The following is a 57,627-nucleotide window of genomic DNA, read 5'->3' as shown; positions in this document are numbered from 1 at the left end:
CCTTCTTTTATTTTTTAAAATTAAAAAAAAAAAAAAAAAAACATTGGTGAGGCTGTGGGCAAAAAGGAACCTTTCTCGGGGCTGGGGATTTAGCTCAGCGGCAAAGCTCCTGCCTGGCAAGCGCAAGGTCGTGAGTTCGGTTCCCGGTACCGGAGAAAAACCAAAAAAACAAAACAAAACAAAAAAGGGAACCTTTCTCCATTGCTGGTGGGAGTGTAAACTGATACAACGACTATGAAAATCAGTACGGAGATTCCTCAGACAACTAAAATTAGAGGTTCCATTTGATCCAGTTGTTCCTCCTTTTAGGTATCTTCCTAAAAGTGTTAAAAGCATAATACCACAGTGATATCCATGTTTGTATACGCATAATTTATAATAGCTAAATCTTGGAAATAGCCCATATGCCCATCAAAAGATGAATAGATAAAGAAAATGTGGCATTTATACACATGGATTACTACTCTTCCAAACAAGGATGAACGAGTCATTTGTAGGAAAATGGATGCACCTCGAGATCATAATCTTAAGTGAAATAAACCAGACACACAAGTTTAAATATCACATGGTTTCTCTTGTGTGAGGAACCCAAAGGGTAAATAAGAATCATAATGGAGGATAGATACTGCGAAGTAGGAAGAAATGTTCAAGTGGGAACAGAACAAGGGAGCAGGGAGGGGAAAGGGAAAAGGAAAGAAAGAAAGAATGGAAGGAAAAAATAGAAACAAGATTTTGTAAATGGGAGGGGAAGAATGGTTAAAGGGAGAGGAGGGGAATGGGAAAAAAAAAAAAGAAGAATTAAGATATGTCAAGTACCAGTACAAATTTCCTACAATGAATGTGATCAGTATGTATGACAAATATGTATTAATAAAAAATAAAGTTTAAAAATTGCAAACTCAGAAAAAATATTTAGGGGGTGCCATTAAAGGAAATCAGCTTAAAGAGAACAAATCAGTAGTTAACTTTTGTCAATTTAAATGTAACAGAAAAAATTTTAACAGTTTTATAGTTAATTGGCCATTCTGACTGAGGTTTCCCACCCCTACATCACGATCAACCAGCCTGTCAATCTCATGTGTGAGGCCATCCTAGATCACTTACTCTGCCAATGCAGACCAGACCAGAAGGAACACCCACTGACCCAATAAACTATAAGAAATGTTTGTTATTTGAACCCACTAACTTTGGTTGATTTACTGTGCAGTGAGAGCAAGCTCAATTCATCATTTATCACTATCATACCAAATCCTAATCAGGATGAAGACTTAGACACCTGGAAATGGAGTCTGGAATTAAAGCTTCATCCTTTGTGGGTGGGGACCCCTGAGTCCATCCTCAGTCCTTTTTATTTTTTATTTTGAGACAGGATCTTGCTAAGTTGCCCAGGCAGAAATTGAACTTGCAATCCTTATGCTTTGGCCTTAGTGCAGGGATTAAGGGTCTATGTGATCACACCTGGTTTGGGATTACAATTTATAAAACAGAAACTGCATTACAATCCCCTCTTTCCTGATGAAAAGAAAAATATCTCACTCCTATCTCAAAGCAGGGACACAAAAGAACTTTGTCTAATTCCACCCAGTGGTAAAGATCAAAGTAATTATAACAGCAACCAGGCTTGGTAGCTCATGAGAAAGATAAGAAGAAAGAAAGCACTGAAGATCTCTTAACACTATTATTAACAAGTATTTAATAATATGGTCTTATTGTTGATATACATGATTGCTTAAACTGTGTTGCAAAAATTATAGAAGGGAGTCAAAGCGAAAAAAGAAACTATAGAAGGTAGCCAAGTGTTCAACCAGTGAATAAATTACACACCACACTTATATACACAAACATACACGCCCACACATAGGATAATGGTGCATTAGAAAAGTTATACAGTTAGGCTACCTATAACAGAAAACTCCAAAATGACGAAGATAAAATTATTTCTCCTCCATATGAAAGAAGTCAAGAAGTAGCAAATCTTGGGGAAGCACAAGGGGTCCATGGCCATCAGGAATCCAAGTTTCTTTCATTTTGCAGGTTTGCCTTTGCTTAGCATATTTTCTCATGTTCCAAAATGACTCAAGTTCCAGCCATCTCATTCAACACCTCAGCAGCAGAATGAGAAGGAAGGAAAATAGAAAGGGCCTTCATTTCTCATATTTCCTCCAAGTCCTATAAATTCCTTAGCATATATTAATTGGTCAGAATTATATGCAAGGCCACATCTAACTGTGAGAGAGGCTGAGCGATGTCATCTTTTGGCTGTGTTGTGCTCAGCAAAATGTGAAGTTCTGTTTATTTGAGAAAAAAAGAAAGAATGCATATGTGGGGAACAACTAACAGTTTTACCACAATATGAAACTTACATAGATTCAGACTGGAGAAAAGATGGACATACAGACAGTGTCTAAAGGAGGAAATGAGAAAGAAAATCAAAGAAGAAAAAACATAGGTATCACTCATACATTAAGGAATAAGCTAGTATAGTAAGTCGCTTTCTATTTACGAATAGCAGCAAATCAGCACAATGCTTGCTATTAATACTAAATGTTTTAAAATGTTTTAAATTTAAAATCATGTCTCTTTGCCCTACAGTATATTCATTTTTAAAAAATCTTTAAAAGCAAGGAAATGAATCCTACTAGAGCTTCCACACTTTCTTTTTAACATATAGACACTACTTGATTTAATTAGATAAATGAGTCAAAGCCATTGTTTAAATACATTACAGAATTATTTTAATCATGATTATTATAAGAATTAATGATGGATAAAAACTGCATCATAGGGAGGAGTGGTAAGGGGGTGGGTGTGGTTACAAAATGATAGCAGAAGGGATCTTTGATATGAAACTGCTCTGTGCCTTTACTGCAGTGGTGGAGACACAAAACTATACACGCGGCAAAATTGTATACATAGAATATCCACACATAAAACATCCACACACGTCTAAGTAAGCTTGGGGAAATCTATTATCAGTAGATTGTGTCAATGTTATATTCTGATTGTGATATAGTACCACAGTTTTGCAAACTATCACCTTCAAGGGTATGCAGGATCATTCTAAATTATTTCATATAACTTCATGCAAATCTACATGTATCATGAAGTAAAAACTTTAAAAATGCATCAGTTGTTGAAAATGATTCAACAAGGGTTCACAGCTTATGTTTCAAAAAAGGGGGAGGTTTCAATTTATAATTATGATACTAAGATAAGTATCTCACTGCTTTTCTTTTACTACCAGAGTAGGATTTTTTGATGAAGATATACCTCTTTTCTGTAAAAATCCAAATACCTTGAGACCATAATATTAAGTGAAATAAATCAGACACACAAGTTTAAATAACACATGCTTTCTCTTACATGAAAAGTCTAAATATAAATGAAGAACAAAATAAAAGACAATAGGAAGTAGGGAGAGATTTTTCAAAGGGGAAGGAGAGCAAGAGATGGGAGGAAAAGAGAAGAAAGGGGATGGAAAAAAAGAATTGAAGGAAAATAATGGAAATAGAGGTTTTCCAAATGGGAAAGGGACCAAGAGCTGGAAGAAGGGAGGGATGAGAGGAGCAGAGGACAAAAAAAGTTGAAATGTGTTATGTACATGCACCAACTCCCCATGATAAATGTTATCATTATGTACGGCAAACGTGTGCTAATAAAAATCCAAATATCACAAAGTACTTATTTGATATTCCATTGGATGGAGTTTTTTTGAAAGAGTTAAATGTGCCTTTTTATGTATGGTAGTATGCTTTGTGTGTTGTTCTATAGTTTGGTTTCTTCATGTAATTATCTTGAAGATATTTCCATTTCAGTAAATAAAAATCCACCTCATTCTCCCTGCTGCACAGTGTTCCACAGGGTGTACTTACCTCGCTTACACTAGTGTGCATTTATCTAGAGTGGATATCAAGAAGTTAAATCCCTGAATAAAGGGGTATATGCATGTTGGATTTTACCAGATACTGACATTTTACCTTGGGGAGGAAAAAAGGCTGGCAGGTTATAACAGTTTACATTCCACAGTGGCATACTCCTTTTCCTTCATCTTTTTTTTTTTTTTTTTTTTTTTTTTTGAGAAAGTATCTTGCTATGTTCCATGCTGACCTTGACTTCCCTGTATAGCCCCGGCAAGCCTCAAACTCATGATTCTTCTGCCTCAACCTCCCAGAGTGCTAATATTACAGCTATACCCTACCACTCCCAGCTCACTTTTCCACAGCAACAACTTTGATATCCTCAAAGATCTTCATTTTTTTAAACTGGGAAAAATATAGTATCTTTGTAAAGTAAACCTTTCTATTGGAGTATAAACATGAATACAGGACAATATGCATATCAAATTTACATTTAGGTTGGGCATACCTGCAATCCCAGAACTCTCAGAAGCTGAAACAGAAGGACTGCAAGTTCGAACCCAGCCTGGGTAACTTAGTGACTGGGGAAACCCTGCCTTTAAAAAATAAATAGAAAGGACTGGAGATGTAGCTCAGTAAAAAAGTCCTGGGCTCAATCTCAAGTAACATCAGAAAGAAAAAAAAGAAGGAGAAAGACAGAGGGAGCAAGGGAGAGAGAAAGAGAATTTGACTCAATTACTTTTTACAAACAAGCTGCTGTGTAACCCAAGTGCATCTGAAGACATGATAATTAACACAGCTGTTCTACTGTCTTCTATTTCTTTGCTGAAAGAAACTATCAATGAGTCCTTGATTGATCAATAATGCATGTCTCTATCTGTTTTCATGAGAAATCACTTTGAAGATATCAATATGTAATACAACAAGCATTGTTAATTTCCTACCACTTTGTTTGTAACTGTATTGTCTGTAGTGTTCTTTTGCTATTTTGTAAAAGGTTGTCTATTAGTGTTTTCTTCCTTTTATTTTTAAAATAAAAAAAAGAAACCTCCATTGCACTCTTTTCTAGCCTCTACTCCCCTCACACATAACCACTGTCCACTGCTAACAGAGCAGTTCGCCTAGACTTTAATTGTATTAAATTAAGTTGTACAAAACTACACTAATACCATTTACCCCAGAAAGAATGGCTATCATTAAAAAATCCAATAATAATAAATGCTGGGGAAGATGTGGATGAAAAGGAACTCTACACATTGTTGGTGAGAATGTAAACTAGTACAAACACTATGGAAATCTGTGGAGATTCCTCAAAAAAATAAAAGTAGAAATTCTATTTGGCCCAGCTATCCCCCTCCTAGGTAACAAAAAGAGTTAAAATCATATTACAGAGATACATGCATACTCATGTTTACAGCAGTGCAATTTATAATAGCGAGATCTTGGAAACAGTATATATATCAAATAACAGATAAATAGATAAGGAAAATGTGCAAATGTAGTATTTATATACAACAGAGTACTACACTGCCATTAAGAAATATAAACTTGAGGCATTTGTTGGTAAGTGGATGCAACTTAAGAACATAATGTTAAGTGAAATAAGCCAAACGCACAAGCTTAAATATCACATTCTTTTTCTTATATGAGAAATAACGTGCACACAGACAGACAGACAGACAGACACACACACACACACACACACACACGAAAAGCAAAATGGAAGAGAGATAAATAGGAAGTAGAAAGATGTTCAAATGCTTCCCCATTACATATTCAGTTGTTTTAAAAACATTTCAATATATATGCTAATTTGTTTCATTTATATGAATAGTTTTTCTCAGTTCATTGAAAAAGGAAGTTTGTACGGGACTTTTTGGGGGTTTAGTTTTTTGAAACAGGGTTTCACCATGTAGTTTATGCAGGCCTTGAACTCATTATATAGCCCAGGCTTGTCTTGAACTCATGGGAATCCTCCTGCCTCAGCCTCCCAAGTGCTAAGATTAGAGGCATGAACTACCACACTTTGCCAAGTTTGTGTTATTATCTTTCTTTTCTGTAAAAATCTTTTTGGCTTATATCTTGTACTGAGTATCTACTTTGAAGATAATGATACAGAGCACAATAACTGTTGTAATTCTCTTATTTGATTATGAATATTTGTTTTATTTTTTCATAAAATACAAAAAAGTAGTACAATATGGTTTTTTTTGTATCCTGCTTCTTTACATCATTATATTTGCTAAATTAGACTAAGTTTTTGTTTGGCAATACTTCATTTTCATTGTAATATCATTCTATTATATAGGCATACCATAATTTATACACATTTTGCTCTTAATGGGCAATTGGGTTGATTCTAGTTTGAAGCTATTATAAATAATACTGTGCTAAAAATGTTCTCACTCAAGTCTTTTGATATATATATATTTCTATTACATATGTATATATAAGAATATTCTTCACTAAATCATAGGATATTCATATGTTAGTTTCATTACATAAAGTCTAACTGTACATAGCTGGTTCCAACAATTTATACCACTGTTACCTGATGGTGTGTCCCATGGGATTCTTTCCACATCCTTGGTGTCCCGAACAAAGAAGTAGAAAAGACACACATAAACAGTATTGAGGGCTGGGGATTTAGCTCAGTGGCAAAAGCGCTTGCCTGGCAAGCGCAAGGTCGTGAGTTCGGTTCCCGGTACCGGGGGGGGGGGAAAAAAAAAAAAACAGTATTGAGATGTACATTTATTGAAGGCAGAAAAAAAGTACATTGTGCAGAGCGAGAGCAGGCTGGTGAACAGATTCACAGTGGTGGAAAGGATAAGGGAAAGGGGTCCTTTGTATCTGGAATTCTTGGATTGACTTCTCCCTTGTGCAAATAAGGCACTTGGACAGTTGTTCTATCAAAAATTCATTCAGCTCAGGGGCTGGGGATTTAGCTCAGCGGCAAAGCGCCTGCCTGACAAGCGCAAGGTCGTGAGTTCGGTTCCTGGTACCGGAGAAAAACCAAAAAAAAAAAAAAAAAAAAAAAAAAACAAAAACAAAAATTCATTCGGCTCAAACTGTAGTGAAAGGCTCACTTGGTTTCACATTAGATATAAAAGAAGAACTGAAAATAGCACTTTTCTGATTGGTTCCACGTATAGTGCTGAAGAACTGTAGTCATTTTATGCCCTGTATTCTGCACATGTGCCCTGAGTCTCCATGACTTTGAAAGATTCCACCCAGTTGTTTCACTGGTTTTGCCCTAGCCTTAATCTCCTACCTCACCATTATCAGTAGCAAGTGAGAGCCCCAGTAACCCCACAACCTCACTAAAACTAAGCATTGTCAGTCTTCTAAAATTTTAACTGCTGTTAAAATTTTGTAATTATATTTTATTGTTGCCTCATTTGAATTTTCCTAATTAATAATGATATGGAGCTGCCCCTAATGTGTTTATTAAGTCATTTGGTTAATGCTCTATCAGCTTTCTGTTACTGTGACAAAAATACCTGAAATAATAAATTTTTAAGAAAGAAAGGCTTATTTTGGCTCAAATTTTTGGAGGCATAAGTCCCTCACTGATTGACCCATTTGCGTTTAGGCCTGTGGTGAGCCAATACAGGACATTCTACTAGCAAGCATATAGAGGAGGAAAGAACTCACCTCATGGTAGCCAGGAAGCAAAGCAAAAGACAGGAAGGGGCAGCATCCCAATATCCCTAAGAGGGCACATCTCCAATTATCTTTCTCCCCTTGGTCCCACCTCTTAAAGTTTCCATCATCTCACAGTAGTGCCACAGGCTGGGGACCAAACTATTAACATGTGAGCCTTTGGAAGCAATGGTTTTCCAACACCGAAGTCTATAAATGAATGTGCATGAGTCTATGTATTACTTTTCTGTAATTCTGAGAAAGAGATTTGAGAAAGAAGAGAAGTTGGGAGAAACTACAACTTGTTCTCAGTCTGCCATCTTGATCCAATCTCACAGCTAAATTTCCAGTCACATATTGAACATTTTAAAATACAAACACAGACAGTTGGTATCATATGATCTAATTTGGAAATCTCTGCTTCTGAGGTGATGTCATATTAAACAATTTAATTTAGTCCCCATGTTAAGACTAGCATCTGCATGACACACGTGAATAAACTTTATTCTCTTTCCTCAACATTATCTCCCATACTTTAATATTAAAAAATTGAAATTCTGTCTTACAGAGATTTCTACACACAACAGCAGTAACTTGAATAATCTTTTTATCAACTATAACAAGACAGAAAAAGAAAAAATTAACTATTCTAAAAATTTTTTCAAGTGCTAAAATTGAAAATAAGAAAAAGCAATTCAGATGATTCTGAATCATTTTCTCTCACTCAACCCTGCAATTACTTCAACCAATGGACTCTTTTGCCAACACTAACGAATTCAGGGGTAACTTAAACCTGATTGAGAGCTGCAATTTGAATTCTAAACTTTGAAATCTAAAATGACCAGATATTCAACAGAAATGTTACAGAAAGACATATAATCGTGAAATAAAACATATTCCTAACAGATCTAAAGAATTCAACAAAGCAGTCTTTAATAGATCTCTTAAATACTTAATGCACATCTAACATGTCCTATTCACTGTCTTACCCAAGGGATACACCAGTGAACAAGATAGACACAATATGTTATACATCTTACATTCTGATAAATACATGTAACTGAGTAACGTGAACTTGGCCTTTCTGACGGAAATTATTAACAGGATAGGTAAATGTTCAAGACAAAGCACAAATGGGTATTGCTCATAGCAGTTCATCACCCATCACATATGTTTGAGAATATTTTTAATACAGATACCTTTAGGTACTGACTTCAAAATATTAGAAAATTAAGATCTTGACTGAGAATGTAAGGAAGTTCATGTGACCTAAAACTTATCTGCCTCAGTGATTCACTTGGAAAGGTAGAAATTGACTAAATTTTAAGCAATGTGCTAGATTTTAGATAACTCTTAACACCTTTTTTTTTTTTCAGTACCGGGGATTGAACTCAGGACCTTGCGCTTGCCAGTAAAATACTCAATTCTTTTTTTGTTTTTTTGGTTTTTTGTTTTTTTGGTTTTTTTTTTGGTACCGGGAATCAAACTGATGACCTTGTGCTTGCCAGGCAGGCGCTGTGCCGCTGAGTTATATTGCCAGCCCCAACACCTCTTAATTTATACCGCCAAACCAAATAACAAATATTCCAGAACTATGGAGATAGGAAAATATTGGGTTTAGAGAACTGAGATATTGATCTAGAGCCCAACACAATACAATGATACTACCTGATACAATAGCTACTAGTCAACTATGGTTATTTAACTTTGAATTAGAATGTAAAATAAACGCAGCCCCTTGTCACACGGCATATTTCTAACACATAGTGCAGATACAGCTCGGGTGGTCCCAAGAATGCAGAAAATCTGACTGGATGTTTCTGTTTTAGATACTTGGAAGAGGCTTGCTACTTCCGAGGAAAGCAAAAAGGTATTCCAGAGTTTTACATGTGACGTTTACAATGGCAAAATACTAGTTTTTTCTCCACCACTTGCTATTTCTGTTTTTGCTATTTCTTATTTTCTTCTCATCTACAAAATGTTTCGTTTTTAACTTTCTCTTTCTTCATACTTTTCCTTACTCTGTCCTTATTCCTAATCTCCCTTCTCTATTTTGTGCAATATTCAGTCCACTTTTAATGATAAGATGCATTTTCTGAAGTTTTAAACAGAAATTCCTCAATGTTAAAATTTAAGAAGCATTACTCAATGTATTTCCCCAAAATATTACAGTTAGAGAAGGCATTTTTTTTTTCCAGTACCGGGAATCGAACTCCCGACTTCGCGCTTGCCAGGCAGGCGCTGTGCCGCTAAGCTAAATCCCCAGCCCCGAGAAGACATTTTTTTAAGGTAAATATCTTAAAAACCTTTTAACGTTTGTATTTCCTTTCCTAAGAACATTATCCCACCAATAGAACGAGTTTCTCGCCCCAGAAATCCAGGATGAAAAGGATATGCAATTCTAGTTCCGGCCTCGGAGTTTTCCTTGCACCAAGGAAAGACTCACCCTGGGCGCTGAAGTCTGCGCGAGACTCGGTGTCGCGGTCGGTCCGCCGAACTCCTACTGCCATCCAGCGGGAAGATGCAGCAAGGCCTCCTTGGCACGCGGCGGTTGCCAGGCGACAAGAGGCAGTGCCCGGCGGGCCTAAGGAAATGGGCCGGGCTTCAGGGCGTTGAGAGAGCGCTAACAATCCTGCTTCTTATTGGCTGAAAATCTCTCCCGCAGTCGCCACGAGCCAATGAGCAGATGGACAACGTCGGATGTCGTGCGACCCCTCCCACCCACTCTCTAGCATCGTCGGGACCGCGGGAGTTAGACGTTGGACCCTCTGGCTTCTCAACCGCTCCATGTACGCCTCGCAGCTTGTGCTGCTGCCGGTGTTCTTCCTGATGCTGCCCGAAGGCGCCCGTCCTCAGCCCTCTTCCTTCCTATCACGTGCAGCGCCCACCTCTTCCGTCCAGAAGCCAGTTGCGCAGGGAGGGACCCTGCAGCCCTCCGCAGTGGGGTCTCCAACTCCCCAGGGCGTTCCTGGGCTCTCCACGATGGGCCCCACTGTCGTGACCTCCTCGGCGCCGGAGAACAGGACTGTGGACCTCTTTCCAGGTGAGGGCAGGGTTGTGAGGCGGGAGCTGTTGACTTGAGATCTGAAATTCGGTGAAAAAAAAAGTTCACTTGCCATAAAGCGAGAACTGGGGCTGTCGGAAGAAAGGGAAATAGTACTTGGAAGCTTTGGGGGGTCCTCAGCCCTCTCTACGTTTTGTTGTGTTTCCACAGTCTTACCGTCCTGTGTCTGTGATTTGACTGTTGGTGCGTGCGATCTAAACTGCTGCTGCGACAGAGACTGCTACCTTCTCCATCCGAGGACTGTGTTCTCCTTCTGCCTTCCAGGCAGCGTAAGGTGACCTGGGGTGCTCAGCTTGAATCCTGAAGGGGATTGGGGCCTACAATGGATAATATTTGGAAGTAGGAAAAGTTAGCTTTAATACTTCCTTGCCCTCTTGGTTTATCCCAGCTATGACCTTTTTTTTTGATTGTGTAGAACAGAGCGTCCAGTGGACGTTGGGTGTTGTGCTGTAGCTACCCAACACTGTCTTTGGCTTCTGACGTCTGCAGAGCACTGTGCTTTAGACCTACCTCTGCCTCCTAAATGTATCCTGATCCTCTTTCCTCACAGATCTTCAAGTTGGGTGTGTGTAGAGAACTCGCTTATCTTCAGGAGTAATTCCCCATTTCCTTCGAGAGTTTTCATGGATTCAAATGGCATCAGACAGTTTTGTGTCCACGTGAACAACTGTGAGTAGAAATGTGTTAGCTCTTATTATCTGACATTTTATTGAGATGTGGCTTTGTCTTTGGCTGTTTCTTTTTTAAACTTTTTGGTTTTGTTCTTTGAATCTGTGTCACCCTTTTTCCTTCTATCTCTTCCCCTGCTCACTCTCACTCCCAACCCCTTAGATAACATTGGCAATTTGCTAGGCATTACAGGCTGAGGATCAGATGGCTCATATACAACTTTAATTCAATACTTTTAATCATACTTCTTAGCTAATCACAGACTATCTCCCCAACTTGCTACAGTCTGCCTAACACACTGTAGGCACCAAATAATAAATGTTTTTGACAAATGTGTCTATGCCAACCTTGATTTTGTTTTGTTTTCATGAAGCAGTAGGGTACAGAAAGGAACACTGGCCTAGGATTTCAGTCCTGCTGGTTTTTTTGTTTTGTTTTGTTTTGTTTACCGGGAATCGAACTCAGGACCCCACGCTTACCAGGCAAGTGCTTGTGCCACTGAGCTATATCCCCGGCCCAGTCTTGCTATTTTCTAACAAGCTCCATAGACTTGAGCAAATCTCTTATTTCTAGGCTCATTTCTCCAGCTGTAAGATGAGAAATTTATATCATTGGCCCTGGTTGTGGAAACATTCTGTAACTGTAGAGTGCAGTAAAGATACACAGTGGTTATTATTTTTTTTTAAATGGATTTAGAAATTTGCTAGTGACAACTATACATTTCTAAAAATAGGAAGCTGATATATCTTTTTAAAATGTCTATCAAGCAGTGTTTTCACAAAAAATAAATGTAAATGTCTCTTAAATCCTGAAAATCAATGGACTGATTTATCTGATTTTAGAAAAGAAATTACAAGAGTATTTTGGTCTCAGAAAACAGTTTTTGGCCTGGGAAGACATGAATTTGAAAACAGTGATCAGGAGCCCCACGACCATTTAAATTGTGAGTGGTAAAAGTAAAGGGAGCAAGGTTTGGTTTGGTTTTTGGTAGCACTGGGGAATGATCCCAGGACTTTGTACATGCTAGGCAAGTGCTCTGCCACTGTGCTGTCTGTACCTCCATCCCCATGAATTCTTCATCTTAATGAGGTTGTCCTTTTCTTTCCAAATTTTCTATTGCTATGTAAATTCTAGATCTGTGAGTATGTTGTAGGGCCGTTACTATAACATCTACTTACTATAACATCCTTTTTGTATTCTCCTCTCCTGCTTCCCATACCGTCCTACACACAGTTCCTAGATCAGCAGCTCCCCAACAACACCTGAGAAATATGGCTATTTCCATAGTAATCGTGTATCATTATGTCAGTGAACTTTTCTTGAATGAGGCTGAGGAATGGATTCATGTGTAGTATGAAAAAGGCACTTCAAACTCTCTGATGGTGAAGAAAAGGTATGATTAGCAATTTGTGATGAAAAAAGGAACATGATAATGCTCCTGTTTGATCCACATCAGATGAGTTTCTAATACAAAATGGTACAGTTTCTGTACCATTGATAAAGATAGAGATAATATGTGATCTGTTCTCCCCAATCTTCCCTTTGCCTCTAAACTTCAACTGACCAATAATATGGGTTAATTTGACTGAAAAGTTAAATAATTGAGATGTTGTGATTATGGAGAATAAAGGTCAAGCTTATTTAATGGGGCATCCTCATTAGCTTTTAGTGACTCAGGTATTGTTACCAGTTTTACTCTGTCCAAGTGACAATAATTATTTGAAGAAAGAAGGGAGCCGGGAGCATGTTTTTGCTCTATTCTTTTTTCAGGTTAGCGACAACTTGGAGTAGGAAAGCAGAGTGCTATCTATCATGTGCTATCCTGCATCTCCCTTGGTTATGAAGTGCTTGCTATAAAGAGGTGGCTGCAGGCACTTGGATAGATGTATACACTGTTCTAAGAGAAAGAATATAATTGTTAGAGAAAAGACCCTTTTTAGGTGTCTGAAATCTTGACTGTAGAATTATAAAGGAAAAGAAATAAAACCAGTTAATCTATACATAGTGGTACCTCGGTTCACGCTCACTTTTGTTCACAAACTATTTGGTTTGCAGACAGAAGTATTTGACAAAATTTTGTTTTTGTTTGCAAATTTTTCTTCAGGTGACAAACACAACTGTGGCCATCTTTCCCACACAAACACAAAAGTGGCCACCTATTCCAAAATTGTAGAACAAATTAAGTTTGTGACAGAGTACTACTCAGAGCTGGATATATTAGTACAGTATAGAACTGGTCAGTTGAAGTTTAGAGGAAACAGGAAGATTGCGGGGAACATATCAGATATTATCTCTAACTTTACCGTATTCCTGTGGAAACAGTACCATCTTGTGTCAGAGACTCATCTGGTGTGGATCGAATAGGACCATTACTCCTTTTTCATCACAAATTGCTAATCATACCTACTCTCGGCAATTAGAGACTTAGAGTGGAGGCGCGTCCATTGATCCTTTTAACAGGTTCCAAATAAGAGGTGATAGAAATCTGAATTAATTATTGTCTCTAGCAGTGGAATATTGATTTGAAATCTTACAGGAAAATATTATATGACTTGATCTGGGTGGTGGCAATATAGTATATGGATTTGTGAAACTTAACTTTTGAGTTTATATTTAGTGCATTCATACATATCACTTCTTGTATTATATGCTTCAATAAATACATTTTTAAAAATTAGTTACCTAAAAAGGAGATAGGTCTTTTGTAAAAGAGAAAGGGACCAAGAGGTGGAGGGTGGAGAATGAGATGAAAAAAAGAATTTAGACGTGTTGTGTACCAACTCTGTACAATGAATATAATCATTATGTAAGCTGAAAGAAATTTTAGTTACCTGGCATGCCAGATACTTAAAAATAAATTTCTTCTTTTATCTAAACTTCTCTTTTTGAAAACATTTTAGCAAATTTAAACTATTTCCAGAAGCTCCAGAAGGTCAATGCAACCAATTTCCAAGCCCTGGCTGCAGAGTTTGGAGGTGATTCATTCATTTCAACATTGCAGTTGCAGCCGCCACCACCCTTTTACAAGGTGAGCCTGAAGAAGGGGATGGAACTGTTCAGTTTTTTCTCTCATAGAAGACAACTGGCAAGGTAGCTTTGTGGTTCTTTTCTAGAACAGGTAAAGGATTGTTGGCTCTTTTGGAGGACAGTGTTACCCATGTAAACAAACTTTTAACCTTTGTTTTCATTTTCTCTGTCTGGTACAATTCAGTCTAGTCTTACTGTGGGAAAAAATGTCTCCTATATTTTATTCAGGCTGGAGATCCCATTCTGACTTACTTTCCCAAGTGGTCTGTAACAAGCTTGCTGAGGCAGCCTGCAGGAGTGGGAGCTGGGGGAGTTTGTGCTAAGAGCAATCCTGCAGGTGAGTCCAGGACAGAAGGACCAGCATTTTTGGCTGATTAAATATGCTTTCCTATTGGCCACTGCCTTCTTTGTGTTTTTAGGTTTCCTAGAGAGTAAAAGTACAACCTGCATTCATGTCTTCAAGAACCTGGCAAGTAGTTGTACCTTGGATCCAGCCCTGGATGCTGTCTCTTACTATAACTTCACAGTCTTGAAGGTGGGTGTCCCCCTCTCCCCACTCTTGTCACCATTGTGAGTTTGAAACCAACATGCTTCCCACTGTTGTGCGACACCAATGAACTTGAAGTTAAAATCTCCAAGAGCCACATAAAAGGTAGAGGGCCTAAAAACCCTATCATCTGAAGAAAAATGAAAGAATTAGGGGTTTATATCCAGGATAAGACATTGTCACTCTCCTGGCTAATAGGATGGGCTTAGGGGAGATTAGGAAGGAGTAAACACCTCACTGTTTCACCAAACTTCTTGCTGTCACTATTCAGTAGAGCTCATTCAACACAGGTAGTCAAGTCTATCCAATCTCAAATCTGTCTTTGGCATATTAATATAAGGAAGAGTGAGGTGGGAGAACAGAAGCAAAGCATTGTAATACGTTTATTTCCCACCACCATCAGAGTATATTGTGGTAATAGGAAACCACCAGCCCTTAGCGATTTTTATGAAAGGGATATGCATATTTACGTCTCCACTCTTCATTTATTCTAGGTGCCACAAGGTGTGACTGATCTGCAGAATATGAAGGTATGATGCTATTTATCCAGAAAAAGGGGAAAAAAATGTCTGGCCTCTTGGCATCTGAAGCAATTTCAGTTTAGATTGTAATAGTGGGGAAAAAATGTGTGATGTATCACAACCAAGTATGGATCTAAAGCAGTAGTAAATATGATTAATATCTTCATATGAAGTAGAGATTAATGTGATATTAGCTAATTCCAGAAAACATTAAGTCAAATGAAGTTACACATTACATTTAAGATGGGCTTCTTGGGGTCTTTTAATGCTAGACACCCTTGTTGATATCTAAGAAAGGAGTGCTGAATATAGTATTTCTAAAATGTGTTTGACCATGAAGCTCTTATTTCAGAGCTAATAGAAGTGTTCTAGAAGTATGTTTTGAGATGTACTGATTTAGATTGACTTCTGAGTTTAAGTCGTAGGCTGGCAATGGAAAGAGAGAAAAATGATGACCAAGGAAAGAATACTCATTTTGATATAAGATATAGCTAAAACAGAAAATACACCTCTCAATTTCGGTTGATGTGCCTGTTTCCCTTACCAGTTCCAGGTTCCTGTAACACTTAGCTCCCAGGCCAGTCCTCCTCTGTTGGCTGGAAACACTTGTCAGAATGCTGTTTCTCAGGTAGGCTTATTGATTTCAGATTCTAGACTGCTACATGTTGATCAGTATTGCCATAGGTGTTTCACCTTCCAGAAAGTACTAAACTAACCCCACATGAAGTTTTATGCATTTCCTGAAATTTAACATGTGAGAAGTTCAGCCTCACAGAACTCACTTTGAGCTAAGGTGTTAAGAGTTGAGCCTTGCCTTCCTCCCTACCATACTTCCCTTATGCCCATTGCCAGCATCCTCCAGTATTCCAGTGACTCTTCTTCCTTTGCCCTGCTGCTGGCTTTTACTGACAGATTTCTTTTGTTGACAAAGTCAGTATCATCTAATAGTTTCAAATATATTAATCAACTTGTTCTTCTCTCTTCTAGTCAATCTAACCTAGAGAAGTAAGAATTATCTTATAGTGTCACTTGACAGACTGTGCTCAGAAACTTAAGTTTACCTTCTGTTGCTTATGACTTCAGTACCCCCAGGTACTGTCTTTATTTATATCCCAACAGTATGAGGGCCAAGTAACCTGGTTTCTGTCCCACATGTACCTCTGATTGTAGTACTTGCCCTCCTCTGCTCATAGGTAAAACTTACTTTTCTTAAATTTATCTCTCCATGAGCTCTTCCAGAGGGCTGTTTTGGTCTTTTTTTTCCATGTGCAAATAAAATTGAAGTCATGTTTATCTTTTTATAGTATTTTTGTTTGCCATATTTAAGACAGGTAAAAAGAAAACCTTCTGTCCTAAACATAATCAGTTCCATCATTTTATTAATTCATTCTTCTTTTGCATTTCAGGTCACCTATGAAATAGAAACCAATGGAACCTTTGGAATCCAGAAAGTTTCTGTCAGTTTTAGACAAATCAATCTGACTGTTGAACCAGTTGTTTCCTTACAACAAGACTTCATCATTCACTTTAGGGTTAGAGCCCTTCTGTAAGGGATCAAGAGGGCAAAAAGTATCTGGTTAGAAATAGCTCTCTGCTTCTGTAGTGAATGCAAAATAGTATAAGAATATGAAGTCCAGAGCTGGATGGGGTAGTACACCCCTGTAATCCCAGCACTTGAGAGGCTGAGGCATGAGGATCATCTGCAAGTTCAAGGCCAGCCTGACCTACATAGTGAGTTCAAAGCCAGACCAAACTACATAGTTAGACCTCAAAAAAAAGAGTAGAGAGTCCTAATACAATCTGTCAAATGTGTCAACATTTCTTAATTTATCTATTAAGTCGTTGCTATTCAACACATATTTATTAATATTTTCTCTTGACTGTCTGGCTCCCAGCAAAGCAGCACTCAAATCAGAACCCTTAATTTTAATGGTGACACACCTCTGTAATCTTAGCACTCCGGGAGGCTAACACAAAAAGATTGAAAGTTTGAGGCCAGCCAGGGCAACCTAATGGCTCAACAAGATAGTTTCAAATAGCTGGGGAAGTAGTTGAGAAGGCTTTGTATTTAATCACCAGTACAGAAGGGAGGAGAAGGAAGAAAATCAGACCTCTTTTTTAAAATAGTCGTTTTGAACCATAAACTCAGCCAACACCCTGTGGGAATTTTTAACTAGATTTTCTTGTGTTTTTGGACATATATCATTTTACTTCCCCACTGAGCCTGTTTCTAGATCATTACCTTTTGGCTTTCTTCTGTCTTTCCTCTTTTTGAGTACAGCAAAGTTCTGCGTGATCAGCTAAGACCTATGTCTCACAATTCATCTGTAGAGCATCTATACTTTATTAAAATGTATTTTTAATTACATTTAAATTCCTCTGGTCTTAGCCAGACAGTACATACCTATAAAATGATAATAATTTTTTGTTTGTTTGTTTTCCAGTACCGGGAATCGAACTCACGACATCGCACTTGCCAGGCAGGCGCTGTGCCACTGAGCTAAATCCCCAGCCCCATGATAATAATTTTTGAGAATAAGGTTAAAAGATCCTTGGTAGATCCTTGGTTCTGAATTAGCGTATAGTGAGTTTCAACATTTAGTTTACTCAGGGTTTATTTAGTGAAGGGACTAAAAAAGGAAACACAAATATAAATTACAAAGTGCTACACTGGAAGGAAGCCAGATTGTTCATTGCAGCCCATGTATTGCATTGCCTTTAAGAAAGATAATGAAGCCAGGCAGTGGGAGTTGGGAAAACATGCTTCTCACATTTGACTTTTCTTCACTTTCTGCAGGCTTTTCAGCAAAGCACAACTGCTTCTGTTCCTGTTCCTAGAAGTGGTAACCCTGGCTATATTGTCGGGAAGCCACTATTGGTTCTAACTGGTGACGTCAGTCATTCGGTATCCTTTTTTTGAGCTGGGTGGCCTGTTGCAGCTTAATGAGAACTGTTGCAGCAGCTGATCTGGATTTTCCAATTGAGTTGCTCTCATTCTTTAAGTATTTAAAACAGCACTTTCTTTACCAAATATTGTAGGTGCTACAAAACACCCAAAGCTTTAATATTAGACTCGCTAAATGAAGATTGTACTGATTTGGGGTTATTTTAATAAGATATTTTAATGTATGGTGAACCATTTTTTAGGAAAACAGTAATTGTATTTTTTTAACTACTAAAGAGAAAGAGCAGATTTTTTTTTACTTAAATATCATGATATAGTAATAAAATATAAATAGTGTTTTAAGGAGACTGAAAGCATAAATCTTCCAATTGTGCCTACTTTCTTTTCCTGTCATGATCTCCTTAACTATCACTTTTCTATCTCAGATGACCCTCTTGCAGAGCCAGGGAAATGGAATTTGCTCAGTTAAAAGACATAAAGTACAGTTTGGAATGAATGCAATATCTGGATGCAAGTTCAGGTAATTCTTCACTTCTGCAACATTCCCCATAATTTTGTTACAGCTTTTAGAGAATATATTGATATGATAACTTTTCAAATATTTTAAATGACAGTTTAGAAAATAGTTGGAATAATCTTTAATAATACTTTATTGCTAAGAGTTTCTGACAGCCCTTAATACCTACTAAGAATTATTTCCTATAATCTGTAGTGCTGTTTCTAATGTTTGGATTAATATACTAAGGGGGTTATACTGTTTTTACCACTGGACATCAGACACCATACTGTTCAATTACAGGCTGAAGGAGTTGGACTGTAGCAAGCTGCAGAACGAGATTTATCAGATTCTTCACGGAGGCCCCAGACCAGAGCATGTTGCCATCTTTGGTAATGCTAACCCAGCTCAGAAAGGAGGGTGGACCAGTATCCTCAACAGAAGCTGCAGTGTTTCAGTAAGGAGAGAAATACACTTTCTGACAATGACTCATTTTCTTCTAGTTAATGGTTCACCATACATTAAAATATCTTATTAAAATAACCCGGAATCAGTGCAATCTTCACATTTAGCCAGTCTAATATTAAAGCTTTAAAGCTGGAGCATTTCTCATTAATTTGTTGGTGTGTAGTTGTCCAGAAGCATCCCTGATAATCTGTATTTCCATGTTTTCAACTATAATGTTTCCTTTTTTATTTCTGATTTTATTTATTTGGGGCTTTTATTTACTTGGTTGATCTAGCTAAAGTTTTGTAGGTTTTTTATATATAATTTTTTAAAAACTATTCATTTTGTCAATCTTTTGTAGTATTTTTTGGTCCCTGCTTATTTCTGCCCTGATTTTTGTTATTTCTTCTGATTTTAGGTTTGGTTTGTTCTTTTCTAGTTCTTTGAGTTACATTGTTAGGTTGTTTACTTGAAATCGTTTTATTTATATTTTTTTGATGTTGGCCATCATTACTTGGATGAGCTGTATTTTTTTAGGTCCATGTATTTGTACAACTTCCAAAGTTCCTCATACTGATTTCTAGTTTTATTCTGTGTGGCTAAAGAAGATAAATGATTTTGATTTTTCAAAATTTGTTGAGACATTTTGTGTTCTTGCACTTCCTGCAGAATGTTCTGTGTAGTTGAACACCTTTATCTGCCATATCTCCACCCAGCTTTGCCTTCCATCACTGTCTTTCTGTGGTCACATGTTACTTATCCAGGTTCTGCAATGTCATCCTGAGCCAGAAATGGCTGTCTTGATATTTCAGAATAATGACTGTGTACCGGGCATGGTGGCACATGTCTCTAATCCTAGCACTCGGGAGGCTGAGGCAGGAGGACTGTTGGGAGTTCAAGGCCAGCGTGGGCTACAAAGTAAACTCAAGGCCAGCCTGAACTGCATAGCAAGCCCTGTCTCAAAAAGAAAAAAAAAAACCCAATAGTGATTCTGCATTACTCACTGAGCATTTCTTACAAACATTGCACATTTTGTTAATTTCTGTGTTGGTAATTTGAATGTTCAATTATAATTTTTTAAGATAAAGAACAATAATATGGTCTGTTGTGAATCTGTGTGTATTTCCCTTAGGCCATACTGCCTTCTGTATTTATAAGGCTTAACAGATAATGTCTCAGTAATACATCATAAATGACTATAGGCAACCATCAGGCCATTCAAGCAGGTGTTTCTTTACCTTCTGCAGGCCATGAACTGTTCTTCCTGCTGTTTCATACCAATTTCTCTGGAGATCCAGGTGTTGTGGGCATATTTAGGCCTTCAGTCCAACCCACAGGCCCATGTGTCAGGAGCCCGATTCCTATACCAATGCAAGTCCATACAGGTAAGTCATGACTTCTAAAGAACCACTAAGCCTTACATAGTCCGTATTGCTTTATCACTCATTTAATGATCTGATTGTTTTTTAACTTCTGAGAACCATTTTATGTTACCAATGTTTGCTTAGAGTGAGCTGACCTAGTTAATTTTCAGGATCCTCCCTGCTTGCTTATTAAAATGTTATCATGGTGCATACAACCTATATCCATTTTTTCTCAATATTTTTAAAATTTCTGTCCCAGATTACAGTGTAGGGTAATTTCTTTTAAATAATTCTACCACTATTACTGTATTGATTAATTGAACCACAGAATACACATTCTGTAAGTATGTGTTCACTCTGACAGTGACACAATTATTAGAGTCTTTGAGCTTATAGGTTGCCATTAAAATTAGTGGTACGATTAGTTTATGGTCGCCAATTCTTAGTTCGTTGTATTCTATTAAATTAGTGCCTTAATCTGTAAACAGATATATATTAGAACTTTAGCTTTACAACTTCAAAAGCATGTTATTTTCATTTTACTTAAAAATGATTAGGTCATAGTGAAATGATCCATGTATAAACTTGTGTGTCAGTTTATTAACTTTTAATGAAAAGTAAAACAAATTGAGATTCCTGTCTTGTATTATATTTACATCCCAGAAGGTAAATAAACTTGAGCCTACATTTGGGTCAGAAGTAAAATATCTTTACCTCTCCTTCAAAGTAGGGTTAGGCAACTTGGTTCTCTAGGGCTACAAATTAAGATTAACACTCAGGTTACTAGAAACTGTATTACTAAAAGTACTCCATTCTTTCCCTAAGAAAGGATTGGCGTTTTTTAAGATTCATTTAATCTGTTACAAATCCTGCACTGAATCCATTTTCAAATTTTCTAAACTATACTTTGACTATTTATGAGTTCCTGTGTTTTGGGGAAGGCACCCACAGGAATGTTCTTTTTATTTTCCAAATTTTCTGATTCTGAATTAAAGCCACTCAGTGCCTCTTTCTTCTAGATATTTTAACCGAAATCTTTTTTTCAGTAGTTAGCAAAAGTTTGCTTTTCAAATTACTTTGCCTTCCCTACAAAACCACGTTTTACATTCAGTCTTCCTGGCCTGAGTGACAGTTGAGTTTCAGTTTTGTTTCATTCATGTACAACTGGATATTATCTATTCCAATGATGAAGTAAATTTGTCCTGAACTTACTGAGAAGAAGGGTAATATATAAAAAACCAGTCTATTACATAGGGTTTTTAAAGAATTTGTGAAGATAATTTTGACTGTGTAAGTTTTTTACTCTATGGCCTGACTTGACCAGCTCATCTCCACGAAAGATGCCATGCCCCTGTAAAAGTATAAGAAGTTATGAAATAGTAGTGTTATATTACAAAAGTTAATCTTGGGGTATAGCTCAGTGACACAGCATCTCCCTGGCAAAACATGAGGTTGTGAATTCAGTTCTGGTACCAAAAAAAAAAAAAAAGTTAATCACTTGCAAGTACTTTTTTCTAAATAAAGATAATTTTACCACCTATAGGGATTTTGTTTATTTTGTTTTTGGGGGGTTTTTTTGGTTTTTTTTCCCGGTACCAGGAATCGAACTCACGCCCTTGCACTTGCCAGGTAGGCGCTATACCGCTGAGCTAAATCCCCAGCCTCTATACAGATTTTCTTTTATCTCTTCAATCTTAAATGGAAATTTGCTCTAAAAATCATAGGGGCCAGGGGTGTAGCTCAGTGGCACAGCGCCTGCCTGGCAAGCTCAAGGCCCTGAGTTTGATTCTCAGTACTAAAAAAAAGACTCTATGAAGAAATCATATAAACATATTTACTCACTTTTTCTTTATCCTTTAATTTTAAATCATAACCACACAGGCTTGTCTCTGAGGATTTCTTGTGTTTTTTTTGTTCTCAAAATAGCAGTAGTTTATCCAAAGAAAGTTAGTGTATGTGTTCCATAGCTCCCAAAATGAAAAATAGTCACACTTAAAGAATCTGTGTATTTTGAGGTTCTTCCCGTCCCCCACTATCATTCTTTGAAAGCTTATAGTTGACAGTGGTCTCCCCTAGGCTGTATCACTCTGCTCAGTGTGCCTGAACAGTGATATAAAACGTAAAGCTGAGTTGCAAACCAACACCCTGCTGACGTATTCACCCTGTAAATCTGTTTTGTTTGGCTGCAAGGTGGTTTTTATTTTGTTTCAGCTTGGTTTTTAGTTATTTTAATTTGTGCCAATATGTAAAAATCAGAAAGTCTTACCTAGACATCCAGATGGCTACTCTTGAAAATCTTAACAGTATAGACCCTATTCATATGTATCACCAAGGGAATCACCTGCATTTCAGATTATCTAGATCTACTGCCTATAATAGATGTGGCAAGCATGGGTTTGTTTGTTTGTTTGTTTGTTTGTTTGTTTGTTGAGATAGGTTTCACTATTTAGTGCAGGCTGGCCTTGAACTCATTTTGTAGCACAGACTGGCCTTGAACTTGTAGTGATCCTCCTGCCTCAGCCTCCCAATTGCTGGGATGACAGTCCTGTGCCACCACAGCTGGCAAGTATGGGCTTTGAGTTGAACAGGTCTAAATCAAGTTATTTTACTTCTCTAATTATAAGTTTTCTCTTCCAGTTTTATAAATTAATCATATATATAGAATACTCAGTATATATTGCTCATCATTATTACTTTTGTCATCATAACTTCTTTGGTTCCAGGCTTCCATACAAGTAGCATATGAAGGAGATTTGATGAAAAATAGAAAAAAAACAAAAATAGATATTGGAGCAGTGGATTTTATACATCATGACCCGGCTTACAACATACATACATATAAAACTGAAATACATTTTTATAAAATCATATCTTTACTGTATGCAGTGCATACTGTGATATTTTCTACTCTATTCTAGTTTATTCTGTCATGGGTTCCCCGCTCAAAATGCTAGACACAACCCAATAATCAGTCACAATTTGCTGTTTAAAAAACACTTAGAAGATTCATCTCTGTCTGGATTTCAAGACTAATTATATTATTTCATACATTTATTTATTATAATGGAAAATTGGCTATGTTTTATATCTGTAGACAAATACAAAGCTAAAGAAACTACTTTTTTTTTTAAAGTACTAGGGTGATCCCAAGGGTGATTTATACTAAGTTATTTACCCAACCTTTTTATTTTTTATTTTAAGACAGAGACTAAGTTGTCCAGGTTGGCTTTGAATTTGCAATGCTTTGGCCTCCAGCCTCCCAAATAGCTAGAATTACAAATGTGTACCACCAGGCCTGGATGGTTTTAGTGATTATCATGTGGACCCCATTGAGAATGTGTTGAGAATTACTGATTTACTAGAAAAATATACAACACTTTTCATATAGCTTATAGGGATTTATTGATGTCCAGAAGCCAGGACGTCTAGTATAGTCTCATAATGGAAAAGGCAGTATACTGGGAAAGATAAAGAACACTAAACAAAATAATTTAAGAGTAATTCAACATTAAATTTTAGACATAATTGCTACAAGCAAACAGGCTGACAAGTGGTAAGAAAAAGTTCTGTTTCTCCTTTCTGTCTATGTCTTAGACAGTATCAACTGACATCTCTTCTGAGAAGGTACAGCAGTGAACTTGACCACCATGACTATCAGTAGAGTTTCTGTTACTAAAGTCTTTCTTTTTCTGAAGCATCAGTAACTATTTTCCTTTATCTCTTAATGAGTTATCAGACTATAAAAATACTTTTTTCTACCCATGGATCTTTTCCTTAATACCCTGTATAGAAAATACTCACCCAGTTTATTGGCTTTTTAAAAATTATTTAACTTTTTTTAATAGAATTTTTTAAAGTTTATTCAATGTTCCATGTTAAAACATGTAACCTAACACATGAACCACATTACTTCTGTAACATACTCATTCTCTGTGACTCACTGAAAATTCTAATACCTTCATTAACCTCTTAAAATGAGGAAATTTAAAGTCTTGCCTGGGCTTCTTCATCAAATATACATTTGTCCTTATTGAAAAAGAGTAGATAAGGCAGGAGTGGTCATACATGCCTGCAATCGCAGAACTGTGGGAAGCTGAGGCAGGAAGACCACAAGTTCAAGTCTAGCCTAAGCTGGGTAACTTGGCAACTTAGTGAGACCCAGTCTCCAAATAAAACAAAAAGTGCTGGGGGTGCTGGGAATTTAGCTTAGCGGCACAGCGCCTGCCTGTCAAGTGCAAAGTCATGAGTTCGATTGCCAGTACTGGAAAAAAAGTGCTGGGAACCTAGCTCAGTGGAAAGGCTCTGAGGCTCTGGATTCAATCCCCCACTACCACAGAAAAAAAGAGAACTGGGATTTGTATTTTAATGATTTGATGTAGAACATTAGCATATAATAGCTTAAAATTGTGATTATAAAGATGTAACACAATAAAAGGGTTTTCATCTTACCAAAGCTAAACAAAACCTGCATCCAAACTCTGCAATGTTACAAAGTAAATCTTATTTAGGGACAAAGTATTTTGCTGTGTTGTGAATTGATTGGAAGCACATAAATCCCACAAATCTCAAAGTGATAAAACAATTGTTGGTGGTAGTTTCTGGAGTAACATAAAATAATACAGCTTGAAGTAAATATAAATTAAGTCAGCCATACGCAGTAGAACTGATAAAAGAAATGTGCTGACGTGGCTATGTGCCCTTTGTCTGTCCTAATGAAAGAAATGAGGCAAACCGACTCGGAGGGAGTTGTCTTTGCAGTGCTTACACACAGAATAGTGAATTCTCTGTAATTTTGTCTATACAAACTTTAAATGGAAAACGTTACACTTCAGAATTCAAATATAACAAACCAAACTTAACTCAAAATTTCTGCATGTGGTACTAAACTTAGAATGTAAAATGGGCCAATAATGCTCAGTATTTCCAGTGACCCTGTAAGTGCAATTCACTTCCTTTTAATTGGATAATAGATAATGGTCTGGCATATGTCCCAAACCTCCCCACAATTATGGTGCCAATTTACTTTTAATTTTAATTGACACATAATAATTGTACTTTTTTTTATCAGTGCTGGGAATTAAACCCAGAACCTTCATGCAGAGCTACATCCCCAGCCCTTTTTTAAAATTTTGAGAGAGGATCTTGCTAAGTTACTGAATTTCCCACACTGAGCTCAAACTTGTGATCCTCCTGCCTTACCCTCCCAGAGTGCTGAAATTACAGGTGTCAGTTCAACTGTACATAATTATGAGGTACAAGGTGGTATTTAGATACATATATATAGTATATAATGGTCAAATCAAAATAATTAGCATTTTTATCACTTCAAACATTTATTGTGTTGAAAACATTCAAAATTCTCTTCTATCTCAAAATACACAGTAAATCATTAACTATAGTCACTCAACTGTGAACACCAGAAATTATTTGTCCTATCACATTGTATTTTGATACCTATTATTTATTCTATTGCCCCCTTACCCTTCTCAGCCAAAGAAATTTTCTTTATGAGTGAATAAGTATTTCATTTGAAATAAAATGAACGTATTTCATTAAAAAACTTATTAATAAATATGTGAATTAATTAAGCACAGCCTTCAGGGATCCTCCTTATTGTGTGGTGGGAAGTTTAAAGGGTCAGTTAGATCTGAATCTTAACTGACACATGCTTTTTATCTTGTGATAGCTTATCATTTGTTACTTTATATTAGTTTATCTCCAGTAATTTTTTTCTTGTATTGTTTGTTTGGTTTGGTTTGGTTTTTTTGAGAAGGGTCTTGCTAAGCAGTTCAGGCCAGCTTTGAACTCACTGTGTAGCCCAGGCTGGTTTCATATTCACGGTGATCCTCTTGCCTCAGCCTCCCAAGTGCTGGGATTACAGGCATACATCACCACACTCGGCTCACAAAACTTGCTTGAGTGCCTCACCTCTATTAAGAACCATGCCTGGAGCTAGAGCGGTGAACAAGGTAGATATCATTCCTGGACATTGTGAGGCAATAATACTGTGGGAGGTTCAGAACACTGCCGGAGAAATTCACTGAATTTCTGGGTATGCTGGGACCTGCATCCAGCTGGGGCTGTGAGGGCTTTGAGTAGAGGGAACTCCGAAGATTTAGGGTGCCACAGGTAGTTGAATGCTTGGATGTGGAGATGGAGAGGGAAGGAGTCAGGGATGATTGGAGAGTAGATGTTTTTAGTTTGGGTGTTCGCACAGGTCTTTCATATCTTGGATGTGGTACCCTGTTGACTCTCCTCCAGTGTATTTTGCTTTTGCACTAACCCATGCATTTTCCTCCACCTCTTCCCCCATTTTTGGTGGATATACCTGAGCTTTCTTCTTTTCTACTTTTGCATTGCCTACAAAGTACCTGAGAGTGTCAACCTTGAGATGAGCTTTACCATTGATTTAAGGGTGCAAAAGGATGAAAGACCATTTCCTTAGAGGCCATAAACAAAACCAAAAAAAGATAGCCAATCTCTGAAAAATTAAAGTCTCATCACCTCCCTCACTATCCTGCTTTCCAGAAATCACTCTACCCTTTTGTCTCTCTTAGCTGTTCATTCTGGTATTTACCTTGATTTCTGTGCACCATATATACATAGCTTTTGAGTTAACAGTTTCAAGGATAATGTATTCACTTTCTATTTTCATGAGTTCAGCTTTGTCACTCTTCTACTCATCCCATCGCCCTCCTAATGTAGTTACATCAAAATACTTTATTAAACCAACATTTGGTCTTTCATTTTTATGAGACAGTAGCTCAATTTTTGTGAAACCTTTTATTTTTCCTAATAATAATAATTAACTCATATTTCATTCCTAGTTTTCTTTGGTCCAGTGGCTAAGACTTTTCATACTCTCCAACAGCTATGTAAATGTCTCTCCGTGCAGTTTTCCTAACAGTTGAACTTACCATAAAATCTATCAGTTCCACTTTTTCCTATGTATTTTCTTCATAGAGACCTCCATAACCTGCTGTAGTAAGGACTAGTTACTACCCAACACTTGTCATGGAACTTTACTTCATCTTGGGAATTGTTCTTACTTGTACAAGAGTCACTGTTTATTGGACACTACATTTGTTTTACTGTCTTGTTTTGGTGGAGCTCATATTGTAATAATCTTTAGAAAAGGTTCAAATAAGTATGTTTTTTTCTTTAGTTCATGTCTAAAAATAACTTTATTCAGCCATCATCATACATCATTATCATGCTTAAATGATCATTTGGCTAGGTATAAAATTCTAGATTGAAAATTTTCACTCAAGATTTTGAAGACATTCTTCTCATGTCTTCTCATTCAAATGCTACAGTTCAGAAGTTATTGTACTATCTGCTTTTTCAGACAGGAAAATAAGGGAGCAGGATCATAGGTTCAAGTCCAGCCTGGGCAAAATAGTAAGAACCTGCCTCAATATAAAAAATAAAAAAGGAGTTGGGGTTGTAGCTCAGTGTGAAGGCACTGGATTCAATCCTGACTACTACAACCAAAAAAAAAAAAAAAAAATGCTTTTTATTCCTAGTAGTCTTAAATTTCCATAATATGAAGTCTTTTCTTCATTCATTATACTAATGATTTGTGGATTTTTTTATTTTTGGAACTCAGTTCTGCAAGATTTAGTTTTTATTACATGCTTAATAATTTCCTCATTCTTTTCTCTTTGTTCTCTTTTTTGGGGACTGTTATTAATCTGTACAACTATTATGTGCCAATTAAAAAACTTTTTTTTGGTACTGGAGATTGAACCCATGGCCTTCACACTGAGCTGCATCCCCAGCCCTTCATATTTATTTTCAGACAAGGTCTTGCTAAGTCACTGAGCTGCCCAGGCAGAGTTTGATTTTGTGATCTTCCTGCCATAGGTTCCTCAATTAAAATTTTCTTAAAATTTTTAAAAAGAATTAGGCAAATAGAGATCAATGTATTAGTTCTGTTACTAATAAGCACTAGACAGGTAGGTATGGCTTGGGTATTTGGCAGTGGGTTTCCTCATGCAATACTACTCTACTCTTCCATCATGAGGCCAGAACTCCAACTCCAGCAGCAGCTTCTTGTGTCTGCTGCTGAAGGCTCTGAAAAGAGTCAGAACAGCACTTTAAGTTAATTCTTAGGCAACACTGAGCCCAAAACTGAAAATCCATTTCCTGTTCTAATTTGATCCCAAAGTATTTTTATCTTCAGTATAGCTCACCAGGCATTCTTTAAATAGCACTCAGTATACTTCAACAATATCAGATTTGCTTCCAAAAAATTGAATATAGAGCTTTCCACTATAAAACCTCCGGGGAAAAGTTAAAAGTCCTAACAATCCTTTGTAAATTAAAGCCCACTAAAATTCACAGCTTATAAAACTCCTAATTTTCTTTGGTTAGGATCAGTGAGTTTTTGATGCCTGGCTAGAATCAGGAGTCTCTGCAACTTCCTTCTTGGCTGGCTATCCTTGGATGTATATGGCTCAGCATCTCAGAAAATTTGTCCTATGCCAAGTCACTTACAAGCTTGACTGTTTATAAAGAAAAATCCAAAGAACTAATCTTACGTGTAAGATTATCCCCGCACTGGCTATACACAGTTTTAAAAACAAAGTAAATACAACCCCTGCAAAAATTATTCTAGACAAAATTACATTCCTAGAGCTTGGTCTTTACTGTGTTCAAAGACCATAGCAGGTAATACATGCGTCAGAACGGTGGAAGGTGAATAAAGAAAGTCTTCCTTCTAGGTTCCACAGGATAGTTCTTTACTATCAAATTGCACCCAGAAGTTTGCTTGGTAAGCATAGAGTCAGAACAGAGGGACTTTTTAGATGAACATGATTCCGTTGTTTGACATCATCAGTGGCAGCCAAGTCCAAAAGCCATATCTATTAGATTAGATACTTATGTTAGCCTGACAAGGTCCTTTCTCCTGGGAACATCTGTTTTATTTTATTTGAGTTGGTGGGTGGTTGGGAGGATCCTTTCTAACCCTAGAAGTCTGTGAATCTGGTTTGGTTTGGTTTGGTTTCTGTTTAAGTCTACTTTACTGAGTTCTTTTGCTTTTTCCATGAAATTTTACCTCTCTTTCTACAGTGAAATTTCACCATACTTCACAGCTTCCATTAGTACTTGTGCATTGTTTCAGAACCTGCAGGCTTCTGAGACCCAATAGAGTAGAGCTGCTAAGCACATAACAGTGGCAGTTTTGCCCTCTTGCCTCTCTGGTATCAGGGAGCTCCCCAAGTGAGTATAACCCAGTCAGTCTTTAGTTATGTACAGTGATTCCTTGGTTAATGAACTCAGTTCTCTCCATGATTCTGGTCACAAACCAAACTGGACTAGAACCAAATCAAATTTCCACATATACATTGAACCTAATCACTGAGTTTGATTCAGTTCTTATCCAACTCAGTTTATGACCAGAATCATGGGAAGAGTTGAGTTTGTGAACCGAGGTACCTAACTGTTCACAGTTCTGGCATCATGAACTATTGCTACAAAACTCATTTTCTTATATCTCATAGGAAGAGCTACATAGGACCAATATGGGTGGGGGAGTGGGGGCAGTGTGTCTTTCTTAAAGCAATTTGTTTTTGGTCTTCATGAAAAATAATAGAGCCAAGTTGGAAGCCTACATGAATGGGTATCAAGCAATAACCTCACTCACTTTCTTTCTATAGGTTTCCCAAAAAGGAACAGAAGTATCTTTGACAACTCTTGTAAAATTTGTGGATATTACACAGAAACCAGACCCTCCAAGAAGCCAACCCAGAATGGACTGGAAATTGCCATTTGACTTCTTCTATCCTTTCAAAGTGGCGTTCAACAAAGGGGTAGACTCTCAAAAAGGCTCATCTTCTCTCATCTTTATCCTTTGCCTCTTACTGCTTGGAATTCTCAACGTAGAGACTAAGTGAAGAAAGAGAATAATAATATTTCAGTTTTCCCTGTGGGAAGCTCTGAGGCAGCCTGCTTATGTCATGGCTATATAGATCAGTCTATACTTGCTCATGACCAAAGGAGGGCATTTAGGAACACATAACCTAGTTGAAGGAATATTCGTACACGAAAGAAGTTATTTAGAAAAGCAATAAAGAGCTGTGGATGGTAGCGCATACCTGTAATCCCAGCACTCAGGAGGCTGAAGTAGGGGGATTGGGAGTTCAAGGCCATCCAGGACTATATAGCAAGACCTTGAACTTAATAAACCGGAAGGAAAGAAGGAGAGAAAGGCAATCACAATATTTCATCTATAATAGCTATCTGCTTAGGGCTGTGTAGGCCACTAGGTACACATTAGGTTCTCTTCTCAAGCTGGGGAGACAAAGCGCTTTCTTCTAGCCCTTGTGGTTGTATTTTACCTGAGTGTAAAGGTTTATAAGAAAATCTACCTGCTTACAAGCATAGTCAGGCCCTGCACGAAGAACACGCTTCAGCACTCACCCAGACTGAACTCAGGAATTTCCTGACTGTTCTCTGGAGTTCAGAGGAGCTGACTGTTGAGGCCAGAAAACTGCTAGCTGTGTATTTTGTCTAGCTTCTTTGCCAAGGTGGGGCCACACTGTCCAGCCATGAGTTGGAAAAGTAATCCTTTCCATTCGGTTTGCAAAATGAGTGTGGAATGCCAGCTCTTCTTTCTGCTAGCAAATAACCTTACCATTCATTTCTGCTCTTCTTCTCTTCATTGTGAGGGGAGAGAAAACATTGGTGGCTCTGTAATACTATAATCCAGCAGCATGGCAAAAATTAACAGCCCTGTGATGTGCCTTGCAGTTTGTTGTGTTTTTCCTATGTTTGTGAGGTTCAAAAAGAAAATTGGCATGGTTACACACATCAGTAATCCCAGCACTCTGGAACCCTGAGGCAGGACGATCACAGGTTCAAGCCCAGTCTAGGCAACTTAGTGACTTAGTGTGGTCCTGTCTCAAAATATAAAAGGGGCTGGGGATATAGTTCAGTGTGAAAGCCCTGGGTTCAGTCCCCACTACCACAAAAAAAAAAAAAAAAAATGTATATATATATATATCTTGCACAGTAGCATTCAGTTAAAGGGACATGGAGTCTTCTGGGAGATACTCCAAAGACCCCAATTTTATATTAGTGACATCATGAGTGGGTTCAGTATGCAATCTTTTTTTTTTTTTTTTTTTTTTTTTGGTTTTTCTCCGGTACCGGGAACTGAACTCACGACCTTGCGCTTGCCAAGCAAGTGCTTTTGCCGCTGAGCTAAATCCCCAGCCCCAGTATGCAATCTTTTTTAAGTACAAGGCAATGACAGCTTAGGAAGGGCATTGACTTTCTGATCAACTGAGAGATTCTAGCATCCAGAGAAAATGACTTGAAAAGGTAACTGTCTGTTACTGTTTTTGAGTAGAGAGGAATTGGTTGAAAATTATAACAGAAAACTTGGAAAGCAGGGAGCATATAATGATTCATGTTGTCCTTGTAATTGAAGGAAAAATTTTGGTGGTAGGTATGTCATTAAGTTTATTTTAAACTGTAAATTCCTTGTGTAAGAAATTCAGTATTTAAAAAAAAATAGGATATAATAGAAGAACCCTAGTGAAACATGGCAGCGTAAGTTACAGCTCCTCCATGGCAGTTCTTTGGGGAGGCTGACATGTGGCGCGGGATCACACCTACTCAGAGAAGCAGATGCTCAGTGTGGCCTAGCTCAGTAAGGGGCAAGCTCTGAGGAGGAATTGAGAGTGGAGCTAACCAGGCAGCATGGGTGGGACTAGGAGTGGGAAGGAAGAGGAGATCCCAGGACCCTAGAAAAAGCTGAATGAAGACCCAGGGGTTACAGGCCAAAGGATTGGGGAACTGAAGTGATTGTAGTAGAAACTGGACAAAACAGCGAGGATGGGAATTTATTATGTGGGGGCTTGAAAGCTAGGCATTGAGGACTGGGAAACAGTTCATCTTTTTTTTCCTCAAGCATATCAATATTCTGACACTAAAATTGCCCTCTATAAGGCATAAACCCTACTTCATGAACAAAAAGTGCTGATTACAAACACTGTCCCTGGCTGGCATATTGTTTTGATACATTTCGAAGACCGTAGACACTAATGAGGTTCCCTGGAAGAGGCAGCAGTTATTACTAAGCTGGAGGACATGCTTGCATATGGGGAGATGCTGCACAGGGAGCCCTGCGGCAGTTATTACTAAGCTGGAGGACATGCTTGCATATGGGGAGATGCTGCACAGGGAGCCCTGCGGCAGTTATTACTAAGCTGGAGGACATGCTTGCATATGGGGAGATGCTGCACAGGGAAGGTGGGAGCTGGGAAGGTGAAGGTCCTGTCTGCACCAGCATCTGTTGCACAGACGTTACCTACCTGAGCAACTCTTTTCTCCAGGGAGGTTTGTGACTGCGCTGACCACACGGCTTTTGGAATATTTAGGGTCTCCAGGTTTGTTTTAATAGGAGATAACTGTGTATGACAACTCATCCTAGATCACGGGGCAGCACACGCCCAATCCAGTCACAATGGACTATGAGTCCTGTTCAGAGTCTGGCCCCTGTACTTCTTTATTCAGATCCTATTCCCATGCCTCGGTGCTATGGGACCATTCTGGGTTTTGTTTGTTTGTTTGTTTCCAATAGGAACAGCTAGTAATTTTCAGAGGTAGGGATGTAATCGATGGTAAAATATTTTAAGGAAGATCATTAGAAAAAGGATATATATCTATTCTGAAAGTACCACTCTCCAAGCTGCTTACCACTGACAGAGAACTCAGTGTATCTGCTCCCTGGACTCGTATGTGCGTGCCTCCTTTAGCAAGTGACCAGTCCCAGCACCAAGGAATCATTGATGAACAAAAATGTGGACCTCGGTCCTCTGAGGTATTTATCCCATTTAGAAGCACAGTGGCCTTTTGGAGTAAAAATCATCAAGTACAGTTTATGGTTGTGAATCCAAGGCTCATGAAGGATCTCTCCTGTGTTCTGCCTGGCCTTTAACTTGGTTTGCTGGTGTATATCTTTCTTATCAAGTGAAAAAGTTGTTCCTTGTGATGCAGTCTTCTTCAATCAACAATACTGTATCTTCTCTTATTTCCAGCAGTACTTAGGACCTGGAATCCAATGACTCTTGTTCTTTTTCATCATCCTTATCACTAAAGTTTTCAAGGCTGAATTTGAGGGAAGGTACTCAAGCAGGTTGTGCCACTCAGCCAGTTGTTCTTAGTGGCTCTGCCCCTCGTATCTGTCAGGGTCATTTTGGGTGAGCAGGTTTTTGAGATGGAGAAATGCAATGATGTCTCTGCATTTCTGGAATTTTTGTCTTAAGTCCGTAAACTCTAGAGCCTCAAATTGAATACAAAAATGAAGTCACTGCTGATCTCTGGCTCTGGTACTTCATCCGTGTAGCGCCTCGGTGCGGGAACTGCATGCTTCTCAGACAGGAAGGCTGGACTGTTGGGAGACTTGTGGGAGTCAGACAAATTCTGACAACAGGAAAAGCCAAAACCTTTTGTTTCCCATGAGTCCTTCACTTTCTTCATTCTCTCCGTCTCTTGCAGTTCCCCGGACATCATGAGATTCCTCTTGTTTCTGATCATCCTGAGTTCTGGTTCCATGTGGAGCAGAGCTCACGTCAGGCTTATCTAATGGGAGGGCATTATCAAGATGTTCTTGTAAGTAAAGCCTGTGAGTATGAACATCTTCTAAGATATTCTTTTACTTAAGGGATGTCATATGCCCAGAACTGTTCCCCTACCTAAATCTAAGAGGAGTGCTTCAGGTTTGTCTTCCAGTAGCTCATAGTTCAGCCTGAAATCCAGGTGACTCTTGTTCTTCTTCGTATCCTCATCACCATGGTTTTCTGGGCTGAACTTGAGGGTGAAGTGCTTGGCCAGTATGTGCCATTCAGCCAGTTGTTTTTGGCGGCTCTGCCCTTGGTGTGTGTCAGGGTCATCCTTGCTAAGGAGGTCCTTGAGATTCTGGTGGAGGGAGAAGATGACATTTTTCCATTTCTGGAATTTCTGCCCTAACTGTGTCAAGTCTAGGTCCTGACTTCAATTCAAAATGCTGGACTGTTGGGAAACCCCAAAGGAATCAGACAAGTCCTGGCAACTGGAAAAAGCATTAAACGCTTCATCCAGTGAGCCCTGCAACACTTCCGTCATTTTCTCTCACTTGCAGCTTCCTGGGTACCACAGGCTCTTCTGCTTCCTCTTGTTTCTGATCATCGTGAGTTTTAGCTGCAGCTGGAGGGCGACAGCAGTGGCGCTGGGAGGCTGCTGGCTGTCAGGTTACAGGGACTGGAGGGAGTCTCACAGCCTTTATCCTGAGTCCTGGCCTGATGTCTTGTTCTCCCTCTTGGTGCAGTCCCTCTTAGCTCAGCCTGGGCACCGGCAATTGCTGTTCTCCACTTTTGTCATCTTCCAGGTTTTCTGGGTTGGGGTTACCGACAAAGTGCTCTGCCTACCTGCACTCATCAGCCAGAAGCTGTTGGAGGCGCCTCCCTGGCTGGTGTTAGGCAGCCATGGGTGAGGAAGTCCTTGAGATGCTCCTGGAGGAGAAGTGACACGTCTCTCACCAGTAGCTTCTGTGTTAGCTCCCACAGCTCTCATTCCTTCTCTTGTATTCCCGCTTTCATTCCTCAGCTGCTCAGCCAGTGCCAGCGTCTTGGCCAGGTCCCACTCCTCAGGATCCAGCCTGGCCGTCAGCAGAGTCATTGTTGTCTTTGATATTTACACAAATTATATTTCTGCAGCTCATTGTCCAGGGAGTAAGGAGTAGCGGTAGGTGTAAGAAAACTTGCTTTGGAGTCTCAGAACTGCTTTTTAGTCTCTTCTAGCTGAGACTGCCATTTCCACAATATTCATTTCAGCCCTTGGATCAGGTGAAAGGCTGAAGGATACTGCCATGGTGACATCAGTGCCCGAAGAGTTACATTCAGCAACTTTTCACTTCTCCAGCTAGTAGGAGCATAATAACAAGCTCCTCATGTGGCTGTTGCGTCCTCAAACATTAGGCAGTATAAATCGCTTTAGCCCACCTGGAGCCAGGAGGTGGTAATATTCTGAGCGCTCACCGGTCATTACCATGAGACAGGTGTTGTAGCCCATCTGAGAACTCCAGGACTACTGGGATGATGGTTTCTTTGTTTCTGTGTGCACAGTTCCCAGCTCAGCACCCAGCATCAAGGAGGCTCTCAGCTGTGCTCACTCCATGAAAGAATGAAAGTGATTGCCCATCTGCCATCATTGTGAGGAAATTTCTGCCCACATGTCCTGTCAAGGATGAGCTGCTTCTCCTTTCTGGGTTCCACCTGCTCTACCGTTACTTTGTACATACTGGGGAATTTTCATCCTCCACTCTTGCTGACTTTCTTCCATTGGCTCCTTCAGTTCTGGTTTCTTGGGGTGTGGGCTCGGGACAGGCTCCTTTTCCTTTAGACCAGTTTTTTTTTAAATTACAGAGGGAAATGTCTAACAACAGGTTTCTTTCCACAGTGGCTATTACACTAGTGCTTTAGTAACAGGCCAAAGTGGATGGCAGCAGTGTGAAGTCAAAGTCCCGTTGGCTATAAGCCAACCCAGGAGCAGTGGGCCAAACTTAATAACTGCTGTACACACGCCTTCCACAGGAGTATGAGGTTGCTCCAACCTAGCCTCCCTGCATGCCTACAAGCAGACCTTGACTTGGGAGCACTTGAGAGGCTGAGTCAGGAGGATCTCTGTGAGTTTGAGGTCAGCCTGCACTACATAGTGAGTTCAAGGCCAGCCTGAACTACATAGCAAGACCTTGTCTCAAAAAAAAAAAAAAAAAAAAAGAAAGAAAGAAAGAAAAGGTATCTTGTGATTGTAGTGCTTTTTCAGACTGTAGAATAGGCCAGGCGTGGTGGTGCATGCCTGTAATCCTAGCATGCAGGAGGATCACTGAGAGTTCAAGGCCAGCCTGGGCTACAAAGTGAGTTCAATGCCAGCCTGAACTGCATAATGAAACCCTGTCTTAAGTAGACAAAAAAAAAAAAAAAACTAGCATAGAGATATTACACTGCAAGCCAGCAAATCTCTTCCAGAAAGTACATCCCCAGTGTACTTTTCCTCTTTACTTCTGCTAATTAACTCATTAGCCCACTCTTGAAGTACAAGGCTGTTGAACATACCTTAAATAAGATTTTATGGTCATCTTGTCTCAGCCACTCTTTGCAACAGACATTCAAATTGATTATCTTAGTCATTTGAATGATTGGTGCACATTAGGCCTGTACTTACTTTTCTTGACATTTTTTAGACCACCTATAGAATGCAGTCTTATTTCCCTCCCTTTATGCACAGAGGTATGTTATCCACAATTTAACTTACTGTATAAAAGGTCTTCGTTGTAGTCATGTACTCAAGGAATAAGTTCTACTCTAAAGAGGTATGTAAAATACAGATAAAATGAAACTCAGAATTCCAGCCAGCACACTGCAGGTGTGGAGAAGCCGGGTACTCTCAAATACTTCTCGTTTGAATGTAAACTGACACCACCTTTAAAGACAATGAAAGGTAGCAATCTGTTAATATATATCAAAAGTCTTAACATTCATGAACTTTGACCCAACAATTCTAGTTATTAGACATTGTGCAAGGAAAAAAATTTATAGTGCATCTGTTCATCAGGTTATACAACCATTGAAAATTGTGTATGTGGCTTTTATTGCAATAGAAATTAAAACATGACGGGGCTGGGGATTTAGCTCAGCGGCAAAGTGCCTGCCTGGCAAGTGCAAGGTCGTGAGTTCGGTTCCCGGTACCGGAAAAAAAACAAAAAAAAAAAAAGAAATTAAAACATGACAAATATTGTCTGTGACCGTATTTATTATATATTTATTTGAGATAGGGTCTCGCTGTGTTGTTTATAGTGGCCTAGATAGAGCTCACTGTGTATTCCAGACTGGCCTCAAACTCATGGTAATTCTCCTGTCTCAGCCTCCTGAGCACTGGGATTACAGGGAATGTGATCACAGTTTTGTAAAATGTTATCTGTGCATGTCTGCTTAGGCAAACAAAATCTAGATGAGTGTATTGAAAAAGATTTTTATAATCAGAGAAAATAAAACTTTTGAAAAAAATAGGTTTGCTCTATAAAAAGAACCTCTACTTATTGTATGTAGGAATGTTCAGTATTTATGAATCCCTTCCTTGTTCTTGCAATGTGTTTAGCATTCTAGGCCTGTCTAGCAATGACTTTCACACTGTATCTGCTACAGTTCTTTATAAAAATGCTGATTCCTGGTCTCTTCCCATAGAACTTCTAATTCACTGTTGGAAGAGGAGGCCTGGGAAGTGGGGACTCTAAAAACCTGTATTATTTTTAAGCTTCTTGGTGCTTCTGATGTGCAGCCTGGTTTTAAAGCAATAAAGTGGTGTGTTACATAGTGTGGCTGAAACTGTTTCGTTGTTATCCCATCATTGCCAACGCATGAATCTATCCACTCTTGAACATTCCCATCACTCAGAGCTCTGCAAAAAGGGTGGGTCACATGCCATGTGTGACCTTCCTTCCTTTCCCAGCCACAGCTGACTGGTCCAAAAATGCAGTCCTGAACCATGCCAGGCCAAGAAGATGCTCTCTCCCACATACACTGAACTGATACTAGAAGTCAGGAGTGGGCACTAACTAGAAGAGATTTTTAGGGTTGAATCCATTTTTTGCTAAATGTTTGATAATTGGAAAGTTGTCTTAAAAGGGGGAAAAATAAAACAGATGTGTGAAAAGAATGGAAATAAGAGACTTAGAAGTGGGAGACTATGAAGGACTATGTGGGCAATGCTCCTTTAGGAGGAGCAGTTGTCTCCATTTTGGCTGAACCTGACCCTATTTCCATATACTGATACGTGCAGAGCAGGCGAGGACTTTTCCTTATTCCTTCCACTGGCTTTAAGCAATGCATATCAGTCCAACAGAGGTGCTGATGGTAGACTTTGAAAATGGCAGGGAGTGTTTGCCCCCATTGTTCTCTCGTGAGCCAGGATGAGGCAGGATGAAGAGCCAATGCTCCACGCTGTTAGCTGGGATCAAGCCTCAAGATAGAGGCTATGACTTCCTGGGGGTGAAAGATTACACATTAGAGCTGAAGCACAGACTCCAAAACATTAGATACTATCTCAACTGTATTGTACGGATTACTCTTTCTGCATATCCTCTGCATATTGCAGAGGTGATTTGGGGCCTCCTACCTAGCCCAGCTCACAGCACTCACCTACTTCCTGCCATTCTCACACTCACTCATCCTCAAGCCACTCTGTTCTTCACAAATTAATAAAACCCGGGTTTGGCCCTGGGTGGAGGCCTTTGTTCCAAATAGCCATCATTGTAGCTGGACTTAGGACCCCTTGGTGCCCCATAACTACAGATATGCCTTAGTGTCTTTATTCTTGCTGTAGATTTCACTGGAAGTGGTAGATTGGAATTAGCTCACTAGAATTCCAATAACTTTTTTGTTTTTGTTTTTGTTTTTTTGGTTTTTGGTTTTTTCTCCGGTACCAGGAACCGAACTCACGACCTTGCACTTGCCAGGCAGGCGCTTTTGCCGCTGAGCTAAATCCCCAGCCCCTCCAATAACTTTTTCATGAGATTACAAATATAAATTTCCTGGGCCACCATGAGGACCAGGAAGGGCTCTCCATAGAAGACAGTATTGTTTCCTAACAGTTCTTTGTCTTCAATCTCAGCCCTTGGAAACTGTGAGTTATTCTTCCAATAAATTGCCTTGCTGGAATGGATTTCTGTTCTCTACAACCAAACAACTTGAGGCTAAGAAAACTTAAATGTAAGAGAATTCAAGCATACTCTCTAAAGGAGCAGTCCTCAATTCTGTATTTGTAAAGCACGAAACTAAATACCCCACTTCTTTAGTGATTCTCTGGTCATGTTGAACCTTATTTCCATTTACTGAGATAAAAATTAAATCCCTCCAGTAAAAGAGCATCCTTTTTTTAAAAAATCATATGCAGGAAGAAAACATGGTTGAATTACTTCCTTGACTTCAGTGGAGAAACAAACTAGCTCATATATCTGGTACCTTATTTTTCCTGACCCATAGTCATATATCCCACTCCTTTCTCCAGGAGTAGATTAGTGTTAAAATGACAGTAATAAAATTTTTTAGAATGTTAAGGATTTTTTTATTTGATACTGTTAACCTTGTGAGATAAACAATAGTGTTATGAATCCAATTTCCCTCCCTTTCTTGCCTTCCACTCTTCCTTTTTTTCTTTTCAGTACTAGAAATGAAACTCTGCCCCTTGTGTCCCCCAGCCCAGTTTCTTTCTTCAGAAATCTAAATCAAAAGAAATTAAATATATTCACCCATCAAATGCTGAGTATTCCTTATGTTCCAGAAATATACTTCCCTGCATGGGGAGGGATGGAGGGCAAGAGTATATTCTAGCAGAGAAGGCAATCAGACAGTTACAAAGTGATGTGTGGGTTAAAAGGAGAAGCAGAACGGGCCTTTCAATATGGAGAAAGCACAGTCCCTTAGCTCTAGCTACATCTACAGTTACCTAATTTGTCCTAAATACTTGATGAGAATCTTAAAAGCTGAGGTATCAGATATAACTTGGGGAAGGGGGCTAGTTTTCTTTTGTATCTTCCACTCCTAATTCAAACCCAAAGTGCTTAAAATTTAATGCATGTTCCATGCTTTCTCATCCCTCACCCAAAAGAACTGTTACTACTATTCATTCATCTGACTCCTGATGCACTACATTGTAGCATCTTCAGGTTCCCACATAATTCCCTTTGCTTGCCCTCCCTTTTCAGGTTATCAGTTACTGTCGGCGCTCCCTTTTTTGCCTCTTAAGCTCCCTTTTACCTATCTGTTTGTTTATTTGTTTATTGGTAGCACTAGGATTTGTACCCCGGAGGCCTTCACACTGAGCTATATCTCAGCCCTCCCCACACCCCATTCTGATTTAAAATTTTGAGATGGTTTTGCTGGGGGCCAGTCAAACCCTTGGATACCTGTGGGGTTGGGGGGAGTTGATGAGGATGAAATGAAAAGACAAAATTTCAAAGTACAGGGGGACCAGGAGGAGACTTGCTTCTAGTGAACAAGCTCACCAACCTCCATTATCAATGCATTTTTATTAGCCAGCAAGCAGCACAGGATGCATTCATGCATCATTTGTGACATGGCTGAAGAAGATTTTGAAAAATAAAGAACAGATGAAACTTCATAAGAAGTAAAGATTTAAAGGGTAAACAATTCCTTCTCTACACCCAGATACCTGTACCAAGTTAACAGGGAACTAGCTTTGTTTCTGTTGTCCTCAGCAGACGTTATCTTGCCCTGGGAGCACTGTGGTCAGCGTCCTGGCCCCCAACCAACTCTTACACAGCCAAGTCCCCAACAGTTGTGCCTTTTTGTTTTTATAATTGCAGAAGTTGAAACAGCATGACTTGAATTTGGATAGCATCTAGACACTGTCGGGTTTGGCATCCCCTGTAGCAGACTAGGAACAGAAATAAAAGACACAAACAAATTAATATAATCAATCTAGTGTAGAATCCAAAATGGGCCCATCTTTCTCCTTGGCCGCATGTTCCTCAATGGCACCTACTATGGTGTTGTATGACCTGTTGATACAGAAGCATATCCTCATCCCCATATTATTAATGGTATGGGCCATCCCACTTTTCTGTGTGGACAATTTCTATAGGATTTGAGCCCTAGATATGCTCATCAATTTGTCCTTTTGCTAATGAAGTTCTAATAAGAGTGTATTTACTTTCTTTAAGCGGGTTATAGCAGGTTTAAAAAACTTAAAGGTAGCAATATCTAATTGTGCCTGTGGAGGTAACCATACTCACACTTTTTATTTCTGTGATTGTGTTTTTAAAGAAAGGTGCATATGTGGGTGGAGGCATTTCTCTCTCTCTCTCTCTTTTTTAAAATCCTGGGCTTAGTGACTGTGCCAGTCCCATCTAAATGCCTATAGTATTTCTAACTAACAGCTCCAATAGTATTACCCCCTCTGAAGAGCTATCCCTAACTGTAGTTAGGGGAGAAAGAGCATGGCTTCCATCTAGCTGCTTCAAGCTGAGAAGGGTTGATGTAGAGGGGACTGCAGTCAGGGGCCTTCTTCAGAGAAGTAATCTAGTGGGCAAACAGAAGTCATATTGTGGTTTAGTAATTATGAACTCTTCTTACAAGTTCCATCTAGTGGATGGATGGATGTTGGGACAAAAGGAGTCTAGCACATTTGTTGTTGGTTCTAGCTGCATGATCCCATGGAGTTTGCAGCCTCTAGGCAAGAGTAAACACATTTTTTGAGAAATTCGAGCATGTATAATCAAAGCATGAGCACTAGAACAAAAGGTAAGGGAAAGAACCAAGTCTAGAAAATGTTTTCAAGGGACTGGAATAGAGATTGTCTAAAGAATTTAAAGATTTTTGTTGAGTTTTTATAGATGTTATTGTAGTTTTTTATTGACCCATAATAGTGCTCAGCTACCAGGGTAGCTAAAAACTGCCAGAAGGAGTCAGTAATTGGAACCCCTTTTATTTATTTATTTACTTACTTACTTACTTACTTACTTTTTTATTTTTTGGTACCAGAAATCACACTCAGGACCTTGTGCTTGCCAGGCAGGCACTTGTGCCTCTAAGCTATATCCCCAGCCCTAGAGCCCCTTTTTATATCTAGCTTATTACTATGGTATTGTTTTTATATATCTTCTGGTTATACTTTTCTGCTGGGAGTTTAAGACCAAGTTAAAGTAAGACCTGCATTAATTAAAATTAACCACTTGCTATCTACTAAAGTCAGTTAAGTCTCTTTAGTCATTACTTTTGGAACCATATATAGAGCCTCACAGCTCCTTTGTCAGTATCAGCTGTCAGGATGGGTCATGGCCTTGTTTGACCATGTTGATTTCTGTAAAAGCATGAGAGACTTTTCCCATTTTGGTGATCTTCCTTTGGCATACTGTACATTTGCTGATTCCTACCCTCTAGGGTCCAGCAATCTCCTTGCTCAGGAGGTTGGGTGACTCATTAACATTGTAAGATCTCATAGAAAAGGTTCCCTCATGTCCTGGGTCATTGACTTCAAGGGCTAGGACCAAAATACTGCCTATCTTCCTAGCCTAGTCACCTTTCTAGTTCCAGTCTCTAAACTTTAGTTGTTAAACACCCAGAACAGAAGATCAGTGATATTAGTATTTTAGTGGGAGGAGTGAGTGCAACTATTATATCACCTGAATATTAAGAACTTTGAAATATAAAGTATAGCCAGAGGACTAGTATTTTTTAGCAACCATGATTGTTTTAGTAGTTGAATCCCTGTAGAGTGCTAACAGACAACAGTTGTATAGTTAATATAGAAAACTTGAGATCAAAAGTCACACATATTATTTCAGCATGACAAACATGACATTGTTTTGTAACACTCTGAAATGTCTTAGTATAGAATAGTGACACAGCTAACATTTGCATCACATACGTATTTTTAAAAAGCTATTATTTGGTGATCTCATGTTGGTTTAACATATACCTCTTATCACAAGTAGCTGGAGCAAAACAGAAATGTACATATCTTGAGTCTAGAAAAAGGTCACACCATAAATAATCCCAGTTTTACATCTCAGAAGAACTGTACACCCAAAAGCATGAATACATTTAGTGCACCATAAGATTAGCACTAATGAATGTCATAGCTACATGGAAACCTTTGTCTCAATTTAGTTTTCTACCAACAGCATTCTTTACTGAAACCTTTTTGTTTTATCCACAGAAAATTTAGCCTTTCAATGACAACCAATGTAAACATATCACAATGTGTTTAGCAACATTTATTGAGGTATGTCTCCCATAAGGCTATGGAAACTATAGGGATCCCATTAGTGAACAAAAACTGGAAGAAAATATTTCTAGACAAATGCTCCTTTACTCACCCAGGGAAGTCCTGTCCAACAGCTCCACTAAGCCCAAGGGATCCTCATTTAATTATTTTAACAAATTTTTGATAATTTAGGACAACAAAAACATAACACATCATTTTCTAATAATTAAAGATTTGAATTATTATACACAGACAACAATATGCATTGCATTTGTAAAAACAGTCTATATCATTTTCATCAGCTAGCAACCTGGGTGGAAGCATGTCCTTAATTCTAGTGACATCTATAAGCCAACCTAAATTATAGACAAATGTTTTAAAAATCCAAAAAGGGAAGAGGACTTCCAGGAAGATTGGTGGAGTGGTAAGCAGCAGAGAAACTGCCTCTCTGAGAGTTGCCATCCAGGTATAGTAATGCAAGGAACACAATAAGGAGGGAAGTGGGTCTCCTGGACCCACAAAGAATCTGAAGTGAGAATTGAAGCCCACCAACAGAGTGAAGAGAGAAAGAAGCAAAGAAGGAGGTAGTCAGCAGAGTCAGAACTCAGAGAGAAGGGAGGAGCAGTTCAAACCTGTGGACACATAGGTGACTGCTGGCAAAAACAGAGGCCTCCACAGAGAGATACCACATTGGAAGGGAACAGTGGATGTGGAGGACTGCACCAGCTGGTAAGTGCTGTGGGCTCAGACATCCTGCAGGAGAGGGCAACTGGCTAGGAGCCATCATGGAGAGGTGCCAACTAACCTCCAAACTCAAGAACAACTGCTGGGTCCATCTAGCAGATCCCAGCTGAGGTCAATCCCACAGAAGATGCACTGACAGCTGCAGGGTGAGTGGGTCTGGTCCCATGTTCATGGCCAGAAACCAGCCTGAACTTCAGGGAAATAATGGTGCAGCTTCACTAAGGTTATCCACTACCCTGCAATAAAGCTGCTGCTGGCTTGCTGTAATAAATAAACATAAATATGGACTCTAACTCCATGTGTTATCTACCAGTGACAGGACAGACAAATCTGGAAATAGACTTTTTTTTCCCCTCTCTAGCTCATGTTTTTTTTCCTCCTTCATTCTTTGATCCTGTTTTCATGTAAGTGTGAATGTGGTTTCTAGCTTCTTTGTGATTATTGTTCTGTTCTTCCTTTTATTTCTTCCTTCTCTCTTCCTGTCTTCTTCACAAGTTTCCCCAGGTTTTCATGATCCCCCCTCTGTCCTCTAGCCTTGCTTCTAATATTTTCCTCTTCTTCTATTCCTCTATTTTTTTCCCTAATCCCTTTTAAATTTTCTCCCCTGAGAGTAAAGTTGGCATATTGGAGACTTATTTACTGAATATAATTTTATGCTTGGTTTTAGATTTTGTTATATAACAACAAATCTAGTTCATGCAGTTAAAGGTGGCAATTTAATATTTACCTCAGTTTGTCATTTTCTAGGCTGTGTTTGAAGCTGTTGTTATTGCTGATTATACCACATTAGCCAAAGTTACATAATTGTTCCAACCAGTTGTTCTTCATGGTATACCAAGACTGAGATTGCCTAAAGGTCATAGAAAATACTGTGGGCCAGTTGCAAAGAACCAGGGCATGGGCCAAGCAGAAGGCAACTTCTCATCCCCAACAAACTAAAAGTGCAGAATCTTTCAACAGACTCAAAAGCCAAAAACCAGCTACACCTGAAGACACCTCAAAGAAGTAATCATTTCCTAAGTGTTCTAAATACTAGCAATAAAGCAACTCACCATAGGCAATTTACAGGCACAAACCCAGGAATTAAACTCAAAAAAGAAAAAGATAACACTTAAACAAGATATAACCCCAGCCAGGCATGGTAGCACACATCTGTAAACCCAGCACTTGGGAGGCTGAGGCAGGAGGATCATGGCAAGTTCAAGATCAGCCTGGGCTACAAAGTGAGCTCAAGGCCTGCTTGAACTGCATAATGAGACACTGTCTCAAAAAGACAAAAAAAAAAAAAAAAAGATATAATCCCAGACATCCAGTTCACCAAAGCCAAACCCAAGAGGCAATGAGGTAGGAAAATCTGAAAGCCACCCACCTGGCCTCTCTGAAGTGGTAACCACAAAGCAAATGAATGAGGCTCTAGAAAAAATCAAACATAGTTTTTCAGATAACTACAGAGATGGTGACCACAATGAAAACTATGCTGAGTGACTCCAGAGCAGATACAGATTTTTTAAAAAAGGATCTTAAGAAAATGATGGAAACCATGAATGCTCAACATAGGAAAGAAATGGAATTCATAAGACAGATTCAAGCAGATATCCTGGAGAATAAAAATCCCATTGAAAGCATCTGAAGCAGAATGAGCCAATGTGAGGACAGGATCTCAGATATAGAAGGCAGGCTTGTGGTTAGCAAGGATGAAAAGAAAGATTACTTAAAAATAGCAAGGGACCATGCAAAATCAATACAGCAAAGAAGAATAACTTAAGATTGATTGGAGTCAATGAAAAAGCAGAAGATAGCATAAATGATATGAAAATTCCTTTTCACAGAAGGAATGGCAGAAAACTTCCCTGGCAGGGAAATAAATTTGACATACAGTAGGTGAGGCATATAGAACTCCAATTAGCCAGGATAAAAAATCTACAGCCAGGCACATAGTCAAGATTCCAGAAATTCAACACAAGAATAGAATCCTAAAAGCTCTTAGGAAAAAGAAATAAATCACCTATAAAGGAAAGCCCATCAGAATCACAGCAAATTCTCAAACCATCGTGTCAAAGAGAGCTTGCAGGGAAGTATTTCAAGCCCTAAAAGAAAACAACTTCCAACACAGATTAATGTATCCTACAAACTATCTTTTAAAAGTGATAGAGAATAGCTGGGCATGTTGGCGGATGCCTGTAATCCTAGCACTCGGGAGGCTGAGGCAGGAGGATGCTTGCAAGTTTGAGACCAGCCTGGGCTACAAAGTGAGCTCAAGGCCAGCCAGGATGGCACAGCAAGACCCTTTCTCAAGAAGACAAAAAAGAAAAAATAAAAATAAAAGTGATAGAGAAATAAGATACTTCCATGACAAAGAACACCTGAGGAAATTTATGGATACCAAACCAGCACTCCACAGTGTTCTGAAGAACATTTTAGAAAGAGATAACAAGGACTACGACTCTATGAACCTCAACAGAAGGAACTCACCAGGCAAGGCAAACAAATAAATGGAGGGAGGGAAAAAAAGAAGGGGAGCCAACTACAGGAAAATAATATGACAAGAAGTTAGTACATATCAGCTGCAGGCATCAATGTTAATGGTCTCAATTCACCAATCAGAAGACACATACTGGCAGAATGGACCAAGAAGCAACATCCAACAATATGCTGCATACAAGAAACATATTTAATTCAAAAAGAAATTTATAGACTAAAGGTCAAAGAATGGAAAACAATACTCCATGTGACAGGAACCCAGAAAAAAGCAGGGATAGCTACTCCATTTGCATACAAAGTGAATTACAAGCCAAGACTGATTAAGAGAAACAAGGTCACTGCATCCTTGTAAAGGAAACAATCAAAGAGAAAGAGATAACAATCATAAATATATATGCAACAAATACCAGTGCACTCAACTATATCAAATAAATATTAACAGACATGAAAAATCAAATAAGCACTAGTACAATTGTATTACTGTCAATACCCCACTGTCACAAAAATACAGATCAACTAGACAAAAAAATCAACAATGAAATACCAGAACTAAACCAAACTTTTAAATAAATGCACTTAGTAGATGTCTACAGAGTGTTCAACCCTACAACATCAGAATACACATTCTTTTCAGCTGCACGTGGGATATTCTCCAAAATAGACCATGTACTAGGTCATATAACATTCTTAAGTAAATGTAAAGGAACTGAAATTATTCCATGCATACTAATCACAGCATAGTGCAATGAAGTTGAAAAGCAATGGCAAAAGAAACTACAAGAAATTCATAAACATATGGAAATTAAATAGGACCCTCCAATGGGTCACAGATGAAATTAAGAAATTAGACAGTTTTTAGAATTAAACAATCGTGCCAATACAACATACTGGAACTTATGGGACACAATGAAAGCAGTCCTAAGAGGAAAATTTATAGCAGCAAACACCCATATCAGGAAAATAAACTGAGCTCAAATAAATAACTTAATAGTGAACCTCAACCTTCTAGAAAAAAGAAGAGCAGGCCAAGCCCAAAGTTCATATGAGGTAGGAAATTATAAAGATCAGAGCACAAATTAATGCAATGGAGACTAAGAGAACAATACAAAGAATCAATGAATTAAAGATTTGTTTATGTGAAAGATTAAATAAAATGAACAAGCTCTTATCGAATCTTATTTTTTAAAAAGGAAAGAAAAGACTCAAATCCAAGCAATTAGAAATGAAAAGGGTGAAATCACAGTGGACCCTGCAGAAATCTATACTTACTTCAAGAATTTGTATTCTAATATGATGGAACATGCAGAATAAATGGACAGATTCCTAGATACACATGAATTACCAAAGCTGACGATATAAAAATTCTAAATAAATCAATATCAATCAGTGGAATCAAAGATGTAATTAAAAACCTACCAACAAAGAAAAGCCCAGGTCCTGACGGATTCACTACTGAATTCTACAAGAAATTTAGAGAAGACCTAGTATCACTACTTCTCAAACTCTTTACTGGAAACAAGTATTACCCTTACACCAATATCAGAGAACGACCCAACTAAGAAAGAGAACTAAAGGGCAATCTCCCTAATGAACATAGATGGAAAAATCCTCAATAAGATATTGGCATATAAAATACAGCAAATCATCAAGAAGATTATACAACATAACCAAGTGGAATTCATCCCAGAGATTCAGGGGTGGTTCAACATACATAAATCAATAAGTGTAATACACCATATTAATAGAGCCAAGGACACAAGCCATATGATCATCTCAACAGATGCAGAAAAAGCTTTTGACAAAGTGCAGTACCTATTCATGATTTTAAAAACCCTACACAAAATTGGAATAGATGGTCTTTATCTCAATCTGATAAAAGCCATCTGTGACAAACCAACAGCCAACATCATATTAAATGGACAGAAATGAAAGCTTTCACTGTAAAATCAGGAGCAAGACAAGGATGTCCACTGTTTCCATTCTCATTCAATATAATTCTGGAAACTTTAGCCAGAGCAATTAAACAAGAGAAAGGAATAAAGGGAATAATGATAGGAAAAGCAGTTAAATTATCATTATTTGTGGATAACAAGATGCTCTACATAGAAGACCCCAAAAACTCCACTAAAAGACTTCTAGATTTAATGAGCAAATTCAGTAGCATAGCTGGATACAAAGTCAACACTCAAAAATCAATAGCATTCCTGTTCGTGAACAACAAACTCACTGAAAGAGAAACTGGGAAACAATGCCTTTCACAATAGCAGCCAAAAAAATGAAATACCTAGGAATCAATATAACAAAGGATGTGAAAAACCTCTACATTGAAAACTACAGTACTCTGAAAAAGGAGATTGAAGAGAATATTGGAAAAATGGAAAGATATCCCTTACTCCTGGGTAGGGAGAACCAATAGAGTGAAAATGGCCATACTTCCAAAACTGTTGTACAGATTTAATGCAATTCCAATCAAAATTTGCGTAGCATATCTCACAGAATTAGAGAAAACAATCCTAAAATTCATTTGGAACTAGAACAGACCTAGAATAGCAAAGGCAATTCTGGGCAACAATGGCAAGCCAAGGGGCATCACAATCCCTGACTTGAAATTGTACTATAAAGCTACAGTGATAAAAACAGTGTGGTACTAGCAAAAAAACAGACTTGAAGATCAGTGGAACAGATTAGAAGATGCAGAAACAACTCCAGGCATACTTATCACCTTATCTTTGACAAAGGTACCAAACACATTCACTAGAAGAAAGAAAACCTCTTTAATTAATGGTGCTTGAAAAACCAGCTTTCCACATGCTGAGGATGAAAATTGGACCCATATCTTTCACCATGCACTATGTCAAAGTCAAAACGAATCAAAGATCTAAATATTAAAACACAAACATTCAATCTGGTAGAACACTTAAAGACATTGGTGTAGGAAAAGACTTTATGAAGAAAACCCCAGTTGCACAGGAAATATTACAAAGAATCAATAACTGGCATATCATATCATTAAAAGGCTTTTGCACAAGAAGAGAAACCACCACAGAGTAAAGAGACAACCCATAGTGTGGGAAAAAATGTCTTCCAGCTCTTCCTTAGACAAAGAATAACTATTGAGAACGTATAAAGAACTCAAAATAAATCAGACCCCAACACAAATTTAAAGACTCAATCCAAAAATGAGCATCTGAGATGAATATACACTTTGCAGATGAACAAATACAAATAGAAAATAAATATATTAAAAAATGTTCAACATCACTGGTCATTTGAGAGATGCAAATTAAAACAGTGCTGAGATTCTATCTCACCCCACAAAAAATGGCTGTTATCAAGAAATCAACCACTAAATGCTGGTGGGGCTGTGGGGAAAAAGGAACCCTTTTCCACTGTTGGTGGGAATGTAGACTAGTGCAACCACTGTGGAAATCAGTGTGGAGATTCCTAAAAGAAACTAGGGCTAGAGGTTCCATTTGACCCAGTCTTTCCCCTCATTTGTATCTTCCCAAAAGAATTAAAAGCATCATACTACAGCAATATATGCACACCCATGTTTATAACAGCACAATTTGTAATAGCCAAATCTTAGAAACAACCCAAATGCCCATCAACTTGTGGATGGATAAAGAAGATGTGATTTTTTTTTATGCAATGGAGTATTACTCTGCCATAAAGAAGGCTACACTCAAGACATTTCTAGGAAAATGGATGCACCTTGAGACCATACTCTTAAGTGAAAGAAATCAGACACACATGTAAATACTGTATTGTTTGTCTGATGTGAGAAGCCAAAAGTGTAAATAAGGACCTAAATGTATAATAGGTATTGTGAAATAGGACGAAAATGTTCAAATGGGGAGAGGAACAAGGGAGAGGGAGGGAAAAGGAAAGAAGACAAAAGTAAAAAAAAAAAAAAAAAAAAAAAAAAAGGAAAACATGGAAACAAAGCTTTTGTAAATGAGAAAGGCAGGAGGGGTTGGAGGGAGGATATGGGAATGGGAAAAAAAAAAGTTATATCATGTACAAGTATAAATTGTCCTCAGTGAATGTGATCATTATGTACATCTAAAATGTACCAATAAAATCTGATTGGCAAAAAAATAAAAATCCAAAAAGTAAAAAGAAGAAAAAAATTGTTAAGCTCAAACAAAATAGCTGTAAGTACAGTAAAACCAGTCACAAGTTGGACAGACAGACAGACATACAAAGAAACACACACCAGATAATTTATTTATAAAACCAGAGTGCACTCTGGTGTATTTGGCTAAGTTGAATTATAATAACCCTTTTAGATAAGACTAGTCAAAATTTTTATGGATTACAGATATCTCTTGTAATAAGTATTAGAAGGAATAAGAACCTTTTACTCATAGTATTTTTCTTCTGGTTTTTTTTTTTTTTTTTGGTTTTTCTCTGGTACTGGGAACTGAACTCACGACCTTGTGCTTGCCAGGCAGGCACTTTGCTGCTGAGCTAAATCCCCAGCCCCTCTGTAATTTATTTTGTCTTAAGAATTTTAGCAACTCCATGCCCTCTTCTTTCATTTAGCTTCTAGCTCACTCACCTCTACACCTTCTGCTATCTATTCAGACATTTGTTTTCTTTTAACAGCATTTGTGGGATCTCCCTCTGTAAGACTTAACATAGCTTGGGCTAACATTGAACTTTTTTTTAGTTTTTGTATGTTTGTTTGCTTTGTTTTTTTGACCAGGAATTGAACTGAGGACCTCGCACTTGCCAGGCAGGCACTGTGCCACTGAGCTATATCCCCAGCCCACGTTGAACTTTCATAAGATTCAGTTTCCACATGTTGACAAACTTTTAGATAATTTCTAAGATTTGTTGTGGCCCTGACCACTCCAAGGGCCTGCTGCACATCTTTATTTGGGTTTTCAAAAGCCAATTGAAGCGTGATAATTTTGGCTGCTTGTGAATAAGGAATCTGTCTGCCGACTGCCTCTTGAGAAGCTGGGAGTACAGGAACACACTACCACACCCAGCACAGCCAAGGAAAGCTGCTTCTCCATTACATGGCTCTGCCACTAGCTCACATGGCCGCCTCATTCCCCCCATCCCAGGTCTGCTGTGTCCATTGCCCCCTCTATCACCACCACCCCTGACAGTGACCACACCACCTTCTTGGGAGCGCTATGTCAGCCTCTAAAAATTCTGGAGGTGTGAGCCAAGAAAGAGTCTCTCTGCTTCCTTCCTGATCTTTCCCTTTGCCCTCATGAGGGGAGCAGTAGCAATCACTGCAGCACACAAAGGTCCCACTATGAATTTCACCAAATTCCATGCTGAAAAGGTATCCAGGGCAATCTGTTTTCCCCTATCCTAGGTCCTTCTTAAATTTTCTTCCACTCTATACTTTGGGTTATGCTTGGCAATTTCTTATAGTATTTTAGAAGAGAGTGGGTACTAACCTAAGCCCCTGCCTATTTCAGCAACATATGTAACACCTGCACATCTTTATTCTTCTACTGCCAAAGTTTGCCCCATCATGTAGGTTGTAAGAAAAACTTTCCACAATGCAGTAATTTACCTTAACTATCTCCAAGCCTGCTATTCTTGGCCACCCACAGAATTCTTTGATGCAACCTTTTAATTTCTTTTCCACTCAAGGGGGCATTCCCCATCAGGTCACAGGAAGTCCCTGTTTAGGCGCCACTTGCTGGGGCCTGATCAGACTCTCAGATACCCATCTGGTCATTGATGAGGATGAAAAAAAGACAGACAAAATTTCAAGGTACAGGGAGGACCGGGGGAGACTTGCCTCTAGTGAACAAGCTTGCCCACTTCCACGATCAACTCATTTTTTATTAGCCAGCAAGCAGCACAGGAGGGTGGGATCACGCATCATTTGTAACATGGTTGAAGGAGATTTTGAAAAATAAAGAACAGGTGAAACTTCAAAAGAAGTAAAGATTTAAAGGAAAACAATCCATTCTCTACACCCAGATACCTGTACCAAGTTAACAGGGAACTAGCTTCATTTCTGTTGTCCTCAGCAGATGTCATCTTGCCCTGGGAGCACTGTGGTCAGCATCCTGGCCCCCAGCCAACTCTTACACAGCCAAGTCCCCAACATGGTTTCACCATGTTGCCCAGGAAGAACCTGCCATCCTCCTCCCTCAGCCTCTGGAGTCACTGGGATTACAGGCCTGTACCTCTGCATCCATCCAACCAACATTTCTTACCTGAGCCTTTGCAATAGTCTAAGCAACCTCCCAGCTTCTACTTCTTTTTATTCACCACAAAAATCTGATAATATCATTCTAGTACTTTAGAAAATTTGATTCTCTGTCTTTGAGGTTCATAAAATTTAAAAATCTGGGGGCTGGGATTTAGCTCAGCAGCACAGCACCTGTCTGGCAAGCACCAGGTCATGAGTTCAATTCCCGGTACTGGAAAAAAGCAAAACAAAAAAAATAATAAAAATAAAATTTAAAAATCTTTAGCATAGTGTGTGTACAAAGGGGACTCCCAGCCAGACATCTCCTGTCACATCCTGTCTGCCACCTTTCTGAAGGGTACCCCGACGTAGTCTCGTCCCTCTTCCTCATATGAGCCTGCTCTCCTCTTTTAGGTGAACTCTTTATCTCTAAAGCAAGTTTAAATGGCAACAATTTTTAAAGCTGTCCTTGAATCTCTGCGGAACCCCTTCTCTAGTGGTTGTCACATTCTGTTGTAATGATTTGCTTATGTATCTATCTCTCCCATAAGAACAGTGAACTTGAGGTAGGATAGAAAAAAATGAAGACAGGTAAAAGCGACACAAGGAAAGGTATAATTTTAAAATTGTACCTTTCACTGGATGTGGTGGTGCATACCTGAACTCTTAGCACTCTGAGAGGCCAAGACATGAAGATCAAAAGTTCCAGTCCCTCTCAGGGAAATTGGTGAGACTCTGTTTCAAAAGAAAAAATGTAGAAAGGGATGAGAATGTTGCTCCATGCAAAGACCTGGATTCAATCTCAGTACCACAAATACATACATACATACATAGGTACATACATACATACATAGTACTTTAAAAAAAAAATTGCAACTCCAGAACATAAAGTTACCCAAAGTTACAGTGCCTTTTTCCCTTCCAGAAAACTTATTCCAAAAAACAAACAAACAAAAACAAAACAAAACAAACCTCTTAAGGGTCTTACAATAAGCCTATAAGTTGGGCCTGTACTTTTCACCTGTAAATTGAGGCTGTGCTTTCCCTCCTACAGAGCCCCACCCTTAAGGAGCCTATCTCCAAACTTCAAACACATGGAAATGATTTGCATTCTAACCAAGCTCACTAACCAGGTGATCAGACAATAGGAATACACATCCTATATCGCCCACCTTGAAGATACCTCTAAGACCCCATAATACCTCCCAGCTCCAGATCATAATCAACTCACTTTATGAGTGCTTTGTTTTGTTTTGTTTTTGGTACTGGGAAATTAAAGTCAAGAACTTGACACCGAGCTCCATGTCTACCTTTTTTTTTTTTTTTTTAATTTTGAGATAGGGTCTTGGTAAGTGGTTATGTTCCCCACACTTGGCTTGAATCTGCTTTAGCCTCCTGGAGTGGTAGAATTACAGGTGGGCCACCCTTTATGGCTCCTAATAAACCCTTTAATGCCTCTCACTGACTTGTCCTATAATTTTTTGTAACATAGCTGAAATTCCTGTCTCCTCTCTGAGGGACCACTTACCCCATCCAGTGAAAAGCTCAACTAACACAGAAACAATTTCTTGTTCCACACTTAGAGAATAACTGCGCTAAAGCAGTTGCTAGTCCATTTGGTGCATCTATAACAGAATACCAAAGACTAGATACTTTACACAAAGCAGAAATTAATTTCTCACAGTTTTAAATGCTAGGAATTTCAAGATCAAGGACCTGGCATCTTATTTGGGTCCTCACATGGAAGAATGTGGAATAAACCAGGGAGTCCAAGAGATATTAGGAGATAATACAACTTCCAACCTGCTAGATTTTAGATATGCCAAGTTTGTGTTTCCCAAAATTGAAGAACTTATTCTAAGGAACAATGGAGGTTAAGAGTAGGAAATATTTATTGAGAGAGATAGCTCCTGAGAGACCGGAGGGGACCAGACGTGGGTTGCCAATGAGCCCGCTTCTTAAAGGAAGTTTTATAGAGCAAAATCACAAGGTAGGTACAATGTGGGTCAAAACTGTAATCAACCAATAAGATTGCAAGTATAGTCATTTAGGTAATACTGATCCAGTGGGGAAGCAGGTCACTTAGCAAGTGTACATGGGAAGAACAGACCTTTTAGGAAGTGATCTATCTGGAGGTCTTGGTCATGCACCGGAGTGACTGATATCTATTGAGACTTTATTGGAACAGGTGATACCAAGTATAGCATAATCTTCCATTTATTGCTTATCCCTCAGGGAGGCCTGTAGGCCTGGTCATTACATCTTTATCTTGAGGCCTGGCCTTCAACAGCTGCACCTCTAGCCACAGTTGTGATGTGTTCCCCGTCTTCTGCACTGACTCCCTTGAAATCCTGGCCCTGTCTGACTCCCTATAATATTTCTAACTAACTTAGCTGTCTATAATACTAGCATGGATAAGGGGTAGAAGGTGAACCCACTCCAGCAAACCCTTTTTATAATGCCATTAATCCATTCATGAATTCAGATCCTTCCTGACCTAAAACTTCCCATTAGGCCCAGCCTCCCTGTGCTGCTCCATTTGTGATACAACAAATACAGGTAGAAAGGAGATAAAAATTAGTTTTGAAATTGTACTTTTAAGAAAAACTACAACTTTAAGACAGTTGTTCAAGGTTACAGTGCCTTTTTCCCTTCCAAAAAATTCACTCCAAAAAATTCCTAAGCCTGTATATTGGCCCCATGATTTTCAGCAATGAATTGAGCCTGCACTTTTCCTCCCACACACTTCCATCCTCAAGAGAGCAACACTATGAAGTGAGAAACATATCTCTGAATTTCAAACATATGCAAGTAGTTTGTGTTTTAATTTAGGCCACCAAACGGACAACCTGATAGACACTAAGAATATACATCCTAGCTATCACTCCTCAGATCACGTAAAAACCTTGGCCCCAGATCTTATGCACCTTACCCTGTGAGCACATGCACACCCCGCTCACTATCTACAGTACTTCTTTCTGACTAATAAACCCTCTTATCTCTCACTGATGACCTGAGACTCTTTTCTATGATGGCTGAAGGAGTCAAACCTGCAACCTATCCAGCAGATAGGATAATTTGAGGTCCCAATCTTCTCTTTCAGGAAACTCCTTGTTTGGTGACACACCGAGGATCAAGTTTCGAACACATGAAATGTAAGGGAAGGATCTGAGACTATAATAGTAACTAATGTTCAATTATACTTAAAAAAAGAAACTGCAGTAAATGAGCAGGCTCAGCAGTGTTATCAGGACTTCAAAAGCACATGGCATCTATGCTCCTGTCTCCAGTTGTCACTGGAAAGGGTCCAGGCATTTCCCCCAAAGAAGATATGGGGACCTCAATTTGGCCTGCCAAGTGGGTTCTTGGCCCTCCTCACAGAAAAGAAATTTCAGGACTCATTAGTGAGAAGCATAGGTTTATCAGGCCGAAAGGGATACATAATCAGAGAGAAGTGAGGGGCCCACAAGAACAAGCAGTGCCGGGTGTTCCAGGGTTGGGGATACACGTGCCTTCTTGGAGATGTCTTTTAAGATGGGTGATCTAAGATGGTTTGCCTAAAAACATTTTCTGAACCCTCTTTCCTCGCCCCCCGCCCCGCCTTTTTGGTAGTGGAAAGCAAACTCAAACTCAAGGAGGCTCTACCAGCAACTTACATCCCCACCTCACTGAGCTACATCCCCAGCCTTTATTATTTATTTTGGAACAGGATCTCCTTAAGTCACTAAGTTGTCTAGACTGAGCTGGAATTTGTGACCCTCCTCCCATCATATTGCACGCCCTCTTTTCATTTTGAGACAGGGTCTCTTTTGTTTCTTCATCTTAAGGGCAGCTTGCTGCCTCTACCTTATCAACTAGGCTAATTTATGGGCTTGTTAAGGGGTTTGCTGTGACGGGACCGGAAGAAACAAGCCTAGGGAATAAAGCCGTTAAACACAGCGTGGATAACTTTAGGTAACGTGTCCTGAGGTGCACGTTTCTTTTAAAAAGTACAATTTTAAAAATTTACAATTTAAAAATCTTTTAAAAGGTTTTCCATGTCTCCTTCCTATTTATATACACATAGGGGCCGGGGATATAGCTCAGTGGCACAGCGCCTGTCTACTACTTACATATATTTTTTCTACCTCACAATCAAGTATTGCTCCCATTTTAAACTGTGTGCCTATTCAGGAACGTGCCCTCCGAGAAAAACACTGCAAGCAGCCAAGCGAGAAAAGCCGTACTATCATTTTAACAACAGATCTGCATTCGCCTTTGGAATAATTCCAGCGAGTAAATACACTATTTCAAAATGCAATTTTCTAACAACTCGCTTTGCTTAAACAATTGCGCTGAGATCCTTGGGGTGAACTTCCAGATGGCTCAGTGGCAAATCTTTTGATGGTAGGGTTCAGATGTTCCCATTTAAACAGCCAAGGTTTGCAGGGCGAGTATGTAAATTGATGCCACCTATTTCAGAGGTGAGCCTATGATATAAACGGTCAACACCGACAAACACCTTTAGAAATCCACTAGCAGCTCCTCTACCCCTGAAAGGCTCGCCAGGTGGCTCCAGGACACTCAGGGACGCGCGGGGCTTCGGCAACCCACGGCGCCGCGCCCCGCCCCCCGCCCCGCCCCCCCAGCTGGCCCGGGTTTGGGGCGATACCCGCCACGTGGAGCGCGGGCGGGATTCTCGGAAGGCGCCTACGCCCGCAGCGCAGCGCAGCGCACCCCGGGGCTACGGCCGCCTCACGTCAACAGCGTAGGCCCCGGCGGCCTGGGTTTACGCCAACGCCGCCGACGTGACGTTCTCGTGGGGTACGTAGACGGAAGAAAAGGGAGGCCGAGCGGGCGCCTGCATCATCCCGGCGTGGAGCGCGGCCGGGCGGGTGGTGGCTGAGCGCGGGACGCAGGTACGCCGTGCCGGGCCGGG

At 39.0% G+C, this 57,627-nt stretch overlaps 2 protein-coding genes across 4 annotated transcripts in view; both read left to right on the top strand.

The window, feature by feature from the left end:
• The first annotated feature begins 9,970 nt into the window (after positions 1-9,970).
• Positions 9,971-31,293, top strand: Tctn3 (tectonic family member 3). The gene is made up of 14 exons (XM_005407554.2): positions 9,971-10,542; positions 10,714-10,837; positions 11,114-11,232; positions 14,133-14,260; positions 14,488-14,596; positions 14,679-14,794; positions 15,301-15,336; positions 15,875-15,955; positions 16,734-16,859; positions 18,125-18,232; positions 18,658-18,752; positions 19,032-19,185; positions 20,423-20,560; positions 30,202-31,293. Exons 1-14 carry the CDS (start codon positions 10,200-10,202, stop codon positions 30,436-30,438), a joined length of 1,914 nt encoding a protein of 637 aa, XP_005407611.1. The 5' UTR covers positions 9,971-10,199; the 3' UTR covers positions 30,439-31,293.
• Positions 31,294-57,411: 26,118 nt separating this feature from the next.
• Positions 57,412-57,627, top strand: part of Aldh18a1 (aldehyde dehydrogenase 18 family, member A1) — a 54,440-nt gene continuing 54,224 nt past the window's right edge. For 2 of the 3 annotated variants that reach the window (XM_005407548.2, XM_005407547.2), the window contains exon 1: positions 57,519-57,607. The gene's annotated coding sequence lies outside the window, so the exon portion shown is untranslated. The other variant, XM_013506238.1, reaches the window with a different exon arrangement.

The sequence above is a fragment of the Chinchilla lanigera genome, unplaced genomic scaffold (assembly GCF_000276665.1).
Source record: "Chinchilla lanigera isolate Chin_1 unplaced genomic scaffold, ChiLan1.0 scaffold00106, whole genome shotgun sequence".
NCBI lineage: Eukaryota > Metazoa > Chordata > Mammalia > Rodentia > Chinchillidae > Chinchilla > Chinchilla lanigera.
This window is presented reverse-complemented; position numbering and strand designations above follow the sequence as displayed.

Coding starts and splice junctions, on each gene's coding strand:
- Tctn3 (XM_005407554.2), top strand. CDS start 10,200: ATGTCGTGCGACCCCTCCCACCCACTCTCTAGCATCGTCGGGACCGCG. Junction 15,337..15,874: donor CTGATCTGCAGAATATGAAG/GTATGATGCTAT, acceptor TTCCCTTACCAG/TTCCAGGTTCCTGTAACACT. Junction 16,860..18,124: donor ACTTCATCATTCACTTTAGG/GTTAGAGCCCTT, acceptor CACTTTCTGCAG/GCTTTTCAGCAAAGCACAAC.